General features: G+C 46.1%; 1 protein-coding gene across 1 annotated transcript; it reads left to right on the top strand.

The window, feature by feature from the left end:
* Nucleotides 1-15628: 15628 nt before the first annotated feature.
* Nucleotides 15629-67727, top strand: LOC142558352 (uncharacterized). The gene is made up of 4 exons (XM_075670497.1): nt 15629-15706; nt 26899-26994; nt 62611-62721; nt 67624-67727. Exons 1-4 carry the CDS (start codon nt 15673-15675, stop codon nt 67725-67727), a joined length of 345 nt encoding a protein of 114 aa, XP_075526612.1. The 5' UTR covers nt 15629-15672.
* The last annotated feature ends 4362 nt before the right edge of the window (nt 67728-72089 follow it).

The following is a 72089-nucleotide window of genomic DNA, read 5'->3' as shown; positions in this document are numbered from 1 at the left end:
ATCGAAGTGTATAGGCAATCAATCACAAGTATTACGTAGAGTCCAACCTAATGTAAGAAATTACGAAAACAGTGATAAACGGATGGGAGAAACCGCCTCCAGGCAATCTCGCTTGAGTCAGACATTTGCTCAAAAAAAAGTTAGAAGCAATATACGCCATTGCTATGTCTCTCGATGTTGGTAATAACGCTATATAGTATTGTCCATGCATAGAATTATTCCCTGACATTTTCGGTGCGCATGCTTATATCAATGGGTGATTTTTGTCGACCACAATAAATGTTTATGTTGCCACATCACAAGGCATCTGCGTCACATAGAAGAAAGGAAGCTTTGGTGGGTTTGGATGCGTGCGTGACTGACGTATGAGTCGATGTGTGGAGGACGACATACAGGAAGACCGGACGGGCACTGATTTGAAACGGACATTTATATCACAGCAATCACTATCTTACAGCCACCATTCGAGCAAAGAATGCAGAACTAGCCACAGCGCGTTTGCCCTCTAAGCATTGCGGGGCCAAACATCGCTGGAGCCAGCACGGAGCCAGTGGTTCTTTCTCGATCCTATTGAGAACACCCTTTAGACAAACAATTTAATTATGATTTTTATTTTAACGCGATAGCGTTAAGGAGCTCGTGTCGCAGAAAAGCCGGTGTCGTCGGCGTCGGTGTCGGCGTCGGCGTCCGCGGCGTTGGCCGTGAGCGATAAATCACGGCAGGCACTTCATAAATAAAAAGCAACTTCCAAGATGGGCTGGGTGGGAATCGAACCAGGGTCTCCGGAGTGTGAGACGGAGACGTTACCACTGAGCCACGAGTTCGATGCTTCAAAGCGGTACAAAAGCGCCTCTAGTGAACGCGGTGTTGCCTTAGAAACGAGCTGTTTCTAAGGCTCAGGCGTGCGTCGCTTGCTCAGGCGCACATTTCGTTGTCGTGCCGAACGGTGCGTTGCTCGACGCTCACCGCGTCCGATGCTGGGCGCGTAGTCGCTGCGCCGTAGCCCATTGTCTTACACCCCTTGGCGGGTCGACGGGAACGCTGTCGCGTTCCACTCTTGAAGGCGAAGCTTAAGCGTCCTCCAATTTTTAGTATGGCTAACATGGGTTGCACTAATCAGTATAGTCCTAAGTAACTGATTAGTGCGCACAGGCTGCCAATTCGTTTGTTTGCACCTTGCTGTGCTTTCACGTGAATGCGGATGCGAATAATTTTTGGACGAAATTCCTTTTTGGCTACTGAGACCCGAACACCCCGAGAAGTTGTTGAAAACTTGTATCCCTAAAAACTTTGCTAAATAGGAACCAGTTTCCTGAAGGCGTTTTCCACGTTGCTCTAATACTGTCCCTGATTTCGCGCGGCCGCACGTCATGCGGCTTGTTTTTCTCTTGATTTGTAATTCATGGGCGCTATAACGTAAAACTATTCCAAACTTTTCTGTTCCATTTCTGCAATCAGCCTTAAGCGATTGATAAAAAACTTTCTTGGACCACTCCCACTTCACCTGTCGGTCAGGCGACGTCACCAAAACCGCGATAGCTCCCCATCTGATATGATGTGTACACACTGATTATGTATGATTTGACCGAACAAAAGACAAATAGCTATTTCTGATTCGACGCCTATTCGCCATTAGCCCTCAGCTATTGGTCATTTGTTTCTGGGCCGAACCCACTTCACCTGCCTGTCACGCGACGTCACAAAACTGCAGAAACACACCGCGTCAAAGTGACGTGTACGCGTCCAATATGCAATAATATGCCGAACAAAACTGCATTTTCTTCTGAATAGCTGCAGGCTGCCCCGTTCCGAAAGGAATAAAAGATGGCTGCCGCCGATCGCTCAGGCACTGGCTACTCGCACCAGCCGGCAAGCATGGGTTTATTTGCGTATTACGAAACATTCTGCGTGGCAGTGTAATGGTTTCGAGCACGTTCGTCCCGTTTGCAACCTCGTTCTTCCAACTCTTCTTTACTGAGGATCCGTTTCACCATCATTCTTAAGCGTCCGTTGCATACCGCCGCGATGTTCGACCAGCCACCGCAAGCTAAGTCAAGGAAAGTGAACCAATCGCAGACGCCGGCACCACCCTCTTCATCCGTTTATCTATTTTCAGTGCACTGGCTCGGCCCCATCGAATCCCTTTCCTCTTGCGCGTGCTCCTCGCATATTTTCAGCGAATTAGATAAGACAAGCCACTCAGTGTAGGAAATCTTATTCGTTTCTGAAGCAATAAAATGTGACCTCCTATAAAAGAGGAGAGCGTTTGATTGGTCCGTTCAGACAACCCGGCGGGTCACCGCCAGATGCTTACGTTGCGGTTGCGCTAATTTGACGTCAGGAGATTGGAATAAAAGCATATTGCAATTGTTTTACGTTATAGCGCGCATGTCTGAGGGCGCAACGTTGCCTTGCTGTGCTCGATTGTTTTGGTTAATATAGGGCGTGCGCAATACAGCTTGTTTTGCATTTCGTTCAGTTACGGCTTTCTCATTTATTGTTAGTCGGTGCCTTTCCGGCACCATCTCTCCCATTTGTGTCTCCTTTGAGCCGTTGCGACCACCATGCTGCTCAAGCTGTAGCAATCTTCCTGCTGGCATTATCCCAAACAGAATATGTCACCTTATAGGCATAGCTCAATTTCCATCTTCTTCGAATAGACGATAAGCTATAGGGAGACTGTGTACCGGTTTGGAAAATTGCACCGCGCTACGGAATCTCGGCTACATAAAAAAAATGATTCATTCGTTGACCATAACACAAACTACACATAACAACCAAGTATAAAAATTTTACTATACTATATATGGTATCGCATCATATAGTTATTGTATTTATAACTACGGCGCAAGCCAAAGCGTTGCAGGAATTCAGCTCCGACAAGAGAACAACTTGCCATGACGAGAACAGGGCCACTTGTCGGGATGTTGGTGCCAGTGACCTTTTTGCGACTTGTCGTGGTCAAATACACAAAGTAGCAGCTGACTAATAGAAGGTTTGGTTTACTCTTCTTCATATTTATGACATATAATGCAGCCTGCGGACACAGTTGCAAATAAAGAGAACGAGCTAGTTCATTGCCCAAAAGAATTACCATAAGTAATAATTTCAAAGGTACAACATTTAGCTTGAATATATACGGTATTGTTCATAAGCACGCGCTGTGAGAGACACCGCAATACATGGCTTGGACACAGTCTCAACCAGCCAGGATTCTTCACAAACCATGCATATATTGGAGTGGAAGAGTGTTTTTTTCATTCCACCCCATCGCAATGTGGCCGCAGGGGCAGATAATTGAATGCGCAACGTCGTTCTGAGCAGCGGAACCATACCAGGTGTTTTTTAAAAGATACTTAATTTTTAAATTCACTGTCATAAATAGTTAAATTCTACAATTGTAGCTGGATGACTGAGAGGTGATGACTTGCCCCCCAAGTAAAAATGCATACTGGAGTAATGAACGTAAATGCATTACTTTCTAATCAATTACCTTAATGCGCATTGCTGTGACGTTCAGCTGCTGAACAGGGAGTACCGGTTTGGTATACCCGGCCGTCGCACCCGTGTATTGGTGGTTGTCTCTAAAAGACTAGTTCACACAGGTTTTGGATGCTCCTACCGGCAGCATCAGTATCATAACCTGTATCAAGAAGATTAATTTCGCATTGGTTTTCCATAGCTTCAATATCTGGTGGTTTCTTATTGGCCTGTAGTGCGGCATACAACCAATTTCAGCACGCAACTATAGCCTACTTCATGCGCTGGCTGCACCAATAATTTAAAGGGACTGACAACTGGTCGGAATCTGTTAGACGTTGATGCAAATAAAATCACCATGATTTAAGTGAAAGCATCCAGCACGCTTTTCGCTATTTAAGGAGGAATTATGATTTTTAATTGGCAAGTAAAGTCTCAAAACACCGTCAGTGGCGAGACCTGGCGGTAAAATCTTCGTACTTCGGATGCATTCTATCAGATTATTATAGGTAAGTCGACTCTTATCAAGCGCAACATTTTTCTAGATTACATTTACAGCTGGTATATTATCGCAAGCTCGCGCATTAATCTATGCATCGGAAATCAAAAACGCACGCGTGGCTACGGCAGCACGCTGAACTCCGTGGGACGTGTACAGGTGCCGTTTCGCTTTCGATCCGATTGGTTTCGTTTTGACTGGTTAAATACCAAAGCAGCTGAAACAGAAACCAAGAAAACATGTAGGTATTCTCGCATAAATAATTTAACAATTCTGCAAACATAAATCACAGGAACATCGACTTGATAAACAAAATCATACTCTGTTACAGTACGGGCACACTTCTCGTCTGCTTCCCACTAATGCCAGTGTGTAATCACTACTGCGCTCACATATCACCGTTTGGAGCATGCTTCCAGTGAACGATTACATCCTCAGTGCACATCAAAAAATTCTGATAAAAAATGTTGCACTGCGTTTTGCGAGTTAGCACTTTATGATTGGACACACTGATCGGTAAGTTTTCCATTGTCCTAAAAGAATGGGTACCATTACATTTGGTTTTCAGTACCTTTAAAGCAGCTATCGCCGACAGAAAATGAACTGTGCCGAATTGTTTCACTTGTAGCTGGCAGCACACAGTGTGGTCTAGTAAAACCTACGCACTTGCTGTACCGGTAAGCTTATGCTTCGGGAGCAGGGTTTGCCGTACGACGAGAATATTACAGCCGGCGTCACCGAGTTCAGTACTTCTGTCGCTCAAGGAAATGTTGGGTAAAAGGCGCATCTGCTGCTTCCATTGTCCTTACAGCGGGAGCAGCACCCCAAGAGATGACGCGCAATTCACTTGGCTTTTGCGAAATCATTTAGCCGAGCATGTATTGCTGCCAGAGGACCCTGGTATTCCGCGCTGTCCATGTTTTCTAGACAGTCAATCTGGCTGAAGTGGGCTCATTATACATGGAAGATCTTGACAAATTCAAGAAAGGATAATTGTGGTTTGATTACTCCTTAAATGACGAAAATCTGTGTAATAAATATGCGAACGTCCACAGGTCTATGGGAGTAGGAAATATCTCGAAATAGCTCAACGCAACATTGAAAATTAAACGTTGAGACTAACAAATGCATTGTGTTCACGTTGCAGGCGCGCCGGCTCCCGAGAGGGGTTAGTAATCGAATGTATTACGCCTTTTATTATTTGTCTTGCGAAAGTTTGTGTTGTACTGCGATGCACGTGTTGTACTGTGTTTGAAACATCTGTAAAAGTCGCGAAACCTTGTTTAGCGTCCTCGCAGGCAGCAGAGATTGCCAAAAAAAGTACAAAATGGAGCAGTGGTGTGTGTAGCAGTGTACAAAAAAGTCGCATAGAGAAACAGAATAGCTAACACACACCTTCGGCATATTGTTAGGTGAAAGGCATTGACCTTTTTTTTCAGGCTTTTATTTTATGTTACAATAACTGTTTAGGTGATGATTTGCAACAAATGATTGACGACATTAACCGATGAAATGGAAGGGTGGGATTGAAGACTGACGTGCAAAAGACAAATACAATGGGGCTGAAGACAAAGGTAATCTGTACTGCACGTGAAATCAACTTCTGCTTCAGTAGCCTGGCAAGGAAACAAGAATTCGCGATAATCTGTGAGCCTGTACGACTGTACAAGTGTACGGTTATCCAGGCCATTTACCCGCAGATGACCCTGACCATGCGAAGGAAGTTTTCAGAAGAATCAAAATGGGTAAACGTGCGTACGGCAGCCATTACCAAATCCTGACGAGGAGCTTAGCAGTGTCGTTGAAAAGAAAAGGATAGAAGCATTGTATTTCACCTGTCCCAACATATCGGACAGAAACTTGAGGATTAACAAGGAAGCTCGCGAATAAGTGAAAGAACGCGTGAAATGCAATGGAACCAACATTGTTAGGCGTAACCTTAAGAAACAGTACGAGAGCAGTGCCGATTACAGAGCAAGCCGGTATAGCCAATATTCTAGCTGACATTACGCGAAAAAAATGGAGCTTGGCGGGTAATGTGTAAGTCACACGTTAGATAACCGGTCGACCATTAGAGTTAAGAATAGGTGCCAAGGAAAGGGATGCGAGGACGGCAGAAAATTAGGGGAGCTGTTGAAATTAGAAAACTTGCAGGTGCATGCTTGAATCGGCTAGCGCAAGACAGGGGTAATTGGAGATGGCTGGGAGAAGCCTTCATCCTGCAGTGGTCATAAAATATAGGCTGATGATGATTATGAAGTGTTTGATGAATGGAAATTCTGTGTTTTTCTTTCTTTCTCTAGGTTCTGCTTGTTTTTCTTTTGTTCGACCAGCTTGCGTATACTATTGTCGTCAACAGTATGTGAATAGAGTGTCAACATTCTCGCTTGCCCATTATCCCCGTGTTCTCTGCCTTGCGTCCTACACCTCTTAACTCTTTTTGACTGCCGCCATTGCCACTCAGTAAACCTGCATTTCGCAATTTAGGCAGGCAGTGTCAAGCAGCGGCAAGCGCGACAAGGGACACAGAAAAATAAGGACAAGCACTTATTGCCAGCTGAAATGTTGTCTCCTACGACGTGTTAAACAGAAAAAACAAGCAAAAAGAAACCTTACAAACGAAGATTCCATCAACGTTCACCGGTCGCACTGGCAGTGTGAAAATGCGAACTCCTTCTGTGGCGAGGCCAGGGAAGGCATAGTTATGCATTTGCGTCCTCCACGTGCCTGCTAACAGATTCCACAACGATGCGCATGTGATCGTCCATGTGCGTAAAGATGATTTGTTTTCTCGAAAAAGGGGGTACATCGTGCGCATCGTTATTGGTATGAATAATGCAGTCAATAAATGAGTATTTTGGTTTACAATTTCCAATTGATGATGCCGAATCATTGGTGATGACTAATTATACGTTATTTGATGAGCTCGTACTTTGAAAAGCATAGCATCACAGTTATCAAACGAAAAGTCACAGAAGCAGGCATTGAAGGATACGAAGTAGGTGACATGAACTAGGGATCACTAATACCTATGTTTAGTATGGCAGTAGCAGTCTTCATTTTATTGTTATTACTTCTATGAAAGAGTGTCATTACATAGTTCTTTATCCTGAATATACAGGAGACAGGGTGGAAATACCAGTAATTATTTTCTCATTATCACTTCTATGAAAGTGTCATTACATAGTTCTGGCTATACAGGAGACAGGGTGAAAATACCAGTAATACTTGTGACGGTGATAATATCAAATCTGAACATTATGGACACCAAGTGAGAGGTTTCTTAAAGGGGAATTCAATTATGATAACTAGGAACTGAAAATTTTCATTCTTAAACTGATCTTATGATTCAATAGTTATAAATATCGTTAAATGCTCTGTTATAAAGATGAGAAACGAAGTGTTATGATAAATCAGTTCCATTAATTGATTGATTGATTGACATAATCATAAATTTTGAATGCAATCACAAAAATGCAGCAGTAGAACTGAACGGGCAGCATTTTAAGAAGGATATTTCAACAGCTTTTTAAGAACGCCGAGAGGTTATGCCATTCTATTACCATATGTGCGTATGGCACTCATTAGTAACTTTTCTGTCGCTTAAGAGAAGTGCTTTCATTCTGACTACAATACTTATATAAAGCAGCAAAGACTGCAAAAGACCCAATACGACAAGCAAAACACCCTTTGGCAACTTCAACAGTCACCATGGCAACTTTCCGTTCTTTGCTCGAAGTCTCTTCTATGCTCTCCAAATCACCACGTTGACCGGTGAGAGAAACTGTTTTCAAGCTACTACCTCCTGTAGGGCCTTTATGTCAATTATGAAATGACTCCGTCGATGCTATCGCCTCGCCTTCGAATTAAGCTACAACTGATGCCGTCCTTATCTACTTCTTTATCTACTTCATCGATATCTACTTATCCACTCGGGGCAGTCGTGCAGCTTGTTGCGTCTGCTTGGTTCTCGCACCGCTTAATTTTATATGAAATAATATGAAATGAATGTCTGTAGACTATGCTTCGTAAGAATGCAATAATATTCAAGTCCTCAAAATGATTATTCATTACCAGCTGCTCGGCGTTATTCGCAATATTTCCAGCTACTCGTTCATTTATTGTTCCTTCGATTGTTTCCGCTGGGGATGAGGACGAACGACGGCTATAGCTGGCAAAGTAGAATAATTTTTCCTGTCAAGAACTCTTCACTTGATTCCCTTTAAGTTATCGGGTGCGAATACCGGACAACATCAAACTTGCAAAATCACCGTCACAAGTATTTGTCATATTCTTCACCTAACTGCTTGTTTCTTGACATTTTGATCCTAACCAAAAACGACACGGAAGATAAGGGCAATCATATTAAGAAGCCATTAGTAACCAGTGGTGACGCACACTTCTCTGTTGCGAATGATCTCAGTTAAACCACACTTTATATTACCTTGCGCTATAAAGTTTGTAAACAGGGATAAGGTGCATCAGAAAGGCTGGCCAACGTTTCGATAGGATGACCTATCTTCGTCCAAGGCGGCCTCGTCATCCTCGTCATGTTAGTTTTAAAGGGTAAGTGCAGTGACGTCACGTGTGTTTGTCGTCGGTGGCGGTTGGTTATAAAGGGAGAGACTTCAGAGGTAATAAGTCGCCTGACGTCTGAGCTTCGTTCCCAAGACGAGGGGACAAGAGCGGGAGAGTGGGATGCGGGGAGAAAAGAAAGAAAAGAAAAAAACGGGCGACACCAAGACGAAAAAGAAATACAAAGAAGGAAGGGGGCATGGAAGGGCGTTGGGGAAGCTAGAGGTTAGGGAGCATTCATGGGTGTCGTTGGCGGTATGTTTTTATGGCTTTAGAAGAGCCGCTGGGGCGGTCAGTGTGCGAGTAACACAAAACCCACACAAAAAAAACATGAGTTGAAACAGTGACTTATGTAGAATAGCAGCAATACGTCGAGTATTTTGAAGTAGTTAAGATGGCGACAAGGAGTCTTTGGTGCAATGTATGGGGTGACAGATACGGCAGCGGCATGGTCTTTCAAGGGACATTAGCCCCAGTCGCTCAACGTAGGTGCCGTTACGGCGGCATCCAGAAATGACGATACCCTGGGTTGAGGCGCCGAAAAAGGCACATTGACGTATGGGGCTTCGGAATGTGTTGGAGCGGTTGTTTCAAAAAATGTTTCAAAAGGACAACATAGGGGAAATTACTTGTGCTTATTAAATGAAATAAAGAAACAATAAATTATTGCAAATGAAAGTGGATGAACAAACTTGCCGAGGGTGGGGAACGATCCCACAAATTTCGCATTTCTCGTGGGATGCTCTACCGATTGAGGTACAGCGGCGCCGTTTCCCCATCCACTTTCTTGGGTATTTGTTCCCTAGAAGAACCCTGGGAGTGTTAGCCAGCGCCACCACTCACAGACCTTGGCGGCGGATGCTACCTGAAGGCATTAATCTTGCCGGATTCGAGACCCTCGTTATGTAATAAACGACAAGGGGGTTAAACGAGGGGCCCGATTTTTAGTAATCATATAACAAGCCAACAAGCACTGACACCAAGGACAACATAGGGAAAATTACTTGTGATTAATAAATAAAATAACGAAACGAGAAAATGGAAATAAAACCGGATGAACAAACAAGTTGCCGCAGGTGGGGAACCATCCCACAACCTTCGCGTTTCGCGTGCGATGCTCTGCCATATTTAATTTTTTCATTTTTCATATTTCGTTTAATAAGCACAAGTAATTTCCCCTGTGTTGTCCTTGGTGTCAGTGCTTGTTGGCTTGTTATATGATTACTAAAAATCGGGCCCCTCGTTTAACCCCCTTGTCGTTTATTACATAACGAGGGTCTCGAATCCGGCAAGATTAATGCCTTCAGGTAGCATGCGTGGGTGTAGTGACCAAGTTACCTTCTCCCAAAAGGATCACGTTCTCGTGACGCCTGCGGCAGAAAGGCCGTTCCACGTCCGCCGCCAGTGTCTGAGTGGTGGCGCTGGCTAACACTCCCAGGGTTCTGATAGGAAACACAAATACCCAATGAAAGTGGACGGGGAAGCGGCGCCGCGGTAGCGCAATTGGTAGAGCTTCGCACGCGAAATGCGAAGGTTTTGGGATCGTTCCCCACCTGCGGCAAGTTGTTTGTTCATGCACTTTCATTTCCATTATCTATCGTATTTTTTATTTCATTTATTAAGCACAAGTAAATTCCCCTATGTTGTCGTTGGCGTCAGTGTTTGTTGGCTTGCGAGAATGTCAGTAACTAATGATGACTAGGGACTATAGTCCCATCAATTAGCTGTATTATGTAACTACCTAGGCGATTTCTCAAAAAATGGGCGTATTACTGATTTATTGTAATAAATTCAGCGAGCACGTAGTGTTTACTATCGAAATACCAAATAAAACATATTACCATGCACCGACATTTGAGTAAAATAGCGCCCATGGACTGGCCTAATGCCCGCATGTCATTCCACACAGCCATTCCATCCGCGGCTTGCTGCAAAATCTGGTAGAGCAAAATTTACTTATACATAAAGGTCCGAATGTGAACCATAGCTGCACAATAATGTCCATGAGTTTTAACATGATCGACTTAACGCTTTGCCGTCAATACAACGACCGACGGGCGAATCTTTTGACCCTGCAGTGTTGCTTCACCACATAATGCCTAAACAAAAGCGCCGCAGGAATAAAATTCAGCAAGCGGAATAAAATGTAACTGGTCCTACATATAGATAGAGACCTAGACTATATGCCACAGCATTTAAAGAATCGCCCCACATATTATAAACGGGTTTACAATAGTGTCCCAAGAAAGAAATCCAGGCGGTGAAATTACATAGCATGCAAATTACATATAGCATGCGATCGTAGTCGGAATTAAGGGCCTAAACTGCAATTAGTGAAAAAATAGACACTCCACCGCAATCAATTTAAAGATAAAATTCTTCCCATAGAGTTACGCCGACATCATAGACTCAGGGACGGCTTTGCCGCAGTAGTCGATGTGCCGGGTTGCTGGACTTGCTTGTCCTCGTTTTTCTGTGTCCCTTTTGCCGCTTCGCGCTCCACCACACAGCCACATAGAAAACCAATAAACCGAAACACTTTTAGGCAATGCAAACTCACTATTCCAATTAGCATCGTTTCTTCATCAGGAATGTCGCGTTTTTTGGTACTACGAACGTTTATTAAGTGGTGAATATTTGCGGTTGCACCCGTCTCGTCATCACCAGGGGCAGAAGCGTCATTGCCACCCATGCGGTCTCTAATTCAATGCTGGTGTCCATCTTAGGACAATACATTTGACTATCAGCAGTCATAACTTTTACATGTGTTGATCTTTGTAGTTAGAATTATCTTTCATTTGTTACCTTATTATTATTTAGTAGCTTTCTTCCCAATCCATTCTTGGGCCCTGGACCTGCTTTCGTAAGATGCAAGTCCTAATATGACACTATTTTAACCAAATTACCAATACTGGTTTACTTCGGGGGCTATCTGCCATGGCTAGCAAGGTGTCCAGCAAGACAAGCACGTTTAATGAGCACTGCTGTCTGTAAATATTCGAAAGCCTAGTAATGGCGACATAATTCTTGCTTTTTTTCCGAATTACAGAGTGGATCTACCCATATCAATAATTGGAGAGCTTGAGCCTGTGTTCGAAATAAGCAATGTGGGTACACTTGTTGCAAGCCTGTGTTGTTGCTAGACTCTCTTACTTCTTGCCGGGACTTGTAGTTGGGGTAACTGAAAGAGCTTTGTCCACCACGGCTGTAGCTCCGTGAGTTTCCGCTCAGGATGCAATGCATTTAGCTACGTGAGTGCTGTCATTCCAGCCGCCCGTCACATCTCGGGAAGTTATTAGCCTTATTTTTCTGCTTCTGTATATATGTGGCACCTAGCCACCTGTGCTTCTGCGATCAGTGCAATCCTGATATATCCTAAAGCGCATATTATGTTTGCAGCAGCCGATTCCAAACCATCAAAGTATGAGACAACGCGGTACGTGCCTTTTTATTTTTTTTGACTATTTAACACGCGCTCAGAAATCAAATTCAAGCTGTTGTAGAACTGCACGCTGTACATTGCCCTCGGTGGACCATTCGCACCTCGGTTGTCCGTTTTTTCGATGCACGCACGTGGGACGTTCGGCGGGTGCAGCCCGCTACACGTGCCGGTGCTGCACGCTTATCGTCTCACTCAGAGAGGAGCACACGCGGTGTGGAGCTTTCGATAACGTCGGCGAACGGCGATTACACAGGTGCCTGCCAGCTACCGGAATGCAGAGGTGCTAGGTGTGAAGTCGGTAATCAATGGTACTCTACAACGGCCACGATTCGTACTTTGATGAGACTTCGTTTAAGCAACAACAAAACCAATGCCGCCGCTGCTATTAGCCCACTAAAGCAGTCAAACCTCTAGTCGGCGTCGATCAGCAGCAATGTTTTCCCGAGGAGGTTGGGAGTGAAGAATGGAAAAAAACGCTGCGCACGGCACCCTACCCTAGCACTACTCGCTATTAGCCCACTAAAGCAGTCAAACCTCTAGTCGGCGTCGATCAACAGCAATGTTTTCCCGAGCAGTTTGGGAGTTAAGAATAAAAAAAAAACTCGCTGCGCACGGCGCCCTACCCTGGCACTACACGCGTGAGGGGAGTGGGAGAAGCGTCAGAGTGCTTGAATTTCTTTACTGCACATATAAGTGGGAAAGAGACGCATTTCTAAACTGTACTACGCTCGGTTCTGACCCACATTTTTGGACATAACGTACCCACCAGAACGGGACAGATTTATAGACCGCACTATCTTGAGAATTAGCACTATCGCCGGCATCAGCCCATGAAATAAACTGGAAACACAATATAGGATAGAAGAACGATAGGGACGAAGAGGCTTAACTTGCTAAAAAGTACATTCTCCTAAAAATAAACGTGGTCGAGTGAGCGCTTAGCTGCGCAAGTTTTGGCCGACAAACATCGACAGAGAGGTTAGTAGGTTATTGCACTGAAACCGAGATCTTGTACCACCTTTCATATATAGTGCCTGAGGGGAGCACGTGGAGGGAGAGAGAAACAAGAAACTATACCAGGGGAGCAATGAACACAAAAGTGCAAGGTTCAGACAAGAAAGGAATTTGGAGAGGTAAAGTGACCAAATGGATGTCGTAGACAGTTGCCGAAGCTTCGACGCAAGCAACATCCCTTAGTGACCCCCTGTTAATCGCTGCAATATTTCACGCAAAGCTACAGAAGTGTGCATCATGCAGTCATAAGCTTTTGTGTATACCGTGTCATTATGGAGGAGCAGCGTTTAACCAACGACAGACAGATAGAGATTGTGCGTTTTTGGTTGTCCGACATAACTTAAGCCAAGGCGTTAAAAATATTTTACAATATGCAGCTATCGGACTTGTTTGATCGTCAGTGCTCTTCCGCTGTAAAGATAGTTTTTGTGTACAAATACATAAGGCAAATAAAATATCCTAGATACTTCCTTTTTGTAAAAACACGGCTTCCAATGTCAAAGCTATTAATCCTCGTAAATTATCATGCGCAATTGTTTTCACTGCGCAATTTCATGAGTAATTACTTCTGTGCGCACGAAATGTCAAGTTACACCTGAGTAAGCAACTGTGCATGGCATCATCGTGAAAGTTATTTAGAGCGACCAACCGCGCTGATTGCACGACACGGTAACCATCCGACCTTCGCGTACTATGCATCACCACGCGAACAACGCAGCTCGAGATATACAGGAACAAATGTGCCACTCGCACCAGCAACCGACATAGGTTCACGAGCAATTGTGACCCCGGCGAACAAGGAACTGCTCATCGCCGTAGTGAAATACCAGGATGTGGCGATTGGTGCCGGTCCCGTCTGTTCGCGCAGCCAATGAGATGCAAAGTGGGCGTCAGCCGGGCTTCTCGGCTCCTACAATGCGGATTAGTTGAGCACATTTGCTACTCCAGTAGCTTGAATCACGAATCGATCAAATTGGTCAGCTTGTGGCTAATAAATTCGGTTAGTTTTACACTAAACCAATCCATTGACACTCCCGTAACCACCGGTGTTGAATGTCACCTAACACGAACCATTTTCCACATCTAGGTTCCATAGCTCAAGTACTATGTGAACTTCTTTGCTGAGAATTACTGAGTAATTCTCAGAAGTGTGCATCATGCTGTCATAAGCTTTTGTGTATACCGTGTCATTATGTCATTGCAATTGCAATGTTTCACCTGTGATTACGTAAGTCAATTGTTACTCGACAGTTGCATCATCTACAAGTTATTACCCTGACCCGTTCTTCTAAGCCAGTGTAACCACTTTCAGCTGCCCACAATTTCTCCTAATTGTTGCATATCATCATAGCTGTAGCCTTGCCTCGGGTATTTGAGGGAGCATCGAACAGCAGCAACACTTCTTGGGCACGTTGGTCGCTGCACATTGAGGCGATTGAAACGCAAAGGGCACAAAGACGAGGAACGTTGAAGAACAGCCTTGCCTGCACAAACCGTGGTTTGCGTACGGTCTACATGCGTGGCTAGAATGCAGTCAAAGTTCCTTCCTTCCTTAGGACCAAGTGTACGAGTTATTTGCATTACTTGTATTGAAAAGAGTTGGTAGCTCTCATTGCTTCCATCTGGATTTTGGCGAACTGGGCAACATCTGCCACAACATATTCCGGTCTGTTACCTTTGTTGTAGTAGAAATGAGAATTTATTGGACAGGTAACACCGTTCTATTTCTTAAATTGGATTACACAAAGAGGAGGTCATTACGTGCACGAGGAATGAAAATGCGTAAAGGAATAAATGACAAAACTGCACTAGTTAAGTTGTAAAAGTTTGGTTTATAACTGAAATATTGCAATTTAAGAGGTTTAGCCCATGAGTTTGCAAGGCGCTCGCACTTTAAAGTTTATAGTGGATCAGACGGTGCGCGAGTTCTTGAAGCAACAAATGAATTGTGCGTCAGTGCACGAAACAGCCCTTTTGCAAAAAAAAAAAAATGTAAGTGGGGTAATAGTGCATTTCGACCCCATCCAAATTTTACGGCGCGCGTTTCTAAACCGGTATCATACAAAATTGATTTTTAATCAGCATGCATAGGGGTCTCACCGGCAATAATGTTTGCAGTACGTACCGTCCAATAATTGGCAAAAAAATCTTGGTTACAAAATTCCGGTAACAAGTAGAATACGCAGTTTAATTTCTTGCGGATGTAATGTTCACATGTTTGGTCCGGTTCCTGGTATAAATATCTGCCGCAGGCAATTTTCATATCTTCAGCATAGAGAAAAAAAAAAACGCTCTATATTGTCGAGCCCTTGCCATACCACAGGTAGCGTGGTGTGTGTACAATGTAGATCAGGAAGCTCTTGCGAATTCACTTGAATAACACAATTTTCTTTAAACGATACATTTTTTCTATAAATTTACTGTCGAAAGAAAAATGCCACCACGTTCCAAAAGATACGCTACGCTCCACATTCGAAAAGTATCTGACCTTATGATTATGCAGTACGCTCAGGATGATAGTGACTGATAACAGCCTTTGCTATGTGTCGGCCGACGAATCCTTAATAATGGCAGCAAGTTATAGAACATTAATTCTCCGTCTTTATTTGCAAGCATCCTTCAAGTCGCCGCCTATACCGCCGCGTCAGCGGTGGTTGCCATTATGCTTCTTGTTGCGCTGCTGACACCACGATCAGGTAAGTACACACAATTAGCAACATCTAAATTGCATGAGGGGCCTTCCAATCTTAAGCACCGTATACATAGGGCTTGCAGCGAACGTTTCTTCTTCTTTCTTTTTTTTTGGGGGGGGGGAGGCAGGATCAGAAAGCACGTAGACAACTAACATCTCAGATAGCAGCAACAAACTAATAATAATGACAACGGTGTTAGCAATGATGCGAACACTTCCCGGCGCTTTTTGAATGTTGATGATTTTTATCAATGCGGGCTTCCTGATTGTTTTTTATCTGCGTTTTCTCAAAAACCTGCCATTACGATCACTTATCAGCTGTCCGTTTTCGTAGCTTTCATCTGCCTTCAGCAAGATAATTCAAGTGAGAACTGTCGCGATAATGTTTTAGACTTGTGCCTGTCAAATGAACAGAATGTAGCAGTGTCACACTGACATTTACCTTATTTGTCTCTAGTGTTTTCATGCCCTGCTTAGGATACCAGCGTCATTGCCGGCCATACGTTATAACGGCTCAAATGGGTTAGGAAACTTCCCCGCTACACTCTGAAAGCTGATCCCTAAGCTAAACTATTACGAGTTATTTTTTCAATGTCGTTGATTGGGGGGGGGGGGGCAATCTTGACTGATATGTGCGAGCTCAGCAAACAGATTAATTCGCTGAGGTTGTCCTCAATGGCATGCATGACTAATCTCTCAGTACAATTCCAACCAATGAAAATTTCGGTATTGGTTTTCTGTTGAACATACAACTGTTCTACAGCGTAAACAGCGTGCCCACAGATAAACTAGAAGTCCTGAGCCCAACAAGTGGCTATATAATTTCCGTCGCTTACGGTGAATGGGTAATCCACTGTATAAGCAAGATCACTCATGCTGCGTATATACCTCGGTGGCGAACTTTCCAATACGCGAGCGTTACTTTGCATATAGTTCGACCGCGCCATCCCGAGAAAACCGCGGCAGAAAAACGGCGCACAAATTACGTCATCCTCATCTAAATTGAAAACAGTCACACAGAAACTCCTCTGAGAGTTGCCTAACTACGCATAAGCACTGTGCCACTTACTCATCTACACGAACCGTGGTGTTATTATGAGTGTTATGACTTGATCCCACCAGTATAAACGACAAAGCTACGGCTACACTAATTGCTGAGGACGGTGATTCCAGGTGGATCGATGAAGCAGCAAACCACTGGAAGTGGCACCGCCAAGTGCGCTGATGACGTTCCGATGATTATACGCCGTTATCGCGCTTTCGCGCCTTATCTGTCCGCGTCAATCCGTTATGAACCGTAATCAAGTGTACACCGGCTGCGGTGCCTTGAAATCGGGCTGTGGTGGAGAGTCTTGCGTTGAAGCAAGCCACGCTGACTCCAATATTGAACGCCAATTGCGATAACGGAAGAGAGTGTGTCTAGTAATCTTCGTTAGCATTGTGTTCTCGCTTATTCGTTGGCGCCGAAGCGACAGGCAGCACGCAGCTAAAGTCACTCGCTGCTTCAGGCTTCAGCAAAGTGATGCTCACGCATTTAAAAACCGTCTGTCCGTCCAGTAAGACCAACTCTTTCAAGATAGGGCGCGCAGCCGCGAGCTACTTTACCTTCGTGCTGCCTAGAGAACGATAACGGTTCAGAATTATCGGAACGTCATCAGCGTACCTGGCGCCGCCACCAGTAGTACTTGGCTTGTGTAATCAATGCACCTTGCGCCATCGTCCGAACCAGTTCGGGTCGCCGCAACGCTGTAGTTTGTACACTCTTCAGCAAAACTACGCCATTTTGCCACACTGCAATAATGTCTCTCCGCATTTCCTTCCTTAAGGGGGCAATCCCTGTACTTAAGTCACGAACGGCATGCCCGTTATCAGCATGACAGCATTCTCGACAGGCAAGTAGCGAGTGCATCGTTTTCAAGGAAGCAAACGTAAGCAAGACAGATGACGATTATTGTTGTATGGAAAATATACAGCCCAAAAGGTGTACATTTGTTGAAGAACGTACTGGCCGGATGAAGTTTCATAACATCAATAATGACACCGGACTGCGTGGGGATAAGTGGCGCATTGCTTAGTCATACTTAGACATATCCCACAGGTATTTCTGCATGAATTTTTTCATCTTTGGGTAAGCATGGAAACGCTTACGCATTTCGAAAAAATGGGCACGGTGAGGATTTTATCCTCTGTCCCACGGCCACGTCTACCAGTGCGTAGCCAAGCGCGCTAACCACTAAGCCACTGTTTCATTGCGCCACCACAGAAACAGGCAGCAGTCATAAATATTTTTCAGGCTGTGCACGTGGTTGGGCTCCACCTGCTGGTTGACTCACTAGATGGCGCACCATTTACAAGTACCTGCCGATGGCATTGTGTTGCTAGCTAACAAGCAAAGTGATTTGCAACGTCTGGCTAATATCTATGGACAGGAAGGCAAGAATTTAGGTTGTACATTTAGTGTCAGAAAATCAGGTGTTTTGGTATTCAATGAAAACAGTGAACAAACAGTGGAGATACAGGGCCAGGAAATACCTCGGGTAACAGAATATAAATACCTTGGTAGATGGATAGATATATGGAAACACAGGAAAAACAATAACAGTGAAGGGGAAGAGAAGTGCAGTCATAATGGAAGCACAGAGTGCAATGGGGATACGAGGTCCTCCGAGGTATGTCGAAAGGTGTAATAGTTCCAGAACTTACATTTGGAAATGCGGTTGCTTGCTTTAAATCAGGGGTACAGTCAGGACTCCATGGGAACCAAAGGTCAGTGGGTCGCCTCGCATTGGGCGCTAACGGGAAGACTACAAATGAAGCTGTGCAGGGCGACATGGGCTGGTCTAGTTTTGAATTGAGGGAAGCTCGCAGTACAATTTAGTATGAAGAACGCCTGAGGAATACGGAAGCAAGTAAATGGGCTGGGAGAGTGTTCAGGTATCTGTACAGGAAAAACATTGATCCACATTGGAGGAAAAGAACTAGGAAGCTTACCAGCAAGTATGCGGCCTGTAGGGTGGGCAACACAGCAACAAAGACAATCAAGCGGAAAGTCAGAGAGGCTGAAATAATCTCATGGGTGGCGGCAATGGAAAGGAAACCTGCCATGAGTAACTACTTAAGAGGAAGAAAACAAAATCAGAACACAAACAATTTATGATAACTCAAAGGGGAGCTCATTACTTTTCGAAGCGAGATCGGGATGCCTTAGAACACGCACCTATAAAGCGAGATATAAGAAGGAACTCAAAGCATGTGCTTGCTGCGGTAAAGCTAGGGAAACTATGGACCACGTTTTCTTAGAATGTGAATATACCTGCCCAGCGGTCGATTTAGGCACCACTGGCCTCCTTGAAGACCTTGGGTTCAGTGAGAGCAGTGGAAAAGTAAACATGTCCGCAATAGGCATTAGTAAGAGGCGATAGGAGGATTGGTGGACGACAAGTAGGGAAACGACATAAAACGGAGACGTACAAAAGCACAGTTAGCAATAGGGGATCAGGAAATTTGGGTGTGGGAGTTCATAGTGCTTATTTTTATTTTTTATTGTTTAACTTAAGTAGGACATTAGGTAGCAAGAGGTTGGTGGCGCAACCCACCGCCTCGTTCCAAAGGGGACGCTCATAACATCCATCCATCCATCCATCTGCAGGAACCTGAATGTACAGTTATTCAAAGAATTTCCGACAATTACGATATTCTATAATGTGAAATTTGAGCGCCGCTGTATGTGGATTTAGTGACATGAGGTGAATAACTCACCGATATCACCGCACCCTACCGTTTGGCAGTGGGCAAGTGCGGTCGGCACGTTCCCAGAACGAGGGGCAGTGTGGGAACGCTGGCATAACGAGCAGCATCGGAGCCAGCTGCGGAAGATGATGACGACGAACACGCGAGCAGTGGCACAAGCGCGTTCGCGGGGTTGCGCCGAAGGGCAGCGACGCTTAACCAAGGAACGCGGGAATAAAGCTGGAACCGCATGGCGCGTTCTTCGCTCGCCAAAAGCGGACGCGCGTTGAACGCCCGCGCCACCGCTGACTCGTCAGCACCCGCGTGAACGCCACGGGTCCGAACCTGCCGCGCCGTGTTTGCCGGTTTTGGCAGACAAGAGAAATCCCCAGAACAGGGAATTTGTGTTTTTTCCGAAGTAATGCACGCCTAAAATTAAGAAACACTTTTAATAGTCACCTCGTGGGTCATTAGAGAGCTACGTATCTCTCCCAAGTATAGTTATCGTGATTTATTTGAAATGTGCACATTATTTAGGACATTGTTGCCAAGCATTGAGTGCGGCCTGCGAAGGCGACTTTTCGCGTGCGGAAATCCCACAGAACGCGACGCTGCTCTACTTAGTCGATGAGGGCCTCATTGAAGGTGCCTTTGTCCATGATAACTACGGGAGCATGACAGGAGAAAAAAACGGCGATTTTGTAAGATTACCAAGCGCGCATTACCCATACTAGAACAAGTGGTTTTGAAAAGCGCGCGCTCAATCTCCGGGTGGTCCGTCGAGATGCTCCGCCAAGGCTGGATCGATGGATGGACGGATGGATGGATGCATGGATGGATGGATGTTATGAGCCTCCCCTTTGGAACGCGGTGGTGGGTTGCAACACCGAGCTCATGCTATTATACCGCCTATTATACTACCTAGGTTCAAAACTAAAAAATAAACGGCGAAAAAGAAAACAACGATGAATTCCTATAACCGAATTCTGGCACCCTATTGTGAACTTTGTTTTTGTATGTTTCGGTTGTTCATTTCCCTATTTTTCTTCGACCAATCTTCCAATCGCCTCTTACTAATCTCAACCCAAGGGCTTCGGCGAGGCCAGTGGTGCCTAAATCGACCGCTGGGCAGGTATATTCACATTCTAATAACACATGCTCCATCCTTTCCCTAGCTTTACCGCAGCAAGCACAAGCTTCTTCTTCTTTCTTGCATCTCGCTTTATACGTGCGTGTTCTAAGGCATCCTGATCTTGCCGCGGAAAGTAATGAGCTTCTTTCTGACATATCATAAATTGTTCCTTTCCTGACTGCCTTTTTTCCTGTTAAGTAGTTACTTATGGCAGGTTTCTTTTGCATTGCTGGCACCCATGAGATGATTTCAGCCTCTTTGACTTTTCACTTGACGTTCTTTGTTGCTGTGTTGCTCACCCAACCGGCGGCATATTTGCTGGTAAGCTTTCAAGTTCTTTTCCTCCTTTGCGAATCTGTTTTTCCTGTACAAATACCTCAACGCTCTCCCAGCCCATTTACTTTTTTCAACATTCCTCAGTCGTTCTTCATAATCAATTTGACTGTGAGCTTTCCTCACTTCAAAACTTGTCCAGCCCATATCACCCTGCAGAGCTTGTTTTGTAGTCTTGCCTTGAGCGCCTTATGCGAGGCGCCCCACTGAGCTTTGGTTGCCTTCGAGTCCTGATTGTACCCCTGATTTAAAGCAAGCAACCGCATTTCCAAAAGCGAGTCCTGTCACTATTACACCTTTCCACATACCCCGAATGCGCGGAGGGCAACACCATCTGGTGTTGTTCGGGTAAGTAATGCGGGACGTTGGCGTGAGGTGCCACTCGCGCTGCGCTGTCATTGGTGGCCGCGGGCGCGCCAGCGCGTTGTTTTCTGCTCACAACAGCACGGCACGGCCACGCGATTTTCGTGGACGTGTTTGTCGAAACGACGCCATTGTTTCTCTACTGCGCTCCAGTCTTGCCAAAAATGGCGTCCCCATGCAGTTCCAGCATATGAGCTGCGCTCTAAAGCTATAGCGCCATCTCGTAGTCTCGTGGAACACTGTGCTTTTCTCTTACCCTTTCGCCATACTTTCCTCCTCCCTTTTCGGCCTCATGCTTTCACTGTAGCCTTCTCATCTGCTTTCTTCCTTGTGTTCTCGTTGCTATCGCCGCCTTATATTTCCCGCTGCTCTCCGTTTTCGGTCTTTCATCGTTCGCTGTGCTCGTTCGCTCGGTGACCAATGATGCAGAGACATGCCAACGCTCAACGCAGGAACGGGCACCTAAGACCTGCGCTCTAAAAGGCAGTTGCTGTTGGATCACATAGACAGAAAATGAGAAATATACCGGGAAAAAAAGGGTCTGTGGTTCAAAGACGAGTTCATGCAAAGTTCAAAGGTGAAAGAGAACGTTGGTTGTCGAAAATACTGCAGAAAATGAAGGCCGCACCTAGAATACTTTGGAACCGCCTAAATTGATTAGGCTGGAAGTCTGGAACTATACAACAACCTATCCTACACGAATATAAAAACAAACTAGAGGGGCACGCGGCAATTACACCCGAAAAATAACAGCCGAATCATTCCAATGCAATGACGAGGTAGCATATCAGAAAAAAAAAATTACCGTGAAAGAGAACCAGATGGGGCTGAAAAGATTCAACTGGAGCCCTATAACGTAAAACTATTCCAATATGTTTATTCCGATCTCCTGACGTCAAATTTGCGTAACCACCGACGCAAGCACCGGGCAGTCACCCGCAGGGTTGTCTGAACAGACCAATCAAACGCTCTCCTCGCTCATAGATGGTCACTTTTGTTTGCTGGAAAAACGAATAACGTTGCCTAAACTGAGCTGCTTGTCGTATCTAATTGGCTGACAAGAGGCGAGGAGAACGCTCAAGTGGAGAGGGATTCACTGGGGTAGAGCCAGTGCACTGAAAATCGATAACCGGATGAAGAGGGTGGCGCCGGCGTATGCGATTGGTCGGCTTTCCCTTACTTAGCTTGTGGTGGCTGGTCAAAAATCACGGCGGAATGCAACGGAATCTTAAGAATGACGCTAAAACTGACCCTCAGCAAAGAAGAGTTGGCAGAATGAGGTGGTAAACGTGCCGAAAGTGCACGAAAACGTTACACGACCACGCAAGAAGTTTTATTATACGCAAATACACCCATGCTCTTCGGCAGGTGCGAGTAGCCAGTGTCTCAGCGATCGGCGGCAGCCATCTTTTATTCCTTTCGGAACGGGGCAGCCTGCAGCTATTCCGAAGAAAGTTCAGTTTTGTTCGGCATATTAATGCATCTTTATCGCGTACACGTCACTTTGACGCGGTGAGTTTGTGCGGTTTTGTGACGTCGCGTGACAAGCAGGTGAAGTGGGTGCAGCCGGAAAACTTTTTCCCAATAGCCCAGGGCTAATGGCGAAAAGGGGTCGAACCAGAAATAACTGTTTTTCTTTTTTCTGTCAAATCATGCATAATCAGTGTGTACACATCATATCAGATGGGGAGGTATCGCGGTTTTCGTGATGTCGCGTGACAGACAGGTGAAGTCGGCGTGGTCGAAAAATTGACCAATAGTGGAGGGCTGATAGCAGAATTGGAATAGGAAAGTTTGGAATAGTTTTACGTTATAGCGCCCCTGGAAACAAATCCTAAGCGAAAATTTCTAAGCGCACAGCCGCAGCGTTAGGCGAAGTTTCCGTTAAACTGATTAATGAAACACGATCAGAAAGTCGGGAAAAGAATAAATGTAGTTTATAAAGGCAAGGGGAAAAAAAGAAAAGTTATTCATGTAAACCGTTGACCATTACATCGCTAATATAGATGTTAGCAATGCAGGTTATAATAAAACCCAAAACATGGGAAGAGGTAATGGCATGTTGGGAGAACTTCAGGATGGCTCCAAAATAGGTAGGCGTCTCGATAATAAATTTGCGCTCTCTAAGTGTATTGAAATATTCAGATAAGAAACAAGACCGCTATATGCGGCTTTTTTTGTCATTGCCGGAACGTAGCAGAAACGTAGGCCGTAACATATTGTGGGGTATTCTGGAGGGAGAAGTCTTATGCAACAGCGGTATACAGCTTCTGAGGGTTATTTCCCTAGTAAATAGTTTTCGTAATAAAGCCTTTTGTAATCTGATTGTATCTACGACGCGAATTGTGTAGCACTTTTGGGAAGCCACGCGGGCGCCAGCGATTACACTGGAACGTTGGTCGAGTCAAGTATACAAGCCGACGAATTTGACCCACAGATCAGATTTTCGACGATCGCCGGCTCTCTTGAATTCTTTGCCTCAGTATATCGCGAAATGAAGACACGCATAGAGCCGCGTTAAGAATTATCGTAATCGTCGGTAAATTTTTTGTACCTGGCCTGACATCGATGTTCAATGACTGTCCTTTAAATGCACTTTGCCGTTTGCTTTGAAAACCGCTCACGCTTTTCCAGTCCACCATCGAAGTGGATGTTGCAATCTATCGGCCGATTTTTGTGCTCACTGCAATTTTCAAGCTATTCCAATTAGCTATTGACAGAGTATACGCGTGAGTAAAGAAATATTGTAGTTCCAAATCGGGACGAATTTTTCCCCGTCGCTCCAAGACTACCAACCTTGTAAGCTTTATGACGCATATTTCGACGTCCATCACCCAAAGTGGCAAGTTGACATTGTGTACTGCAAGCACAGCAAAGTTTTCTACGTAGTCCGCCATCTTCTAGGGCTCGTGAAGCTTGAACAGAATGACCATAGCAGTTGTAGCTCTGCTACGTAGCTATCTTCTCGAGATAACCTGCTTCATGAGCGTCAACGTCCTATCTTCTATTGTCGACATGCCATCTTGTGGTGTGCCCCCTCATTCCGTTCTAGGTTCAGTTGTCATCTTAATTAGGCATGTTTTTCCAGGAATTACGTCTTTTTTTTACGCTGACATGTAAATAGTAGAGGAGATGGATAGTACTGCCGGGATCTGCAGTCCGGCTTGTCCTAGTTCTTCAGATGGTGCTAATTAAAAAAAAAGAACGTCTGATTCGTCAAAAGCTCATAGTATCGTGTTCTCTTATTCTATTGATGAAGTAGTGTTGACAATGATTTTGACGCGAAAGCATCAAAAGGCCGATTGAGCAAGAAAGGCGGTGTTTTTCGCAGCGATCCGGCACCCAAATTCTGTTTTGGCGGTGACGCCATATCACGTGTGCGCCTAGACTGAGCTTAGCGGGCAAGAAAGGATACAGCTGCTGCACCTCAGGTGCTGCGCGAGAGAAGAGGGCATCGCCGCGACGCCACATCAACATCGCTCTAGGAAGCCTTCGTTACCCGCGTGTTCCTATTCGCGCGTACTTTCGGCTGCGCTTCAACTTCGCTTTGGCAGTCGCTATACATAAATTAATGCATAAAACACAATAACTTCGAAAGGAAAAAACGTTGGAAATAGCGAGTTTCGAAACTACAACCCCCGCTCAGAAGTATAGGAGTGTCACCCACTGCGCTAAATCTATATAGCAGGTATGGGCAGTCTGCTTTACGGCATCATGATACTTAAACCGAAATTTCCATTGCCAATGATGAAAGCGGTGACGTAAACAATCGCCGCGGCTCACCCTGGAGCGTACGCATTCGATTCTATGGCAGTCAGACATGGTAGCATGACGTCACGCATCGAGGTGCCTCTGTTTTTGCTCTCTACGACGAGTTCATCAAGCGTCTCAACGCGCTCGCTCGCCCGCGAGGAGTTCACAACTCTGAGGGCTGCTCAGCGGCGTTGAACTGGGCAAAAATGCTTTCGCATGCACAACTAATAAGCGCTTAGGTAGCTCATATATTTTTATATAAGCGTCGTCGGTGAGCTTCTTTTTAGTAAGAATCCAAGCCCACTCAAGGCGCTTAGCATCGCAAGGCCTGCACGTGCTTGGTTCAGTCAGCAGATTTACAACAAAATTCCGTGCCTCACTTGTTTTCGTCGAAATGTTCTGGGTAATTTGACTCGCAGTACGTGAATATGTATCAGTGGCGTGTAATGGCACAAGCTACTCAACTAGCATAATTGATTGTGTGGAGAAAACGCTTATAATCATTCATAATCATGGTTTTCTGACTTCATGCCCCCCCCCGCCCCCCCCCAACCTGACCAATCAACACACACTTCCGTCACATAGCTGCAGACGTACTCAAACTGATATCCTCTATTTCTACGAAATCATTATTCGAATTTACACATTTTCGGATCTGCTAGCGTCTGATCCACAGCAGGTTCCGCAGTGGAGTACCAGGAAGTACTTCGACTTTGCAGCCTCTCCATGTTGATATCGTTCAAAGCGTGCTCACTTCTTTGTTCCTAGCTTCGCACTTTCTCTTAAGCCTTCTTTCTGGCTGCACTCATCTCTTGTCTTATAGTTTGTGTGTCCTTGCGCACATGCTTTCCATGTTTTAAAAGTGTAGTATCCCTGTATTGTTACTGATTTTGAAGCTTGTAGTGTAGTTTTTCATAATAAGTTATTGATTCCACGCAGTTTGCCGCGCGTTAATTGAGTCGGCGCATCATCCAGTTTCCCTCTACGCGCAGCCCAATTCCCGATAGCGGGTACTCAAGACAGGCGCGTCACATGAGTCATTTCCAGCACGCACTTAACTCCATTCCCATCCAGGCTGGTTCGAGAATCGTTGCCCCCTCTAAACATTCAAGGTTTTAGGATTTCTTCGAGCCCTCCCATGGAATATATTGACTGAAGTGCCGGCGCACAAGACGAGAGCCTAGGTAACCACCGCCGCGTCTCTTAATAGGCGTGAACCTGCTTGAATATGAACGCAGGAAGAGGAAAATTCGCTAGATATCCGAAATACGGTTTTTTTAAAGAATCACGTGAAGCGCTCTTGGAAGTGCCAAAGATCACTAAAATGTTTAAAAGAATATTTCATGAAATTCTCCACAGCATACCAACGGTGAACTTCTTTTGAGCTCGAAAGAAGTTCACCGTATCTAGAATAAAAGTATCTAGAGATACTTTATTTTCCAAGAACGTTTATAGCTGGAATGGAGCCAATACTAAATTTCCGATAAAGGATTCACAGCACCTTCAAATGTAGCTTTGCTTTTTTATACATTTTAAATACCGTTTTTGCGCCTAATTTTCTAGTACTGGACAAGAACAAGAAAAATGTACGGACTTAACAAGGCATAGAACGCCGTGCATAGCAGATAGTGTTCATGTGTCAACGCAGCGCTCATGAACGGCAACGAAAGGAGGCGCTCGTGCGGAGCCATCGCCAGCTAGACATCTTGCAAAACTAGATCCGGCTGCAGCCTACATCCAAACTTAATCATCATCATGACAATTTTAATGCCTGTAGCGCCGTGTCGACTTTCAGCGATAACATCGGTATTGTTAATAGCAAGTTGTTAGACCTGTAGAGTATGACGAAGAGTGCGCACTAAAATTCAATGCACACTGCTTTCCAGTCGCGGAGACGACCACCAGCGAGGCCTTTACCACCACCCAGGTATTGATTGCAGACTCGACAATGACAGAAGCCACCACCGTGAAGCCCGGACCACGTAAGAGCTAGAAATCTTACCATAAGTTTACACCTCCGTCACAAACTGAAATGATGGGGTTCGCATAGAAAAGGCGTACGCGTAGGTTCGGAAAAGTAGACAAATCGCAGAGCCCAATGGAAAGCGTCTCGTGTGAGTGCCTCAGTGGGGCACTGTGGGAATGAACCCTTCAGTGATAGCTGTCGTGAAGATATAACAAGAAATTGTCTTTCCTTTCGCGAATCTTGAACCAAGCCATAGAGAATGAATGCTTGATGTTTAATGGTGCGAGGGCCAGGTATGACCAAAGAGCGCCATAAGCCATAGAGAGACTTGGTGCGCAGACGTGGGCGGAAATTAATAACAGATGGCTAAATACACTACAAAAGATATAGCGTGACTAAGGTGAGCCGCAATCACCTCCTTCATGTCAGCCATACATATAAATTGACCAGCTTGACGCCATGATTACTCTCAATGTTTTCCGTACGACCTAGGGGCTTATACGAAACATGTTCCTGTCTGCCGTTGTATTTCCCAGATATAACAACTCTAAAAGAACCTGCCAAGATATGCTGTTCGGAATACTACTAGTTAGTTTCACTGCTCGATGCTACGATTTCAGGTCGCACCATCGTAGCTGGTGTGTTATGAGACGGGTTGTTTCGAAACGTGTGTATCCAACGTGTACCACGAAGTATAATGGCGCTTGCTCTTAGTTATTTCTTCATCGCTGGGCAAGGGATGCAAACAGGCATATCACGCGATTTTATTTTTTCATGCCTTCCAGGCTTTCGAAAGGATCCAGAAAATAGCACTTAACTACTGGAAATACTAAAGAAGATAGATCAAATGTCTCCTAAAATACATTTCTCATTGAAAGCCCCACCTTGAGTTTCATACTTGGAAGGCACGTATTCCTTCTTGATCAAGACAGAAACAGAAACAGCGTGACATAGGACGAGCGAGTAAATAGCACAGGAGAGAGAGCTGTGATGCCCTATTTGTATTATTCCAATGATGAACCAACCAGCCCCCTTAAACGCAATACAATTAGGCTTGGGCGCGCCCCAGTAGCCCCGTGGCTACCATCTTGCGCTGAGTGCGAGGACCCGCGCTCTATTCAGGACACGCCAACAACATATTGAAGGTGTGGTATGATGAACTTTAATAATATTCTGAAGGGCAACCCTTAGGTTGACGATGCGGCTCCCACGTCGGGACAGTAAGGTTTAACCTGACCGCCGTATCGTGGGCCTTCTGGACGGCCTGTACTTGATCGAAAAGAACTCCACTGCGTAGGACTCGCCGCCACCAGTCTCCCTCCTTAGAGCAGACTTGCAACACCTCATTTGGAGCTGTGTAGCTTTTTCACAAGGGAGATCCAACATTCAACATTTACTACACGGATACATTAGAACACTAGGAATTGGAATACAAACTAACTCTGAAACACAGAAAGCCATTGCGACATATGGCAGACAAATTGGCCTGTTTCGAGTAGTGTAGAAGGGGTCGATCAGCCCATGTGAAAGCGCCGGAACTGAACACGCACCTGAGCCTGCATAAAGCGAAAGATCCAAGACTCAGACGAAGATGTGCTTCAGCCAACAGTCCGGGAACCCACATTCCTTCCCCTCCTAATCCCCAACAGTGGCCTAGAGCCGCCCCCTTCCCTAAAATAAAGGCTTTATTCATTCATTCATTCTCTCCTTGTCACAGTCTGTGAAAGACACAGGACACTGTCAAAGCATGTGATCTAGAGTAATGACGCCACAACACTTCTTGCAATCGATTGGTACTTCTATTTCTGGATATAGCTTGTTAATAAAGTTTGGACTTGGATAAGTTCTTGTCTGCAACAATCTCAGCTTCCGTTCTGTTCATGTATTAATACCTCGTGATTTCATTATATTGTTACGGAGGAAGCCGCAGACGAAAAGCTATGTACAAGTATATTTACAACAAAATATGCTGCGCTTGGCAAAGAGGCAACAGCCCGCGCTAGCTCCAAATCGTCGTCATCGTCTTCTTACTGCTCGGCTCTTCGTCATTGGAAATACTATCCCGTAGCACTACCCCCGGCGGCAAAAGCGCCGTCCCGGAGCGACTAAAGCCCGGAGCCTGAAGCAGTGTAGTAGGTCTTGAGCCTACTGACGTGCACGACATCAGTAGATGCCGGAGTAGATGACGATGTTGAGCTCACAGGAGCAATTTCGTAAGTCACAGGCGTCACCTGGCGCAGCACGCGGTAGGGCCCTGTGTATCGCGAAAGGAGCTTTTCAGAAAGTCCGACGTGACGAGAGGGCGACCACAGGAGCATGAGCGCACCAGGCGAAAACTGTACGTCAGGGTTGTACGTTGTACTGACGCGGCTGCGTGATTTGCGACTCCGTCAGTCGAGCGCGGGCAAGCTGGCGTGCATGGTCGGCGAGGGCGATGGCGTCGCGCGCATACTCGGTTGTTGAGATCGCAGCAGGAGGAAGTACCGTGTCAAGGGGAAAGGTTGGTTCGCGACCGTAGAGTACATAAAATGGAGAAAATCCGGCGGTGTCATGCCGGGAAGAATTATAAGCAAATGTGACGTAAGGAAGGGCAACGTCCCAGTCGTGGCGGTCCTTCGAAACGTACTTGGACAACATGTCGGTAAGAGTACGGTTTAACCGCTCTGTCAGGCCATTGGTTTGAGGATGGTATGAGGTAGTCACCTTGTGGTGAATAGAGCAGGAACGCAGAATGTCGGCGATAACTTTCGAGAGGAAGTTACGACCCCGGTCAGTAAGCAGCTGTCGCGGGGCGCCATGCACTAAGATAATGTCCCGCAAGAGTAAGTCCGCAACGTCAGTGGCGCAACTGGTAGGGAGAGCTCGCGTGATTGCGTATCGGGTGGTGTAATCAGTTGCGACGGCTACCCATTTGTTCCGAGAGGATGACGTGGGAAAGGCACCGAGGAGGTCTAATCCAACACGAGAAAATGGTTCCACAGGGACGGTGATCGGCTGTAAATAACCGGAAGGTAGCACCTGAGGTGTTTTCCGACGCTGGCAGGGATCACAGGCAGCAACATAGCGTCGGACGGAGCGAGCCAGACCAGGCCAATAGAAGCGGCGGCGGACACGGTCATACGTGCGGGTTACCCCAAGATGTCCTGCAGTGGGTGCGTCATGCATCTCAAAGAGCACAGTCTGTCGTAGATGTTTTGGCACGACAAGAAGATCAGGGCCTTCAGGGAGGAAGTTCCTTCGGTACAGAATGCCGCCCTAGAGGATATATCGGCGAACGGATGCGTCGGTAGGTGTAGAGCGCAGATGGTCGATGAGTACTCGCAGCGATAGGTCTCGGTACTGCTCATCGGCGATGTTAGCGAAGGCAGACACAGAGAAAATGCCGGCGGCGGTACTACTGTCGGCGTCGTCAGGCTCGTCTACCGGGTAGCGAGACAGGCAGTCAGCGTTCTTGTGTAGTCGGCAAGATTTGTAGGTGACAGAGAACGAATATTCTTGGAAGCGTAAGGCCCCGCGACCAAGTCTTCCTGCAGGGTCTTTCAATGAGCATAACCAGCAAAGCGCGTGATGGCCTGTGACAACTGAAAAGGGTCGACCATATAAGTCTGGGCGGAACTTCGCAACCGCCCAAACTAGGGCCAGACACTCACGCTCAGCGACGGAATAGTTGCGCTCCCCGGGCGAGAGGAGCCTGCTGGCGTAAGCGATAACACGGTCGTGGCCACGCTGTCGTTGTGCCAGTACTGCAGCCAATTCCGTGACCGCTGGCATCAGTACGGACTTCGGTAGGCGCAGAAGGATCGAAATGGGCCAGAACGGGAGGCGTTGTGAGAAGGTCGATTAGAAGCGTGAATGCAGAGGCCTCGTTATTGCCCCACTGGAAAGGGGCGTCTTTTTTCAAAAGCTCGGTTAGTGGTCGTGCTATGGCCGCGAAATTTTTCACGAAACGGCGGAAGTACGAGCAAAGGCCGATGAAGCTGCGCACATCCTTGACACACTTTGGAACACGGAAGTGCGTAACAGCATGTATCTTGCCTGGGTCCGGTTGCACTCCGTTCGCGTCAACGAGATGTCCAAGGACGGTTATCTGGCGACGGCCGAATTGGCACTTGGACGCGTTGAGTTACAGACCGGCTCGCCGAAAAACGTCCAGGACTTCTGAGAGGCGCTCGAGGTGCGTAGCGAATGTTGGGGAGAATACTATAACGTCGTCCAAGTAGCACAGGCGCGTGGACCACCTGAAACCGTGAAGGGAGTCCATCCTGCGTTCAAAAGTGGCAGAAGCGTTACATAGACCGAACGGCATCACTTTGAATTGATAAACACCGCCGGGTGTTACAAAGGCAGTCTTCTCGCGGTCGAGATCGTCCACGGCAATCTGATAATAGCCGGAGCGAAGGTCAATAGAGGAGAAATAGCGAGCACCGTGGAGGCAGTCAAGGGCGTCATCAATCCGAGGTAGGGGATAGACGTCCTTTTTGGTAACCTTGTTAAGGTGCCGATAATCCACGCAAAAGCGCCATGAGCCATCCTTCTTATTTACTAGCACAACAGGTGACGCCCATGGACTACATGACGATTCAATAATGTTCTTGGCAAGCATTTTGCGAACTTCGGTGTGAATAACTTGACGCTCAGCTGGTGATACTCGATACGGGCGGCGATGAATAGGAGGGGCATCGCCGGTATTAATGCGATGTTTGACAGCTGTTGTTTGGGCCGAAGGACGATCGTTCAAGTCAAAAATATCTTGGGAGCACTTGTGTCGTCAAGCCAAAATTGACCACTGGCAGGCAGACGCAATTCGCCGCAATAGATAAAACTGTATGAGGTACTGTGATCCCGTGTGTTAGGAGGACGTCTTGCATAGGAGCCGCGATGTAGTGACCGCCGGGGACCGGTGGGGATGACACGAAGTCGACGTAAGTCAGTGCCGAAGGTGGCAAGCGAATGAAGTCGACGGAACTGAGGCGAGTAGGGTGTTGTTCAGCGGGATCCAGAACAGGCAGGTCGAGGCGGAGAGTACTGGCGGAGCAATCGATGAGAGCAGAATGTTCGGAGAGGAAGCCTTAGCCGAGGCTGATGTCGTGGGGACAGTGAGCGATGACTGAATAGCACGATTGTTGAGCGATCGGCGAAGGAGACGCGGGCGCTACACTTACCAATTACGGGGGCTGTTCCGCCATCGGCGACACGGACAACAGGCGTAGTGGCGGGCGTGATAATTTTCTTGAGCCGGTTACGAAGGTCAGCGCTCATTACGGACAAACGCGCCCCAGTTTCTATGAGTGCAGACACAAACACCGTCGACTTGCACGTCAAGACGGTTCAGATGAGTGGGCAACGTCAGGAGAGGATTTGGCGGCGTAGGGAGCAGTGCAGCGTCACCTTGAGGCGCTGCATCCTCTAGTTTTCCGGCTGCGAGCGGCGTCCGAAGGGAGTCAGCGAATAGGAGCGATGGGGCTGGGGAGAGCGAGATTGTCGTCGTTGGGGCGAAGGCGAACGAGAATAGGAGCGGGTCGCTGCAGGAGAATCAGCGGCGGCGTTATCGGAGCGTGTGGCATAGGGACGAGAAGGGCCACCTGGGGGACGAGAGTAGGCAGTATAAGTAGGCCGAGTCGGGGAACTCCAGTGACTGCGACAGTGCTGAGAAATGTGCCCTATTCGATGGCCGTGGAAACAAATGGGCTTGTCGTCAGCAGTGCGCCATTCAGATGGGTTGCGGAAACGTGGTGGGTAAGAAGATGCGGGACGGGGCGGAATCGAAGAAGCCGGGCGGGTATAAGGACGATGGGCCGAGCAGATGGTGTGAAGACCCATGTTTTCGAACTCTTGGCGGACAACTAACTGGATCAGTGAGGCCGTAACTGCAGATGTGTTGGTGGGACTGGGGTCGAAGGCAGCCGGTTAGGCGGCCTCGATCTCACGCCGGACGATCGTGGTAACATCGGCAGTGTTGTTGGGATGAGGAGTGTCGGCACAGGAAGATGTCGCTGGGGTGTTGGGCAGACGGGCAAACTGCTGGTCAATACGTCGGCTTTTAGCGAGTTCCAGGTGGCGGCACTCTTTTATAACAGCATCAACCGTCGCTACGCTGTTGCAAACGAGGAAGTTGAAGGAGTCATCGACAATGCCTTTGAGTATGTGGGCAACCTTGTCGGACTCAGTCATGTGGGTGTCAACACTGCGGCACAGAGCCAAGACGTCCTGAATGTACCTGACATCGAGCTCTGTTGACGTCTGCACACGGCCGGAAAGCGCCTTCTGCGCGGCAAGTTGGTGACCGTAGGGGTTGCCGAACAAGTCTTGAAGCTGTGTCTTAAGTGAATCCCAACTGGTGAGCTCATCTTTGTGCGTGCGGTACCAAACTCTAGGCGGGCCACCGAGGTAAAAGACTACGTTGGCGAGCATAATAGTAGGGTCCCACTGGTTATTGCGGCTGACGTGCTCATACAGGCTGATCCAGTCATCGACGTCTTCCCCATCTTTGCCCGAAAATACACCAGGATCATGGGGAGCAGGGAGAGTGATGTAGGTCGTCGAGGTAGCAGCAGGTGTCGGAGCCGGCGGAGTCGGGTTGTCGTCGCCGGGAGCCATGAAGGAGGGCTCTACGTACCGTCCACTGGGAACCTCCGTGACGAGATACAGGGAACGTCCACCTCCACCAGATATGTTACGGAGGAAAACGCAGATGAAAAGCTATGTACAAGTATATTTACAACAAAATACGCTGCGCTTGGCCAAGAGGCAGCAGCCCGCGCTAGCTTCAAATCGTCGTCGTCGTCTTCTTACTGCTCGGCTGTTCGTCATTGGAAATACTATCCCGTAGCAATATGTAAGTAATTGGTCCCTGTTCTCCTCCTGTATATTAAGGTCCTGGTCGCGTAATGCACGGATAGTAAGTCCTCGTGCAGCTGCGTTAGCCATCTCATGGATCAATCCGAGATTGATCGACAGACCCCATGTGCGCAGGAAACCAGCGGATTTCGATCCCTTGGCTGTCCAACTCACCGATCAGCTGGGCAGCCCTTTTGGTGACAAAGCCATTCGTAAAGTGTCTAATAGCCATCTTAGAGTCACTGTAAATCCTCGTCCACTTATTATTCCTTAAAGCCAATGCTATCGCTACTTGATGACATAATGCAAAAAGGACTTACAATAGCCAACAATGGTCACTTCGCCTTAGAAGAGTGGAATGCTGTCGCGTTCCACTCTTGAAGGCGAAGCTTAAGCGTCCTCCATTTTTTTTTCTTCTGGTGCCCAGTCGCGCGCGGTTTCGTTTATTAAAATGGTTGCGAACGATCTTTAGAGGCCTCCATGGAATCTGTGCCGCGTGCTATTTCATAAAGTAGACGCAAAACGCCTTGTAAATGAGGAAATCTTTATTTGTCTCAGTATAAATGCCCATTCCGGAATTTTAGTGCGTTCATCCAACTTTGTGGCAGCACGTAAGGAGCTGTAGTGCCCTTACAAAGCTCCACCGGACAGCATCGGCTGAAAAAAATAAATTACAAGCTTGTGTCGTTCTCGTATTTAGCCCATTTAGGAATTCTGCGTGCCGAGGGGAAATCTGCGAAATTCGTGAATGAGCGACAATACAAACAAAACCAATTCGCTTTTACATACATGGCGTCGAAAATACCCGACTCTTTCCAAGCCGTACTACAAATTATGAAGAAAGCATCTGACTTAGGAGCATTCCCCCATTCCTGGGCCTTATTTCCTGCACATTCAGAGTATTATCCTGCACTCCTTTGCATTATCTTTTGCGTGTTCTTCCGGCGCAAGCAACACACTCCAGTGTTATCACTCTTGGCAATCGCTTGTCGCGTCTTCGGCAAGCATTAGTATCGAAAGATGGCATATGTTGCGGGGCCATAGAAAGCGTTATAACCTTGTCTCACTATGATTTAGTATACGCCAAACTGTCACCACGGGCGGCTTGGTTTTTTTGATAACTGCTTCACAACCTAAGGTGCGGCGAGCGTGCCTCAAGAGTATGCCAAAATGTTACGAGATTAATTAAAATAATTTTCTGGGTTGGCGAATGTGTCACGAACTTGTCCCAGTAAGATTCAGTACAGGCGAAACTAAGGCACACAGCCGAGCTGCTTTTCCCTAACTGCGTCACAACGCCGGGCGCAGCGAGCGTGCCTAAAAGCTACCAAAATAAGTTATAATAATGCTGGGACTCATAGAAACATCTCCCAGTACGAGTCATTAACTCAGATTAACTACACCAGGATGGCCGAGCTCTTCTTGCTAACTGCGTCACGAGTCTGTTTCTTGCTGTAAAAGCCAAAACTGCTTGAAATGCGTCGCAGACTGCCAAACGAAATTTCTCACCTTGCCGTAGTCCAACAGTGCAGTGCTGTCATGTCGAACTGCAGAAGAAACGCAAGAATACGCCGGGAGTCCAACAAACACCCTACAGCCAAAAGAAACGGGTCGTCGAACAGGCGAGCTTCACATGTGCAAGCTACCTCGCTCGCTTCGGTGGCATGTCTGGCGAATGACGCATGCTTATGGTGGGTCTGGCGTACCGCTAGCTGGTTGCTAGGTAACGCAAGAAAAATAAGTCGCAAAGTTTAAGTTCATTTATACGCGAAACTTTTTAGTTTTAGCGGGAAATAATAAAAAGAACGTTGTCTATAAGTTCATTCCAGATTGTTCTTTTTTTACGATGTTCGCGTCAACTAACGCATAGGGTTGATAGTAGGCGTGACGTGTTTCCCGTTGTCAGTTTTCGCAGAGTCTCCCCTATTGAATTGCTTTCTCAATGCGGCGGGCGCGAGGCGAGTGAATTCGCGATCACACCCTTTCCCTCCTCCGGAACGCCTGTGACTAGCTCGTGCCATGCGCTGCGTCCCCCTACTTCTTGCTTATAAGATCCCGCTCTAAAGGGTACGTATGAGTGGGCGTTGGTATCATACACCAACAGTGACTCATCAATTGGTTGAGTGGTGGGCTCACAGCCCGACAACAAATTTTTATGTTCGCACGGCTTGAGTTTTTTCGTGCGGCAACACCGGCGCCGACCCGAGTGAGTCAATTCGAACTTCACTTGAAAACAGTACTTCAGCGGGATAGTGCCCCCGCCGTTGCCGCTACCAGATGGAAGCCTTGGGTGCTTGTGTAAGCCTTATCTCCGATCTCCTTGCGGAAGTTACTGAAGAGCATTTGACGTAGCCGGTGGTGGTCAACTTGGGCTGAGTGCGTCTCTGATTTGGCGGCAGTGACGAGATAAACAACTCGTAAATAGAGGCTGCGATACATATAAAAAAATGCTTCATCAGGATAGTTCGCTCGCCGTTGCCGCTGCCAGACGGAAGACTTGCGTGCTTGCGTTGGGCCTTATACGCGGTTTCTTTGAGGATGTTGCTGAACAAGTAACATAGCCGGTGACGGTCAACATGGGGTCACTGCGTCCATTATTTGGTGTCAGTGACCAGGTAAACAGCTGTTAAGTAGATACTGCGATGCGCAGAAAAACAGTGCCTCTGCATGAACTATGCCGCTGCCACTGTATAGTTCTGGAAAATGTGATAACGCGTCGGGCTGTCCTAGTGGCTTTGCAGTTGCAGTGGTATCCCAAGGGCGCGTGATCAAGGCTGGCCGTGGCCGCCGCATATTGATTGGCGCGAAATGAAAAAAAAAACACCCGTACAGCGTGAATTAGGGGTACGTTAGAGTCCCAGGTGCTGAAAGTATAATCAGGACTAAGGACTAAACAGAATTAAGATTTTGTCTGTCATAAAAATGTGGCCCGAACCTTAAGACACTGTTTTAGATTGGAGGCTATCAAAGAAAAGTGGGCCGACGCTAGAGACTGTCATATAAGTGTGCGCCGACCCCGGAGGTATTTGGGGGCAGCTAGGTCAAGCGGTAGTTTCTCTGCATCCTGCCCTACAGGCGTACGATCGCTATTCTGGAAAGGGCTTTGTAGGAACCCACCAGTTCTATATAATTTATGAACCCGCCCTCATGAATACTTCGCTTCACGTAGTTTCCAATATGTGTGTTAGATCTGCAAAAATAGTTTGCATTGTTTCTATAATTTTAAACGAAAGAAACACAGCTGTCTATTTTCTAATTGAAGAAGTAGTACCGTACAAAATGTATTTGGTATACTGAAGCAATTGCATGCGATCGTGAATTATGAGCTTGCAAGGTCGTGGGTGAATTTCGTTCAGTAATAAAACAGAACCTTTCAACTACCCAAGGGTGTCCGTACTGGCATATACAGCCTTAGCGTTTTATTGTGTGAATTTTAAATGTTCGCATCCACACACATCTGCGAATTTTGCAAAGCAAGTTTTCTTGTGTGGCTCTTTCGTACATTTCTGTAGTCGGTGGTTGCTTGTTGGAGTATATAAATGTGCCGTTACCACGTGGAAGTAGCTAATGTTTCCATAGGCAACAAGGACGACCATGCACTGGCATATGTCTCCCCAGCTACGGAAGTTTATTCGAAAGTAAGGTTTATTCGTGTCAGCGAATAACCGAGCCTACCGCCAAGTGCTGTCATGCGAGACTTTTGGAGCGTCCAGAGTTTGAGATGTTCTTGTGAAGAGCTTGGGGATCACATCGTTCCACTTGTCCGGCCGTACTCTCCTGCTCTGGTAGGTGTATCAGAGGGTATTCACGGGGTTGCCTGCATAACCACGTGGTGAATCAAGCACTATCCGAACGTGCGTGGTGAAAAAATTACACGCCTTCAGGTGCACCATTCCTTTAATAAAGCACTGACTTTCTAGAAGCCCTTCGTCATATTCTTACACTGAAAATCATCTGGTAGGGTTCCTGGACTATTTCAGATCTGCTATATTTCTTTGCTGTGCGAGCATTTGCGGTGGAAAAAGAAACGCTGCAATCTGTAGACCGAAACGGCGAGGATTCCCCCAATACGTTCTCCTAATGCTCCTAGTTTGCATGCTCTTGCCGGAATAGCCATAATTTCTCCTCCGCACAATTCGTCACTATGGATTTGAATGCACTTGGCATAATTACTCGGACATAGCCCGAAGATGCATGCAAGTAGACCCCCATATATTGAACTCGCCAAGAAATAAAGAAATAAATTATTATATACTAGGCACTTTTTTCAAGAACAAACGGAAAGCTTTGAGCATGACACAGCTACACACGAAAAGCTGAGCAACTAAATTTCTACAGTCGATACCAAATGTTGCATCTTTGTCAAAACTGCCAGAGAATCCGTCCTTGTCGAATGCTTCACAGGTGCTCCCGGCACACCAACAGCATGGTCCTCGGTGATGTCGAGTGCGTCCTATAGGCAGCATTGCTTGTAGCAAGCGTTAGTGATCTCTAGACTGGCTTTGCGGTGAGAGTGACGGTGCAACTACGTTTGTTTGGTACATTCGATAGCTTTGTTCATAGCTACAGGTCGCCATTCCTTGAAGATGATTGGTCGACATCTTATCGCTGAAAAATGTTTAAATTAGCATTTCCAAAGAGTAAGAGAAATTGGCGTCCACTCGAATAAACAGGTAGCAAACAATTTTTCTCCCAAAGGAATTTAGGAACTAAAAAAGAACATAGTGTGCAATACATGCTATGAAGATGGTTGGACAGCGAAGCAGTAAACGACTACAACAACTATCCTTTGCGACGTAGGTGGAAATTATTCACGTGGCTACATTCACAAGTGTTTCACTTACCTAATTGTTAGCTTAGGACGTTTAGACAACCTGCGATGTGGCTTGCGCCACTTTTCGTGCACCTACAAGGAGTAGTTTGCCGCGCCTCGTATGCACGCTGGTCTTCAGGAGTCATTATACGTGGCCTTCCCATAGCCTGACACAGCACAAATCATTTGCTAGGGCGGCGCTTCTTTAACGTACGATAGTGTAGATAAGCCACTCCTCACTACATATGCTACAGTCAAGCTGGCGTCGCCGCGGTAGCTTGCGAAATAGTAATCTTTACCGTGAAACGTATTCCGGGAGCGCTAGGTGCTTCTCATTGCACGTAAGTGCAGGAGCACCTTATCATCAATTATAAGGTTCGGATGCTTGATTGAGCTTGTTCTTTATTGAAAAGTATGCTTTGGCATGCTGCACGAACGCGGGCTTTCTGGTCGAAACGCCGTCTCTTGCGTGGGCCGCGATGGGACGGAGGCGAGCGCCAGCTGGAGGTATTGCAAGGAACCGGTCGTGCTGCTCTGTGGCCCCCGAGATATCCGTGTGCCGGCGGACGCCGCGGCTGGTTTGTGAATGGTAGAAACGCTTGAAAAGAGATTTCTTTGAGTTTTCGCGTAACACAACTATGTTTTCTCCTATAGTCAAGTTACAGTCCGAGAGCTATCATGCCTGTAGGTTGTGCGTACACTGTAAAATATTTGCGTAATTCTACGGTCAAACCTGCCGTAAAAATTACGCGGACCGTTCAGTTCATGAAAAATGGCGGAATTCTACGTAATAAAGCGGATGTCAGCTCTCTTTTTGTAATGCGGAGAGCCGTCCGCAATTTCATGTGGAGGGCAACTGAGCATGTTAAGAGTGAAAAATCAACACGCAAAGAATATAAAGAAAAGACACAGCCCCTGCTCACCAGAAGTTACATAACTCACCATAGGTAACGCCACTTGAACATGATTCATAGGCGAATTGTAAATATACACACACAAACGGAAGAGGTTTCAGCGGTGGCGTTGCTTACCACCCTTCATCGCTTCTACACGATGGGTTGCATTTCTCCGGCTCAACAGTACAGAGTGGACAGCGACTGGAAATGGCAGTGTGCTGAGATGGTATACCTGTTGCATTTGGGATTTCACTCTGAGAATAAGAAGGAATCGACGATGGACTGCTACTCAAGTAAGTGATTTAAGTGTCCTTTTTCGCTGTCAGTGCACATCGCACGTGCGAAATGCACCGCGATGGCCGGTGACGGGCTCAACTGTGTTGTGTGAGCATGCCCTGTAACAACATTCCCGCTTGACCATGAGGATTGATAAAGCCGCGGTATTGCGAGTCTGTGACAAAGGGTGTAGCGTTTGTTGTGCTGATTTCATATAGAGTATATTGAGACGCGTAGGCAACATCAGTGTTGATGACGTCTGTAGCAGTTCGTTGTCGGCTCTATGTGGCAGCTGGTATACTGACGTTGGCATTCCAGTTTTCACTGTTGTTGCTGTGTTCTTGGCATTCCAAAATAAAGTTAAGTTACTGTTCCCCTTAGCAATCTCTCACGACGTGGTGCAACACTATGTAAGCCATGTTCAGCGACGCATTGCATCACAGTGAAATTCTATTTTTCCTTAAGCTTAGGGCGCAGTGTCCTGCCTTGGCGTGCTTAATTGCTGTGTTCACACAGGTAATTGAAAGGTTGCTTCTGGAATTGAAAGTTTGCTTGTGTATGAAGACCTCATAGAGCATGTTAGATGCGGTGCCCCTGCATCACAATGAATGGACGGTGTAGCGTGCTTGCTGCCGTAACCTCGTGCGACCTGCAGCGTTAGGTAACACTATTGTAACACGGTGCCTTGGAACACTTTGGGATCGAGCCCGAGCAATCGTGCATGATCGCAATTGAAAGTGTCCGCGTGATACCTATTAAGGGTCGCTGCAGAAAAAACGGATTATTTTGCTAGCTTGTAATCAGCATCAGATGAATCTCGAATTTTTTTCTTTTTACTTCAGACAGCTACGAGGCTGACGATCAATATTCTGACGCAATACGTCAGTATTTAACGCAATGTGGTTGTGGATTGCCATGTATATTTTGCCCATCGGCGGCCGTAATTGTAAAGCAAGTGCATGTGATAAGTAATTTTTAACGTAACCTTGACACAGAATAGCGGTGGCCAAATGTGGGTAATGTACATCCAAAGTTACAAATGTTCCAAACTGGTATAAAAATCTAAAGATGTGTCAGCACTGATGGTAAAGGCTGGTTCTAATACTGTCTGTCTCTGGTTGCGTAGACTATTTTTCTGCATATAGGCATCACTACAATAATTATTCTATAATGCATGTTGTGAGTTATGTAGAGCAAAATGTTTGCTCTTTTGCCGAATAGAAGGTGCTTCATGATGTCTATTTGTAAATGAGTTGAACGATAAATTGAAGACACCAAACGATATCACAGCAATCGGTAATTCGGTGACAGGCTTATGTGGAAGATTAATTGTATATGAAAATGTTTTTGCTTTACTGTGGACGACCGGTCTGAAAATACCTGATATTAGTATTTTAATCGCAGCTATTGCACCAGTGAAGGATGTCTGTGTGCCGGTTTGCGCTCAGTTTCCCAGCCAGCGGGCCTGCTTGCAATGCCAATGTGCTACAGCAGTCTGTCGTGTGGTGCTCTTTGTTCTGGTAAGCTGTGCCATTCTATTGTATATATGTCTTGCATATGCAGTCTTAATGGACAGTGACTGCAAATGTTGGGGGAATGACGAGGCCTATGCAAGTAGAGCATTTTTTGCAGATCCATTCAAAGGATAATTGATTTGTTTTCCTGTGGCAACAAATTGTTTCAGCATGAGTATGTCGACATGAAAGGGATATTGTTTCATACCTGACTTTGGTACACATATGAGTGGTGATTAAAAACCACTTATAGTGCCAGAGTTCAAGATCTGAGGCAATAGATAAAACATGCACCAATAAAATAACTGTTTTAGTGGTGGCTTAATGAGCATGCAAAAACACTGCACACTGATCACTAGCACTGTCATGCATGGGCTCCATGGTAACCAAGTTTAGCCACTAATAAGCTCAATGTGAGCTAGTGTTGAGCTAACTGTAATAGGTGAATATGCGATGATATAATTAAGTGCAACATTGCAAGGCAACGTAACAATGTAAAATTATAGCCTGAGCTCGCAGCTGCGTTGCGTGGTCAGGCGACCAAAAGATATGAATATTTAAAAGGGAACGAACAGTGCTACTGCCAGTACGAAGTGACGGCGTCGGACACAGCGACATATTCCCTTTGTCCTGACTGAAGCCCTGGTCGGTTGCCTTCTAAACATGCACCAAGCAGCCCAATTCAGAACGCTCCTGCAGTTTGATCTGAATACTTCAATTTGCCAAGCAGATTAAGGGATAACATGCTTGCATATTGGGAGCTATTTTGCAAGTTGTGTAGGCCTTGAAAATGTGTCATGAAGTTACTTCACTGCTAAAAAATTGGTATACAACTGCACAAAGCAGCATCAATAGCTACGTTGCTCCCTCATGTTGTGTCAAGGATCTGTGCATATTTTGTACAATAATACTTGAGTCGTCGGCCAGTTTGTCCTTCAAAATTGCTGCTGGACAGTGAGATGTTGTTAAACAGCCCCAACCTTAGTACCTATGAACCGCAGCACATACATTGTGATGTAAACTTGCCGTGTTGCCCTGGTCTGGTTTACATTTTGTACGTGCCAAGGTTGCTTGCCGCTGAAAATAAAAAGGTAGTTTCAACTCCGATCAATTTGCTTGAATGGACGGTTGCCTTTGTGTACAGATTGCATAACAGTCGTAGGCTTTGGCTTCTCGAAGTTGTCTGACCTGAGACGTCAGCGACGTTCAACTCCATTAAATGCTTCTTGGCGATGCATGCTAAAAGACAGTGCAGACGCACTGTTAAGAGGAAGCTTTAGCTCAGGCCCAACTCCGACGCGGCCTATTCAAATACATGTAAAACGCAAAAACGTTTTTATGCGATAACCCCTGGACCGATTTTGATGAAATTTGTCGCATTTCAAAGAGAAAGTTAAATTCTAGTGACTGTTGGAAGCGGAATTTCGATTTAGGGCTTGAATTTTCTTAAAACGATTTTCAGATATTTGACCGTTTGAAAAAAATAGAAGCACGAAGTTTATAAATTCATAGCTCTGCATCAAGAACCGATATCGCGGTTCTGTAAACGGCATCCATTAGATCATTCAAAGCGGACAAATTCAATATGTCATTTTACATCTTACGTGAATTCGTTACGTTGGTTACAACGGTTTTGCAAAAGTTGTATTTCTCTATGATTAAATTTTTTTATATTCATGTGTAACATATCAATTTTGTCCGCTTTAGATGTACTATTAGATGCAATTCACAGAATTGTATTATCATTTTTAGTGGTTAAGTTACAGAGTTGTAAACTTGATAGTTTCGTGTTTTGAAAATTTTCGATTTTTGCCAATTTTTTATAAAACATTGACGATCTAACTCAAAAATGCGAAACCAACAGTCACTAGATTTTAAGTTTGTCTTTTAAATGCAACAAACCTCGTCAAATTTGGTGCAGTGGTTGCCGAGAAAAACGAATTCTCCTTTTACATGTATTCAGATAGGAACACTTGAGCTAAAGCTTCCTCTTAAAAGCAAACATTGTACTTGGTTATGGAAGCTCCCCTTCACCTCTGGGTGATACCAATTGTTAAACGTGCTCTCCGGTGTTCCTGTAGCAACAACATGCTTCAGTGTTCAAGTGCACCAATAGAAAAGGTAACACACCTTTGAGTGCAGGGAATAGCTCCAGCTCGATGCTCACCACAGAAAATCTTCAGCCTCAGAGTGTTCCTAGTAGCAACAACATGCTTCAAGGTTCAAGTGAACCAACACAACAGGTAAAAACTCCTTTGAGTGCAGGGAATAGCTCCAGATCGATGCTCACCACAGAAAATCTTCAGGCCCAGATAGTGGAGCTTGCCTTTCAGTAGTAGTTTTGCTTACCTGAACATGCGTGGCACTTTGTAGGAGACGTTAAAAAGTTGCACAACCGCTTCATTTGCGACTTTTCACTGCCGAGAACACTATCAGCTAGTCGTAAAACACTAGCTGCTGTGAGAATCAGCGTAGTAAAGGTATTCTGCTTCATTGGAAACTTTCTACCCTATATGACGTGAAGTAAGGCTACTAAATGGGTAGAGTGATTTGTTTTCTGTCTTCTCTGCAGTGCTAGATGAGATCATGGAAAGGGGAAAAATACATTTCAAAAGATGAAGTGCCAACAGAAATAGCACACTCAGAAAGAACAAAAACATGAGAAGGCGCTACTTGCAACTGTTTGTTGAGGTCAATAGCGCTGAATATATAGCAATGGAGAGATGGGGAAGAAAAAAAAAGCACTGATTATGTGAATGCGCATGCGTGAAAATACGGAAGATTTATATGAAAGGAATCATGAGATTAAACAAAATCTAAAACTTATCTGGAAACATGCATTCATTTCTGTAAATAGTCACAGACCGGGTGTCGACACAGGCGTCCCCTCTTTTGTTAGTCTGGCTGGCCTCCAACAGTTCACGCACCACAGTTTTTTTTTTTGCTTTTAAACATGATTGTTGTATCATGAAACCTTGCTTCACATGCTTATTTTCATTCCCACATGCCTTGCAATGAAGCAGCAAGTTTGAGCCATAACTAATTTTGAGCGAAAGGTTGTGCTCCTGCAGGCGTTCATTAATGCATCAACCAGTGTCCGGTTTACTCCTTCCCACACTTCAGCGGTATGCAGTGTACGACCCCTTCTCCATACCTTACAAAACGGTTTGTGCGTTTAATAGAACACTGTGCTTTCTTAGTCATCAGATCCAATCAGGCGGCACAAAGTAGCATGTTTCCTGGCAATGGCGACATGCTTAAGATTATGCGCCACTTTGTGAGAATACGGTATCACCACTGGTTTAGCTTTCTTTTCCAGCGTTTTTGCTTCTTCACTGCTTCGTTTTCTTTCTTTTTGCACTTTTTTCAACAACGCCTCCGAAACTGCGCTCAAAACCAAACAAGCAAAACCAGCCTACTTCAACTTCGAAATCTGTTCGTCAAAGCTTTTCTGTGCCTTATGACAACACAATTTTACAAGGGTGAATTCAAGGCACATAGTGGCAATCGCACGTTTAACAGTCTTGGAGTGCATAGACTCATACGGCAACAATTCATTGCGGGGTCGGTATACCGACCTCATGCCCGCAAGGAATTTCTGCCGTATCCTGTGGCAATTCCGTATTCTCACGAAGGGGCGCATAATATTAAACACGTCGCCGCAAAATACGAAACTCCTGTGGTTTTTCCGTGCCCCGGAAACTTGCTACTTTTTACCGCCTGATTGGATTTCATGACTCTAGAAAAGTAGTATTCTATTAAACATACAAATCCTTTTGTGAAGTGGGAAGAAGCGGTCGTATACCATATATCGCGGAAGTGTGGGAAAGAGTATACCGGACAAACTGGCAGAACACCTGTGAGAGCACAAGCTTACGATGAAAAATAGTTATAGCTCAAACGTGCCACTTCATTGCAAGGCCGGCGGGAATCAGAATAAGGAAGTATGTGAAGCAAGGCTTCGTGATGCAACAATCGTGTTTAAAAGCAAATACACTGTGGCACTTAAACTGTTGGAGGCCAACCGGAATAAGAATAGAGATGCCTGTGTCAGCATGCCTGTGTCTAATTAATATTTACACAAATGAATGCATATTTTCAGATAAGTTTTAGATTTTGGCTGATCTTATCATTCCCTTCTTCTTTATCTTCTGTGTTCTCGCGCGTGCGCTTTCACACCATCAGTGCTTCTGTTTTTTCTTCCTCTTCTCCCCATGGGTGTATATTCAGGCGCTTTTGACCTCAATAAACAGTTGTAAGTAGCGCCTTGTGGCGCTTCATCTTCTGAAAGCCCTGAACCAAGTAGCCCCACAACGTGTTCTACTGGAAAACTACCACTAGACAGTGATCTTCCGTTTCTTGACCTGATTGTTTTCTTTGGTGAGTGTAATGGGCACTGCATCTATTCTACGTCTTTTAAGGAGGGAATTCTGCCTTTCGCATCAGCGCACTGTTTGGCTGTGAAGCTCTGTCACAGAAGCATGAAATAGCGTCCTCAACAAGTCGAGGAGAACTTCTAGACCCAGGTCTAACATCGGCCTACAATGGGGTGACCACTGTTAGATCACATTCACAAGGTCAGCCATAGTCACAAAAAGACCGTTGGGAGAGCCAGAACTTTTGTTTGTCCCGTCAAGCAATCTGGGTTCTAAAAGTTGAATCAGACAGGCCTTGATGCGAAGTGTAGCAAGAGGCACACATAGCAGTTCAACTGTGTGGTTCTTTACAACATCCCGCTGTCCTGCAGCTGCAACTAGGCAGGACAAATAGGCCTAGTGTTTATTTGTGTGTGTGTGTGTGTGCGTGCGTGTGTGTGTGTGCATTTAAACAAAAGTATTAACCTGCGCTCGTGTTGCTTAGCCTTCTGCTGTCTTTTCGTGCTGTCCCCAAGTAATTGGTAGGTGTCACATTCTTATAGAATTTGGAGTGGGGAGATTCATGCTTTGGAACATGATCAGAAGCTGGCAAACGGATGACGTAATCCATCTACATGTGTTGCTGTAGATAAGTCTGTGCTGTAGGGGTAGGACATCATATGTGCTAGTTTAGCACTTATGCACTTTTGTTTCGATAGCTTGTGACACATTAATTCAAGCTATGTTTCTGAAAACAGCGCTGCACGTTGCAAGGAAATGTTACAACACTTGTAGGCGAAGCTCGGGGTTGTGAGAGGTTATAGGAACTTGCTTTCAATTTGCTTTCTGCAAGCTTCTAGAGCATTTTCAAAGATGCTTCTTTAACTCCCGCATGCATCGTGTTCATGACTCACTATGAAACTGTCAACAAGTATATCCTCTATGCCATCCGTTTCTAAAGATTACATGAATATAATTAAGGAGATATGCTCCTTGAAACAATTTCTCCAAACAACATTGTAAAATACCCCCTGAGGGTCTCCATCTCTTACATCTGCTGCTTTGCACATCACAATTGTAATAAAACTGCATTCAGTAGCTGCACAGTACAGGCCCCATTTTGTTTTGTCACCCTTCCTTGTCTTTTCTCCACCTGCCCCATGTCTTATTTCAACGACTTCTATCTGGAGGGCGTCATAAAATTCCTTCATCATTGTTGACTGATTCCAATATTTTTTTCTAACTATTCTCTCATGTGATCTAAAGAAAATTAACTTCATTAGCCTGACATGAAAGTGAATTCGAAATAATTTGTTTATTGTACTTGCTTGGTAGCACTAAACTGTTTCTTTAATCAATATAATACTTGCAATTCACATTTGCATAGACAGTGCTCCCTCTATCCCGCTTTCTTCTTTCTGTGCCCCCTTTCTCTTCACCCAGTGTAGGGTAGCAAACCGGACGCTATTGTTGTTGACCTCCCTGCCTTTCCTCTCTTCGCTATCTCTCCCTCACCTTTGTATTGCTGTGTACCGGTAGAGATACGGTTAGTTATTTACCAGAAAGAACCCCGAATTTTCCACCTTATGAGTGTATGATAGACAGTCACTGTTGCCCTTCACAAAGAGTCACTTGTGGTTGCTAGGAAATAGTTTTACTGAGGATTTTCATACATGCAATTCGATTCTGTGTACTAGCATGTTTGTATTAGCGTGCATTTGATAGAGTTGAGGCTCCATGAAAGCACATTCTGTCATTGAATGTCTGTGACATGGTTAAGCAGGTTGACCATATTTAAATAGAACATTCTATGTTCTGGGGTGCTTGTTTGCAACTTAAGCTTGTATGATTTGGTGCTGTCAGTGTAAGCCTAATGTCTTTTTTTGTTTTCACAGGAAGGACACAAGCATTGCTGAGGAGCCATTTGACCTGCCGCCATACTAATATTGTATTTGGTAAGTTCTATTACAGGTTTTATTTCATGTAGTACGTGCTATAATTGTGTACAATGTGTTCAAAACTTCAGTGAGTAGGCAGTTCGACAACAGGTGTTTACAACGTAATAATTATAAAGACGTTCAAGATGATTAGTGATACAATTGCTGCTCACTGGTATATTTTTTTCCAAATTAAATGGTGAGCCATCCAGCAAGTGCGGCTCTCCAGCCTAATTATACAAACGTTCAAATACGGTTAATTTTTTATCACAAGTGTACAGCAGTCGGGGACAACTGTTCACAGCAACAATTTCATAATATTTACTTACATGCAAATGCGAGTCAAAGGCCAGGTATACTCATGAAGTTTTAATAAACAAGTTCATCATCATATTGCATACTTTATTGAAAATTTTGTCGTGCAATTCTCACTTCTATGGACAGATCAACAGTTGTCGAACGATCGTCGTCTCTAGAGCCAATGTTTGGGCAAGAGGCTTGTCTTCAGAGCGCTAACAAGAGACTTCTTGGCCGTGCAGTTTGAGCTGATCAGTAGGAAGATCATGGTTATATTGCGCTTAGTTTTACAGTGTCAATTTTAAATGAAGCACACGACGTGGACGTACGTAGCGCAAGTACGTCCATGTCCTGTCCTTCACTTAGAATCGTCAGTGTAAAACTAAGCGCAATATAATCATGAACGTTCACCAACTATCCCCCTTCATTGCTTTACTAAACAGTATGGAGACATTACATAGGATAGGAGCACGAAACATTAATGGGCCTCTTCGATTATCAGTCCTTGACAGTCCCGGACTGCTTAGCACTGCTGTCCCGCATTCGGTTTTCTCAATCAGCTTCGGAAGCCCCACCCACCAGTCCAAGAGCAGCCAGCATCGCATCCGTTTTACGAGAAGTCGCAGACTGTCTGCGGACTCTTAGAGCTGTCAGCAGGTATTTGTTCGGACATATGCAAGTAGCTAGCAGACGACGGCTGTCTTAAAAAGATGGACGCGAGCATGACGCCATGCTTTAAAAGAGGCTGTGTGTTTACGTGCACTTTGTGCGTTCGAGGCGGCAAATGTCGTGCACTCAGCTATCGCTTCCGTTAAATCGGTGCTTCGTGTGCCATAATGCGATGCTTTCACGAGTGGTCTAGTTGCTGCAACCTTAGTCCTTCTGTTTTTTAAGAGCAAAGCACAGTGATGAGGCGCAAATGCTTGCTTTTCTTGATGTGTTTCGTCAAATCTGTCATGCCCATTGCTATATGCATAGTAAAGAAGTAGATTTCTCTTTTCAGCTGACTTAAACTGGTTTGCGAGGAAACATATCAAATTGCATCTAGATATTTAATGCTGGTCGCTGGCGTGGCATACAGGGTGTCTCACGTAAGATGAGCCAAACATTGAAAATATGCAGATGCAACGTAGCTGGACAATACCAAGGCAATTTTGTTTGCTCTCGCTTGGAGATACTCATATTTTCTTTTTCATTTCGCCAGATTAAATAATTAGTCTTCAGTAATTGATCAACATCTGAAATATTACAATACGTGCTACATAAAAGTGTTTTTCCAAGTGTGAAAGAAGCCTCGAAATACACACAAAATTGTTGCGTGAAAGTCCATTCGCAGCACTTTGCGTGTATTTGCGAGCTTCTTTCTGGCTCGTAAAACACTTTACGCAGCATGTCTGAAACAACAGAAAGCTGTATGGGGAGCTTTTCATGTTGCTCTGCAATTTTCTCATAGACATTTCTAATCTAATAATATTTGAAACGAAGATGAAATGTTTATTTTGGCAGAATGAAAAAATCTGAGTATCTCCAAGCGATGGCAAACAACATTACCTCGGTTCTGTCGAGCTACGTCACATTCGCATAGTTTTAATGTTTGGCTCAAGTTACGTCGGACAACCTGTATAATCAGAGCTTCGCCGATTGCTCTTGACATGTGTGCTGATCCATTCTGTTACCCAAATTCGAGATTTTGCTTTTGGATGTGCAGGATTAGTAGACAGTGTAGACGCGCTCTGTCCTAGACACACGACAGGCCTATAGTACAGTTTCACGAGCTTTGAAGCTATCGGCCTGTGCTTTGTGGGTGAACAGTGATGTGGCGCGACCGTGTTGCTTATTTTCGTGTGGCAATGACGCTTAAATTTTGCAGGAAATGGATGAGCTGTCTTAAATACAGCAGTTGAGGGGCACGAAGAGCGAAAGCACGAAGTAAACTTAGCTTCTGGAACATGTTCAATGTGCTCAGGCTGTGATTCCATTATGCAAGCTTTATGGTTGTGTCGGCGACATGACCTCTGAGACTGCACCATTTTGGAGGCCACGCTACAAAATTTGCTGGGTAGGGCACTATCTACAAGTAGCTAAGAGCACGAGGTTGCGGGATTGATGCCCAGCCACTGCGGCCGCATTCGGTGGGGCAAAATGCGAAAACACCCATGTACTTAGATCTAGGTGCACGTTAAAGAACTCCAGGTGGTCGAAATTTCCGGAGTGCACTACTGCTTGCTTCATAATCAGAAAGTGTATTTGGCACGTAAAACTCTATAATTTCAAAAGCTATGAGCAAGCAACAGCCAGGAAGGCGATTTACAATCAAGGCGTTTTCAAACAAAAGCTCGGACAGTCCCAGACAGCTGGATCACATGACTGTGGTGCGCCCTTCTGTCAGAGCTATCCAGACCTTGCTGCTCACTGCTGAATTTTTTCCCAAAATAAATGATGAGCCATCGAGCAAGTGCGGCTATCCTGCCTAATTATACAAACCTTCAAATACGGTTAATGTTTTATCACAAGTGTACAGTAGTCGGGTAAAACTGTTCACAGCGACAATTTCATAATATTTACTTACATGCAAATGTGAGTCAAAGGCCAGGTATACTTATGAAGTTTTAATAAACAAGTTAATCATCATATTGCATACCTTATTGAAAATTTTGTCGCGGAATTCTACTGATCCCACAGGCAATTTGCGCACAGTCTGGGACTGCATAACCGAAGAGGCGCAGTGCTCTCACATACATCATGTCCACTGCGGGCGAAGGCGGGAACTGACTCCATCCTATGCTTTCATATTTACAAATTTTGTTATGGTGCCTAGTTACAAAATGAAAACAGCGCCTTTGTTATTTATCATGCACATCAGCTTTTGCCGTTCCGTTGCTTGTTGAGCAAGATTGATTCTCAAGCTTCATTTTTATGATGCGAGGTCTAAGTCTCTTGGGTTAGTTTTAGCACAATGCAATGATGGTACTTTTAAGACTAATGGTAAGCTATAGATGGTGACTCAGTAATTTGTGACATAAGTCTTGCAAGCAATTTCTAGTTTTTAGATTTTCTTCTGCTGATCCAGGACTCCTGGGACTAATTGCCTTAAGTAACATATTTCATTGCCTTCTTGCCTTAGAAAATATAACTGGTGCCTTCTTGCAGGCCTTTAAAGTGTCAACATGTGAACTGCAGACAGTAGGGCATGTTCAGATAAATTCAACTGGACATGCCTGGCGATCACTTTTAATTTTGATTAAAAAATTTTGTTTGCTGCCTGAGCCTGGCGACAATGAAATCAACCTTAGCTTCCCGAGAAAAAAAAAGGTGTCTCAGCAAAAAACGGTATAGAATGACCTGTTTAGTTAGAAGCATGTTCAGTGGATTTTACCGAGTCTGTATTTTGGATAGATCCCAAAGAAATAGTGTTTTCGCTGAGGCTTTAAAAATATTTTGTACCAGATTGCAGGCCAATAGCATTATTTCCAACTAAAAACCACAGAGTATCCCCACTACGGTATAAAGAAGAAACACTTTGGAACGCAACACAGTGGTCAAAGTCTTTTTTCTTTGCATTTATTCACAGCACGGAATTTTGCCATCCTGTTGCCATGAGTCGTAGAAATTTGAACAAATAGGTCTGTCCTCATCGTTTCTCAAAATCTAGGGGATTTTGTTTGGCATTTGTTTGTCATATTTAGGCATGTTAATGAATTACTCTACTTTAAAAGTTTTGAGGTGAGGCTTGATTAATTTCTGAAATTTCCAGAATTAAGAGCATTCACATGAAGCAACCCAATCTGGGAAAACATATTGCATTATTTGTTTGGTTGTGGGATTGCAAGTCAAGAAACGGACAGAATAAAGAGTACTGCCTGCCGGATCCATGTATGGGGTCCAGGCATAGTTCCAGGCTTCTTTACGTCACGAAAACGCTACCGGTTGTTTCGAAAAGCCCGCACTAACAAAATGGCAAATTTTTCGGTGAACACTGTGCAATATTGTCACGTGGTAGTGAGGGTGAAGAAAGCAGCAATACGGTGGAATACAAAACTAGTTTTTATTGGGCGAGCCTGTGCCCAGAACAACAGGCGACACTTATAGCAGAACGATAGCGGCGAACACGGTCGGCGAGATTGTCGAAAATGATCAGCGGGTCAAGCGCGTCGGCTTTTATACAGCAGTCGTCGAATGTTCCAGACTAATCGTTCGGACCCGCGTGCCTTCCACAATTCGCGTCACCATTCGCGTCACGCGATGAAATCAGATAACACAAAGTTCGGCGACAACAGACAGCCGGGTAGAAGCATCGATAACTTTCCAGAAACTTCGGATACATGCAGGCGCGTCCCGCGCTGTGCGATTACATTTGTTAGGCGGCGAAGCGTGGTCGCCCGATAAAGATAAGTATACACGTGTCAATACCCCCCTCTTAAAAAGCATCGACCCGATGCTGTATACAAACGAAAGTAATAAAGAAAAACAGCCGTAGCAAAGAAAGCAACAAAATAAGGAAGTTCGTCAGCGTCCGTAAAAGGGTTTAAGACGCACCACGTGGACCACTTCAGATCGTGCGCGGCGCCGCTGTGAATGCGAAATTCCGTCTGGCACGACTTCATAGTCCAGTGCGCCAATACGTCGAATGACCTTGTAGGGTCCAAAATAGCGATGCAATAGTTTCTCACTCAGTACTCGTCGGCGTATCGGTGTCCAAACCCAAACACGGTCACCGGGCTGGTACTCGACTCGACGAAGCGTCGTCGGAGGTTGTAGTGTCGGCTGTCGGTCCTCTGTTGGTTCTTGATCCGTAGGCGGGCGAGCTGTCTGGCTTCTTCGGCGCGCTGGAGATAGCTAGCGACATCAACATTCTCTTCGTCAGTGACGTGGGGAAGCATGGCGTCGAACGCCGTCGTCGGGTTCCTGCCGTAAACCAGCTTAAACGGCGTGATCTGTGTTGTTTCTTGCACCGCCGTGTTGTAAGCGAAGGTTACATACGGCAGGACCGCGTCCCACGTCTTGTGCTCGACGTCGACGTACATTGCTAGCATGTCGGCGAGGGTCTTGTTCAGGCGCTCCGTGAGACCATTCGTCTGCGGATAGTAGGCAGTTGTCCTCCTGTGGCTTGTCTGGCTGTACTGCAGAATGGCCTGGGTGAGCTCTGCTGTAAAAGCCGTTCCTCTGTCGGTGATGAGGACTTCTGGAGCACCATGTCGCGGCAGAATGTTCTCGACGAAAAATTTCGCCACTTCGGCTGCACTGCCTTTTGGTAGAGCTTTAGTTTCAGCAAAGCGGGTGAGATAGTCCGTCGCCACGACGATCCACTTATTCCCGGATGTTGACATCGGAACCGGCCCCCAACAAATCCATCCCAATCTGCTGGAATGGTTGGCGAGGAGGTTCGATCGGCTGTAGTAATCCTGCTGGCCTTGTCGGTGGTGTCTTGCGTCGTTGACAGTCTCGGCATGTCTTGACGTAACGGGCGACGTCGGCGGTCAGACGCGGCCAGTAATACCTTTCCTGTATTCTCGACAGCGTCCGGGAGAACCCGAGGTGCCCAGCGGTTGGATCGTCGTGTAGGGCGTGCAGTATTTCTGGACGCAGCGGTGACGGTACAACAAGAAGGTAGCTGGCGCGGACTGGTGAGAAGTTCTTCTTCACAAGCAGCTTGTTTTGTAGCGTGAACACAACCCGCGCTTAAATGCCCTAGGGACAACGTCGGTGTTCCCTTCCAAATACTCGACGAGGCCTTTTAGCTCCGGGTCTGCTCGTTGCTGTTTAGTGAAGTCTTCCGCGCTTATTATCCCAAGGAAGGCGTCGCTGTCCTCGTCGTCTTGCGGCGGGGGATCGATGGGGGCGCGTGATAAGCAGTCGGCGTCGGAGTGTTTTCTTCCGGACTCGTATATTACCGTGACGTCATATTCTTGTAGTCTGAGGCTCCACCGCGCCAGCCGTCCTGAAGGGTCCTTTAAGTTAGCTAGCCAACACAACGCGTGGTGGTCGCTGACGACTTTGAATTGCCTGCCATAGAGGTGAGGGCGGAATTTAGCTGTAGCCCAAATGATGGCGAGGCATTCCTTTTCAGTCGTAGAATAATTGCTTTCCGCTTTTGACAGCGACCGGCTAGCATACGATATCACCCGTTCAAGTCCTTCTTTCCTCTGGACTAGGACGGGACCGAGGCCTACGCTACTGGCGTCAGTGTGGATTTCGGTATCGGCGTCCTCGTCGAAGTGTGCAAGTACCGGCGGCGACTGCATGCGTCGTTTGAGTTCTTGAAATGCCTTGGCCTGCGGCGTTTCCCACTTGAACTCGACATCACATTTGGTTAGATGTGTTAGTGGCTCCGCGATGCGTGAAAAGTCCTTGACAAAGCGCCTATAGTAGGCACACATGCCAAGGAATCTGCGCACCGCCTTCTTGTCGGTTGGCTGCGGGAACTTTGCGATGGCAGCTGTCTTCTGTGGGTCGGGGCGTACTCCTGATTTGCTGACGACGTGTCCTAGGAACAAAAGCTCATCGTAAGCGAAGCGGCACTTTTCCGGCTTCAGAGTGAGCCCTGATGACTTGATGGCATCTAGTACTTTCGCAAGCCGCCTCAGGTGATCCTCGAAATTTCCGGCGAAAAGGACGACGTCATCCCAGTAAACGAGACAGGTCTGCCACTTCAATCCTGCTAAAACCGTGTCCATCACGCGCTGGAACGTTGCAGGCGCCGAGCACAGTCCAAATGGCATAACCTTGAACTCGTAGAGACCGTCTGGGGTGATGAAGGCCGTCTTTTCGCGATCTCTTTCGTCGACTTCTATTTGCCAATAGCCAGACTTTAGGTCCATTGACGAGAAGTATTTAGCGTTGCAGAGCCGATCCAGTGCGTCGTCTATCCGTGGGAGGAGGTATACGTCCTTCTTCGTGATCTTGTTCAGACGAAGATAATCGACGCAGAAACGCAGGGTTCCGTCCTTTTTTTTAACCAAGACTATAGGAGAGGCCCACGGGCTTTTCGACGGCTGGATGGTGTCGTCGCGCAGCATTTCGTCGAATTGTTGCCTAATAGCTTCACGTTCTCGTGTTAAAACTCGGTAAGGGCTCTGGCGGAGTGGTCGAGCGCTCTCTTCGGTTATTATGCGATGCTTTGCAACTGGTGTTTGTCGAATGCTCGATGACGTCGAAAAGCAGTCTTTGTATCGTCGGAGAAGATTTCTGATCTGTTGCTGCTTACTCATAGGAAGACTTGGATTCACGTCGAAGTCTGTGGAAACCAGCAATGCCTTTGTCCTCTCGGATTCAGCCGCATCTACCCCGATGAGCATTATCCCCGAACCAATTTCCTCGATGTATGCGATTGTCGTGCCCTTGTTGATGTGCTTGAACTCTTGGCTGAAGTTGGTTAGCATAACTTCTACTTGCCCTCCGTGGAGTCGAGCGATCCCTCTTGCGATGCAAATTTCACGGTCGAGCAGTAGATGTTGGTCGCCCTCGATGACGCCTTCTACGTCAGCGGGTGTTTCAGTGCCGACGGAAATAATAATGCTGGAACGCGGCGGGATGCTCACTTGATGTTCGAGCACACTCAAGGCGTGGTGACTACGGGGGCTCTCCGGCGGTATCGCATGATCTTCCGACAGCGTTATTGACTTCGACTTCAGGTCGATGACTGCGCCGTGTTGGTTGAGGAAGTTCATGCCGAGAATGACGTCTCGTGAACACTGTTGGAGGATAACGATGGTGACAGGGTAAGTCCGGTCGTGAATGGTAATTCTTGCGGTGCACATTCCTGTCGGCGTAATCAGGTGTCCTCCAGCGGTCCGAATTTGAGGGCCTTCCCATGCAGTCTTAACCTTCTTCATCTGGACGGCGATGTGTTCACTCATGACTGAGTAATCGGCGCCTGTGTCGACTAAGGCGGTGACTGCGTGGCCGTCTAGAAGCACGTCGAGGTCGGTGGTTCTTTGTCTTGCGTTGCAGTTGGGTCTTGGCGTCGGATCACGACTGCGTCGTGTTGAATTGAAGCTGGTGCGTCGCGTCGTCGCGTCGTCTTTCGTCGGTGTAGTCTTGGCTTCCTGACTTCCTCAGCACGGCGGCGTGTCGTTATTATGTCGTCGAGATGGTTTCTTCGGCGCTTTCGTCGGCGGCGGAGGATCTTCGTCAGTTCGACGAACAGCAACCGCACCTCCATCGGTTGCTGCTTTTAGTTTTCCGGATATGGGCTCGCTGACCGGCCCCGGGCTGGGCCAGTGTACGGTCGGCGCTGAGGCGACAGGTAGCGGCCTGGTGATGGCGAACGCGACGGTCGTCGAGAGCTCCATTGAGTAGCGGCGAGGTAGTCGGCGATGTCACGTGGGCGCTCTCCAAGCTGTGGACGCGGCGCGTTGACGGCGAAACCTCGCAGTCCCATCTCTCGGTATGGGCATCGTCAGTAGACGTGACCTGCTTCTCCGCAGTGGTAGCAGAGCGGGCGGTGGTCAGGAGCGCGCCAAACGTCTGTCTTCCTCGGGTAGCTGCACTGGGCGACGGGTGTGCGTGCTGGCGGCGGTGGTGGTGGTCGACGGAATTGCGGCGTTACGGGGCCCTGGCGCGGTCGTGGAAGGGGACCTTGACGGCGGGCGACGGCAGCGTAGCTCATCGCTTGCGGCTGAGGCTGCGGCGGTTCTGGTTGCACCTCAGGAACTCCAAGCGATCGGTGCACCTCTTCTTTTACGATGTCGGCGATGGAGGCCACTTGAGACTGCGACGAAGGCAAGACCATGCGCAGTTCTTCGCGCAGAATGGCCCTGATAGTCTCGCGCAGATCGTCCGTGGCCAATGATTGAATTCCTGCGTTGTGGGTAGAGCTTGTACGGCGGTTGAATTGCCGGTTCTGCATTTCGAATGTCTTCTCGATGTTCGTCGCCTCACGAAGAAACTCTTCGACGGTCTTCGGTGGGCTTCTTACCATCCCGGCGAAAAGTTCCTCCTTTACACCACGCATGAGTAGGCGGACTTTCTTCTCCTCGGCCATATCCGGGTCGGCGTGGCGGAACAAACGGCTCATTTCTTCCGTAAAAATGGCAACGTTCCCGTTTGGTAGCTGCACTCGGGCGTCCAGCATAGCTTCAGCCCTTTCCTCGCGCACGACGCTTGTAAAGGTGCGTAGGAAGCCGCTACTGAACAGGTCCCACGTTGTCAAGGTCGATTCCCTGTTCTCAAACCAATTTCTGGCGGTGTCTTCTAAGGCGAAGTAGACATGCCGCAGCTTCTCGTCGGAGTCCCAGTTGTTGAATGTTGCGATTCGTTCGTAGGTCTCCAGCCATGATTCCGTGTCTTCAGTCGCTGCTCCATGGAAGGATGGTGGGTCCCGAGGTTGCTGTAGGATAACAGGGGACGCTGGGGCAGCCATTGGGGTTGTCTTGACCACGATCTTCTTTGTCGTCTCAGGTAGAAGTCCGTGCTCTGGGGGCAGTCCTTGCAGTCTGCGGCTAGCACGCTGGTCTTGGGCAACGTTGGTTCTGTCCTCGGGCTTCGGGCTTGGGTCGCGGCTTTGCGGGGGCGTTCGGTACATGAACGCACAAGCACCTCCACCAGATGTCACGTGGTAGTGACGGTGAAGAAAGCAGCAATACGGTGGAATACAAAACTAGTTTTTATTGGGCGAACCTGTGCCCACAACAACAGGCTACACTTATAGCAGAACGATAGCGGCGAACACGGTCGGCGATTGTCGAAAATCTGATCAGCGGGTCAAGCGCGTCGGCTTTTATACAGCAGTCGTCGAATGTTCCAGACTAATCGTTCGGACCCGCGTGCCTTCCACAATGTTCTACACCATTCGCGTCACGCGATGAAATCAGATAACACAACGTTCGGCGACAATAGACAGCCGGGTAGACGCATCGATAACTTTCCAGAAACTTCGGATACATGCGGGCGCGTCCCGCGCTGTGCGATTACATTTGTTAGGCGGCGAAGCGTGGTCGCCCGATAAAGATAAGTATACACGTGTCAATATTATAACTTCTTAAGAAGATCGGAAGGGTATGTTGATGCATTCACGACCGTAGCTTTAATTTCACTGCTTGAGTAAAAAGAATATTAAACATTGATACTTCTTCCTTGACACAACAAACCATAGCGGAGAGGGGCTGACAGCTGTTGTGACACAGTTGTGGTGCAAGCATGGTTTCTTTGTATTGTTGCTATTCGACCAGCCTGTCAGCTGGACAGTATCTTTGGCTTGCTTGTTCTGAGTGGGAAGTAAACAACATGCATGGGTTAAGCTTGTTTCAAGAGTGCTTCATCGTTCTAGGAAATATTAAAATCTTCAAGGTTGTTTATTGGAGCAGTGAAAGTTGAAAGCTATGGTCTGCAGTATATGGCCATGGCAGCTCTACCTAAATGTGGGAAATGTAATCTCCGAATGTCAAAATGTGCACGTGACACCTTTGCCTGATCCAACAAACTATCAATTGAGTTGGGTCCTTTTCATCTGAAGCTTTTTATGCTGTAATGCTACGAATGAATATATACCAACATGGCTGAGTCTGAACCATTTATTTTAAGAAGAGCACTTGTAGTGACAGTTGTGAATTAGAAATCAGTTATTGTTTATCTGAGTGACAATAGTGATGGTGGTAATAATTGAAAAGCCTTAATTGATTGGTGTTTCTTTCTTTTCAGGAAAAGCCAAACACATCTGCAAGGAGCCAGTCATTCCAATTTTCAACCAATCCTCAGCCAATTTCTATTGTCTATGCAGAAATGACTAGCGCAAGAGTGGACACGGGACACTAAAAAGGCGAGTAGGACAGATGCAGACTTCCAACTGGTGTCCATTACAAAAAGGTATGCATATGTACTCTTGTGCACTTGATGATAATCAGTTACAATCGTGCAAGTCAACATGGTCATCACAAATAAACAAGCGCACCAAGGCCTAAGGCAGCTTCCCGCCTACAGGTCCCAGATATGCAAATTCTTTAGCAGTCAATGCAATAGCGATAGCTTGCTAACGCAGTTGCATTCTGCAATAGCCGCTGCCTCAATGACGAGTCTAGTGTTTCCTTTCACGTTGCTTGCTATTATTTCTGTTTGTTTCAAACAGTCGATGACATTTGCATTGGGAGCAATGGATTCCAAGGAAACCCTCTCTCTCTTTCTGTACTTTCTGATTATGTTCCTGTAGTCTCAAGTTTAGGTAACTTCCCGTTTGTCCCACGTAACGCTGCCCGCAGGAAAGAGGTATGCTATACACTATTCCTCTTGAGCATTTGACGAAACCCTTTGTGTGCACAATGTTGCATGATTTTGATTGTCTGCAGACAGGGCTGGTTTTGGCGCATAACTTAAATAGCTTGCGAGGGTCGGAAAAGACGACCAAGACTCCAGTCCTTTGGCGTATTTTCTTTAGTTACACCTATGTGATACTATTCGCAGGAATCTAGCAGTCATCTCATACATTCACGCTATCTTGCATAAACTGAAGAAACGAAGCCATAGGGCGGGAGTTTCGGTAGTTTTTACCGCACCCCACAACTTATTTGTTATGCACCAAAGCCAGCCCTGTCAGCAGACAATCAATTTCATGTAACATTGCTCACAGAAAAAGTTTCGTCGAATCCTCAGGTGGAGTAGTGTCTAGCATACCTCTTTCCTGTGGGCAGCGTTACGTGGGAAAAACGGGAAGGTGCCTAAACATGAGACTACAGGAACATAATATGAAAGTGCAAAAAGGGAGAGAGGGTTTCCTTGGAATCCATTACTCCCAATGCAAATGTCTTCCACTCTGAAAAAACAAATAACAGCAAGCAACGCACAAGAAAGCACTAGGCCCGTCAATCAGGGGGCAGATATCGTAGAAGGCAACTGCGTTAGCAAACTATCCCTAGCATTGACGTTAAAAAATTTGCATACCTGGGGTCTGTGTATGGGAGACGGCCTTGGTGCGCTCTTGTAACTGATTATGCTCAAGTTCATAAGAGTATATATACATGCCTTTTCGTTATAAACACTAGTTGGAAGTGTGCACCTGTTCCAGTCACCTTTTTAGTGTCCTGAGTCCACTCTTGCACTAGTCACTTCAGCATGGAATAGCAACTAGCCCGGTCTCACACCCTGTTCTAGTGTCTAGTCGTGCAAGTTTTTTTTTCCAGTAAACGAGAATAAACACAGGTTTGTTCAGATTCAAGCGGCTTGTTGTTTCTCGAACAGAAATATGTATGTATGCTGCGTACATGTCACGTGTAGAACCCAAGTGCAACACAACACTGACACGAAGAATGAGCGGTGTAGAAAACAATGACACTAGGAGGAAACATGCAAACACAGCACGTTCTGTGAGGTGTATGTCTTGTGTGCTACGATTTCTGCCCCGTTTCAAGCTATATCTTCAATGTTGTCTCAAGTTATCCACGTTGTAATGCACGACTTGGGTGGTTAATTGCACAAAATAACTAATTCCATTTCACGAAACAATTTGGCTGGAGAACACGAGCATTACCACTTATAAAGTATAGAAATTTTGCAAGCCGCATTTGCACCTGTCAATACGAAGCAACATAAAGTTGGGCAAGTTGATATTGATTAGTGGTATGGCAATGCAAGCATGGAAAACATGGACACAAGAATAAAAAGAATTGATTCCATTTTTCTTTTCGTTATTTTTGTCTTATATTTCCATACCTTTCCTTACCATGGTTTGTTCACTTTTCAAGGCCCCGTTTCTTCATTACCAATGTACGGTCATGTACTGTAATCACAAGTACGGGGCTCAATTTGCAGCATTTGCCTTTTACAGAACTCACCGTTTTTTCTTATTTGCAAAATACGGTCAATTCTGTGATCACAACTGCAGAGTTCACCATTTTCCATATAGCGGAAATTTTTACGGCCTGTTCGTTCTACGGACACACCGTTTTTCATTTACGGAAAAGTGTCCGACAACGTTTTACCTGCAACTTTTACCGTAAAGTGAATTTTTTTACAGTGTAAGTCATTGTTTACGGTTTTTCCACGTAGTCTAGATTCTTAAATTCAATCAGTTCAGTATTTCCCTTGCGTCACAAGGAGTGCCAGGGTATGCATGGTTTGAAAAATCGAAACTACGTCAGTCACCGACACCGCATTTTCTGCGACACGAGCTGCTTAACGCAATCGCGTTAAAATGACGCAGAAAACATCGACGATGATTGTGAGTGCAAGCGATAAGCCAGAACGATTGGAAGATCAAACAAGCAGTGGGCGAAAGTGCCCATTCTCCCATTCAGGTCCCTTCTCTCCATTCTGTTTCCCCAGAGTACGTGCCTTTTAGCGGCCTTCCTGCGACCAACGAGCGAGCGCGCGAACGAACGCGTGAACGAACACGCGACATCCTCACCTCCCTCCGACCCCTCTCGGCAATTAGCTTCCCCGACCCTCCTTCCACTCGTCTCTTCTGTATACCTGGCGTGGCCCGAGACCACGCACCGTTTATGTCGTCTTCCGCGACGAGCGAGCTATAAGCGACATCGCCATCCCCCGTTCTGCCCGCGCCTCTTCGATCTCGCCAGTTCGTTGCGCAAGAGCTGATGTGTGATGCCTCTCACCTTATCGCCCAATTCCATCGTCTAATTCCAACCCTTTTCACAGCTCCATTGTCTGAAAGCACGCGCCTTTTCCCTCCGCTCATTTTCGACCCTTCGAACCCCTTCAGTAGCCCAAATCCCGTTAACGTCGTACCTAACAAGATACGGCCGAAAGAGCCAAAGAAAGATATTCGCTTCAACAATGATGACTAGCGCAGGCGTTCATGTGAAAAGTAGTTCTGGAGATCCTCTTTGCACAAGCACTTACATGCCAAGAAACAGCTTGTTCTAACGAAAAACTACCAGGACGCTGTATGCAGCACCCGATTTATTGTGTTTGAATTCTTCTTTATGAATATCGGCGCGCGCATGTCCTTGAAACACTACGGAAATGTTTAACAGAAAGCTGCCCTATAAGCTGTCGAAATTACCGAGGCTCCGTCAGCAGTCCATCAGAGTGCAGACTGGTCACATATCGGGTGCACTATGGAGCAATCGCGGCCGCCACTCCAGAAGTTGACGCCACGAACGAACAAAAAGGAAATCGCTACTGCTCCATCGCTACAACTGCGCCTGCGCAGTTGGTTGGTGAACACGAGCTGGCGTTTGCAGCTTTGACAACCTCTGCTTGGTGTGGACTACATCAAAACCAGCAAAAATACACAGCTCTTCCAACGTCCTGAGCTTACGCGCGTTAGAAAATAAACGAAATGTGCCGTGAGCCGTAATAGCAACATTTGTAGTGTAAGTATAAAAAAAGGTACCGCCCAGTGTTACGCTGCAATAGGGCAGCGTGACATCATTGGAAATGAAATATAACAAATATTAGTTAATAAAAGCTGACATTCTTGATGTTGACATCGTTTGGGATTATTGCAAGCAGGTAATTTAGAAAGGCCCCTGCATCTTTCAGTGGTACAGCTAGCTTGTGAACACTGGGCGCAATGAGATGGCCCTTTTTTACTGCATTTGCCCCTGACGGCGAATATATCTGAAACCACTAAGTAGACATCTGAACAATAAGATCACCCTAAACAACAGTGACTCCTGCCGCATGCCTTAGCAGAAAGCGCAGTCGATATAACTATTTAGTCCTGTGTACGTTTGTTGTAAGCGCACAAATGACATTGGTCCTTCTGTTCTGTCTTGAAATCGTAAAAAAGGACAGCTATCAATTGCATTCGCAGTGGAGGTGCTGTGCTTCATCATTGACGGCAGTGACCCCGTGGGAGACCTGGCGGATGGATTGTGCTCAAAAATGTTCCCAGTCGTTAGTGTAGCCTTCCAGAGAATTAGAGGTGAGAAACTATTCAGATATGTGGTCATCTCGGTGTACTGCTTTTTGTAAGTTGTGTTTTACTGTGATCGGGATTTTTGTAACTGGCGTACACAGCAGGTCTGTGTCAGTGAGTGAACGTCATAGAAGATGCGCGACTCCAAACGCTGCGATAACCTTCTGCAAATTCTTTGTCTGAACGGTCCTAGTGAAGGAGCCAGCGGCAGGTAAATATGGTGAAAAGATGTGGGCACAACCAAGAACTCTGATCAGCTCTGCCGCGTATCATGTATGGTGTCTAATATTTCTAGGTAATTTAGCATTATCCGTCGTGCGATGGAATTTCCGTTAGGACTGAAGAAATGCAGAAATGTAATACCAGCGCCGAAACACGTTGTGTATAAGCAGTACATGCAGCCGGGCTCTCATGCTTCTTACTAGATTCACTGGGGTGTCTAGCACATAAGCAGGCACACGTGAAAGTGTGAAATGTATTGTCGGAATATATGCAGTCAATACATCTTCAGTGAGCTAAATGTATTTAGAAAGATAGAATTGGGGAAACAGTGCTTTAAGACAACAATTTTACAGCAACGAGACATATTCTATACCATATTCATTCAATTCGGTGGTCATTAGGCTAAACTAGTGAGTAGCCGTCGCCGTGATTTTATTAAATAAAATTGAACTGGTGAGGGTGCTAAGAATCCCTGGCTCCGCACAGGCCGCCATTGGAATATCAACCTGGCAACGTTTAACGCTAGAACGTTATCTAGTGAGGCGAGTCTAGCAGTGCTACTGGAGGAATTAGAGGGCAGTAAATGGGATATAATTGGGCTCAGTGAAGTTAGGAGGGCAAAAGAAGCATATACAGTACTAAAAAGCGGGCACGTCCTGCGCTACCAGGGCTTACCGGAGAAACGAGAACTAGGTGTCGGATTCCTGAGTAATAAGAATATAGCTGGTAACATACAGGAATTCTATAGCATTAACGAGAGGGTGGCAGGTCTTGTTGTGAAACTTAAGAGGTACAAAATGAAGGACGTGCAGGTTTACGCCCCTACACCCAGTCATGATGACCAGGAAGTCGAAAGCTTCTATGAAGACGTGGAATCGGCGATGGGTAAACTCAAAACAAAATACACTATACTGATGGGCGACTTCAATGCGAAGGTAGGCAAAAAGTAGGCTGGAGACAAGGCAGTGGGGGAATATGGCATAGGCACTAGGAATAGCAGGGGAGAGCTATTAGTATAGTTTGCGGAACAGAATAATATGCGGATAATGAATACCTTCTTCCGCAAGCGGGATAGCCGAAAGTGGACGAGGAGGAGCCCGAACGGCGAGACTAGAAATGAAATAGACTTCATACTCTGCGCTAACCCTGGCATCATACGACATGTGGACGTGCTCAGCAAGGTGCACTGCAGTGACCATGCGATGGTAAGAACTCGAATTAGCCTAGACCTGAGGAGGGAACGGAAGAAACTTCTACATAAGAAGCCGATGAATGAGTTAGCGGTAAGAGGGAAAATAGAGGAATTCCAGATCAAGCTACAGAACAGGTATTCGGCTTTAACTCAGGAAGAGGAACATTGTGTTGAAGCAATGAACGACAATCTTGTGGGCATCTTTAGGGAGTGTGCAATAGAAGTCGGTGGTAACTCCGTTAGACAGGATAGCAGTAAGCTATCGCAGGACACGAAAGATCTGATCAAGAAACGCCAATCTATGAAAGCCTCTTACCCTACAGCTAGAATAGAACTGCCAGAACTTTCGAAGTTAATCAACAAGCGTAAGACAGCTGACTTAACAAAGTATAATATGGATAGAATTGAACATGCTCTCAGGAACGGAGGAAGCCTAAAAGCAATGTAGAAGAAACTAGGAATTGGCAAGAATCAGATGTATGCGTTAAGAGACAAAGTTGGGAATATCATTACTAATATGGATGAGGTAGTTCAAGTTGCTGAGGAGTTTATAGAGATTTATACAGTACCAGTGGCACCCACGAAGATAATGGAAGAGAGAATAGTTTAGAGGAATTCGAAATCCCACACGTAACACCGGAAGAAGAAAAGAAAACCTTGGGAGCTATGCAAAGGGGGAGGGCAGCTGGGGAGGATCAGGTAACAGCAGATTTGTTGAAGGATGGTGAGCAGATTGTTCGAGAGAAACTGGCCACCCTGTATACGCAATGCCTCATGACTTCGAGCGTACCGGAATCTTGGGAAAACACTAATATAATCCCAATCCGTAAGAAAGGGGACGCCAAAGATTTGAAAAATTATAGACCGATCAGCTTACTGTCCGTTGCCTACAAAGTATTTACTAAGGTAATTGCAAATAGAATCAGGAACACCTTAGACTTCTGTCAACCAAAGGACCAGGCAGGATTCCGTAAAGGCTACTCAACAATAGACCATATTCACATTATCAATCAGGTGATAGAAAAATAAGCGGAATATAACCAACCCTTATATATAGCTTTCATTGATTACGAGAAAGCTCTTGATTCAGTCGAAACCTCAGCAGTCATGGAGGCATTGCGGAATCAGGGTGTAGACGAGCCGTATGTAAAAATACTGAAAGATATCAATAGCGTCTCCACAGCCACCGTAGTCCTCCATAAGGAAAGCAACAAAATCACAATAAAGAAAGGCGTCAGACAGGGAGATAATATCTCTCCAATGCTATTCACAGCGTGTTTACAGGAGGCATTCAGAGACCTGGATTGGGAAGAATTGGGGATAAGAGTTAATGGAGAATACCTTAGTAACTTGGGATTCGCTGATGATATTGCCTTGCTTAGTAACTCAGTGGACAAACTGCAATGCATGCTCACCTACCTGGGGAGGCAAAGCCGAAGGGTGGGTCTAAAAATTAATCTGCAGAAAACTAAAGTAATGTTTAACAGTCTGGGAAGAGAACAGCAGTTTACGATAGGTAGTGAGGCACTGGAACTAGTAAGGGTATACATATACTTAGGACAGGTAGTGACTGCTGATCCGGATCATGAGACTGAAATAATCAGAAGGATAAGAATGGGCTGGGGTGCGTTTGGCAGGCATTCTCAGATCATGAACAGCAGGTTGCCATTATCACTCAAGAGTAAAATTGATAACAGCTGTGTCTTACCAGTTCTCACGTACGGGGCAGAAACCTGGAGGCTTACGAAAAGGGTTCTACTTAAATTGGGGACGACGGAACGAGCTATGGAAAGAAGAATGGTAGGTGTAACGTTAAGTGACAAGAAAAGAGCAGATTGGGTGAGAGAACAAACGGGAGTTAATGATATCTTAGTTGAAATCAAGAAAAAGAAATGGGCATGGGCAAGACACGTAATGAGGAGGGAAGATAACCGATGGTCATTAAGAGTTACGGACTGGATTCCAAGGGAAGGGAAGCGTAGCAGAGGGCGGCAGAAAGTTAGGTGGGCGGATGAGATTAAGAAGTTTTCAGGGACAACATGGCCACAATTAGCACATGACCGGGGTAGTTGGAGAAGTATGGGAGAGGCCTTTGCCCTGCAGTGGGCATAACCAGGCTGATGATGATGAACTGTCGTTTAAAATTGGGTCTGGGGATAGAAATGGTAGCGTGGCTGAGACATGCACGTATATTGTTTATGCAAGGCGAATGCTGAAGGCTCCAGCTGACACTAGAACATGGCGCCTGAAGCACCCCAGCAGCAACGCTTCTTCGTCATCGTATCTTGTGTGCACTTCCTGTTCTGGATTGCGACAATACGGCACCAGGGTTGGAAAGTCGACCCGACGCAAGGGATTATGGCTCGGCAAAGCCACACACGTAAGGCTTTAAACGGGATACATGAACAACATTGGCTCTTGGCTGTACGGATGACGGGCTTGCCTTTCCTGGAGCAATCGCGTACGTGACATTCAAAAGCTGTCGCAGGATTCGATAGGGACCTGAATATTGCCACAGTTTTTCCAATAAGCCTACAAGACGAGATGGTGTCCACAGAGGACGAGGTGAATACTGCACGTCCACATGGTGCGTATCGTAACGGGACTTCTCGACAGCCAGAGAATCAGTGAGGCGAGCGGGGGCCTGTGCTGCCATAGAAAGCGCATCGCGGGCATAGGCAGTGTGCGACTCTGTACCTTGTGGGAGTAAAGTGTCCAGGGGCAAAACGGGATCATAGCCAAACAGTAGATACAACGGCGAGTAAGCAGTAGTGTCATGGCGAGACGATTTTTACGCGAAGGTGACACATCGCGGAGTGACGTCCGAGCCCCGGTTGTCTGGAGAAACGTACATACCTAGCCTGTCGACAAGCGTTCTGTTCAGGTGCTTTGTGAGACCGTTCGTCTGTGGATTGTAGCCAGTGGCGTTTTGATGCTAAGTAAAGCATAGGCGGAAGATATCAGCAATGACCTTTGACAAGAAAAAACATTCGCAATCCGTGGTGAGCTGAGGTGGAGCACCGTAGTGCAGGATGACGTTGTGTTGGAGGAAATCCGTGACGTCACTGGCACAACTTGTTGGCAGAGCTCTCGTACTAACGAATCACGTGGCCTAATCCGGTGCAATCGCAACCCATTTGTTACCCTTAGTTGAGAAAAGGAAAGGGCTAAGTAGGTCGAGTCCCACGCAAAAGAATGGCTCAGTGGGGATATCGCTGGGTTGTAAACGCCCAGCTGGAGCCATCAGAGAGGGCTTCCGGCGTTTGCATATTTCGCAAGCAGTCACATACCGGCGCACAAAGCGGTAGAGGTCGGGCTTGAAGAAACAGCACCGGACTCGGTCAAAGATGTGGCTAACACCGAGATGCCCAGTGGTGGGTGCTTCGTGCAGTTGTCGAAGCACGGTGCGTTGAAGGTGCCCCGGTAGTGCCAGCAGTAGGTCAGCACCATCAGGGCGGAAGTTGCGTTTGTACAGGTCTCCGTCTGACGTGCAGAAGAGAAGCACGAAAGGATCAGGAGTTGGCAAGCTTACCTGATCTATGATGGCTCGCAGAAAAAGAGCATGGCGCTGTTCATTGCCAATGTTGAGGAAGCCTGAGATGGGCATAACGATGGTGTCGGATTCGAGGTCTGTGGCTTCCGGTGGGCAATGAGGTTGGTGGGACAAGCAATGAGCACCCTGATGCAAACGGGCGGGTTTGTACACTACAGGGAAAGTGTACTCTTGCAAGCGCAATGCCCAAAGTCCAAGACGCCCTGTAGGGTCCTTCAACGAGGAGAGCCAGCAGAGTATGCGGTGGTCGGTAATTGCGCGAAGATGGCGACCAGATAGGTATGGGCTAAACTTTGCTATCGCCCAAACCAGCGCTAGGCACTCTCGCTGCGTGAAAGAATAGTTGCGCTCGGCCGTGGACAGAAGACGGCTTGCGAAAGCGCACTCTTGACCACGTTGAACATGGGAAAGAACAGCTCCGATCCCGTGACCACTAGCATCTCTGCGGATTTCAGTAGGTGCTGGAGGGTCAAAATGGGCTAGATTGGGGCGCTCGTGAAGAGTCTGATAAGTGTTGTGAAGACTTCGGCTTGCCAGTATTTCCACGCGAAAGCAACGTCATACTTTAAAAGCTCGCTGAGGTGGCCCACAACTTAAGCAAAATTTTGAACAAAGTGACGAAAGTACCAGCATAAGCCTATGACGCTGCGAACGGACATAACTGAGCATGGCACAGGAGAGTCTTGCACGGCTCGAATTTTGGCTGGGTAAGGTGAAATTCCATTGTCGTTTACAAGGAGCGCGACAACCGTTATTTCCCGACGTAGTGACACTTCGACGAGTTGAGCTAAAGTTTCGCTGCGCGAAACACAGCACGAGCAGTCGCGAAACGCTCAATGTGGGTTTCAAAGTTTGGAACAAAAACGGTTACGCCGTCGAGATAACAGACAGATGGTCCACTTCTAGCCTTGGAGAAGTGTGTATATCATTCTTTCCAACGACACTGGGGCATTTCAAAGCCCGCAGGGCATGCCGGTGAATTAAGTCAGCGTAATAAAAGCTGCCATGTTATGATCAACATCTTAACGTTTTGCCCATGCAACAGTTGTTCTATCAAAAGTTGTCACTCATCACATTCCGTCTGTTTCAACGTGAAATATCATTAGAAAGCCTTCCTTTTGATAACCTCATGAAGAAAAATAATACCAGATTTTCATAAGCAATATTCTTCTCTTACCTAAGATCAAATCCAACTATGGAAAATTTACGCTTCGCTTCTATGGTATTTCACTTCGGAATCGCATACCTATAGATAAGTCATCTCTTTCATTGCAGCTTCTTAAACACATTATAAAACCATTTTTTCATTTGTGATATACAAATTATCATAATTATTAGATTTTCTTAGGTTACTTTTATTATTGTATCGGTAGGCTTCATATTTCTCTAAAACACTATATTTTTCTTTCTTAGTAATGTGTAGAAGAGCCAAATTTTTTCTGCATATTACTAGATATTGCTGCTTATGATTATTTACTGTTATGTTATTGCATAGCGCTGTTGTTAATACATACCTAATTCTTTTCTATTCATTAAGCTTCTTGCCTACGAATTGTATTTGTTGACGCGTTTTATTTTGTTCTGTTTGTTTGTTCGCCTTCTACTTGCTGCTCTAATTCTCTTATGTACTCACTAATGATAGGACGTCCCCCTGGCAGTTTCTCGCTCAGGCACCTCCTCATGCTGTATATATGTAAGCCAGCTTCTCGTACATGCAACAAACAATAAACTTGACTTGACTTCATACTTCTCAACAACGATCTGGCAGTAGACCTAGCGGGAGTTCAATTGATGAAAAATATTTCGCCCCATGTCAGTGAAGTGCATCATCAATACGACGCAATGGATTCACGTCCTTCCTGGTGATCTTGTTCAGGTGGCGAAAATCAAGGCAAAATCTCCACGTGTTGTCTTTTTTCTTGATCAGGACTACTGGTGAAACCCACGGGCAAGCGGAAGGCTCAATGATAATCTTCTTCAGCACCTTCGGGACTTGTCTGCGCTCTGCAGCAGACACGTGGTGGGAGCGGCGATGGACTAGACTTGCGTCGCCAGTGTGAATCCAATGAGTGACTGCTGCTCTCTGGCCGAGCGCGCGGTCATCAAAATCAAAAATATCGCGGTAACTGAATAGAATGCGCCTAACGTCTTTAGTTTGAGCTGGAGAGAGGCCTGTAGCGATCGTTTAGTGGACGTCGTGGTCAGGTGACGAAGTCGAACGGGAACACGTGACGATAGGGCTTCATCATCAGCCTGGTTACGCCCACTGCAGGGCAAAGGCCTCTCCCATACTTCTTCAACTACCCCGGCCATGTACTAATTGTTGCCATGTCGTCCCTGCAGACATCTTAATTCTCATCCGTCCACCTAACTTTCTGCCGCCCCCTGTTACGCTTCCTTTCCCTTGGAATCAATTCCGTAAACCCTTAATGACCATCGGTTACCTTCCCTCCTCATTGCATGTCCTGCCCATGTCCATTTCTTTTTCTTGATTTCAACTAAGATGCCATTAACTCGCGTTTCATCCCTAACTCAATCTGCTTATTTCTTATCCCTTAAGGTTACCCCATAATTCTTCTTTCCGTAGCTCGTTGCGTCGTCCTCGATTTAAGTAGAACCATTTTCGTAAGCCTCCAGGTTTCTGCTCCGTACGTGAGTACTGGTAAGACACAGCTGTTATAAACTTTTCTCTTGAGGAATAGTGGCAACCTGCTGTTGCTGTTCATGATCTGAGAATGCCTGCCAAACGCACCTCAGCCCATTCTTATTCTGCTGATTATTTTAGTCTCATGATCCGGATCTGCAGTCACTACCTGTCCTAAGCAAATGTATTCCATTACCACTTCCAGTGCCTCACTACCTATAGTAAACTGCTGTTCTCTTCCGAGACTGTTAAAGATTACTTTAGTTTCCTGCAGATAAATTTTAGACCCACCCTTCTGGTTTGCCTCTCCTGGTCAGTGAGCGTGCATTGGAATTGGTCCCCTGAGTTACTAAGCAAGGCAATATCAGCGAATCGCAAGTTACTAAGGTATTCTCCATTAACTCTTATCCCCAATTCTTCCCAATCCAGGTCTCTGAATACCTCCTGTAAACACGCTGTGAATAGCATTGGAGAGATTGTATCTCCTTGCGTGACGTCTTTCTTTAGTGGGATTTTGTTGCTTTCTTTATGAAGGACTACGGTGGCTGTGGAACCGCTATAGATATGTATCAGTATTTTTACATACGGCTTTTCTACACCCTGATTCCGTACTGCCTCCATGACTGCTGAGGTTTCGACTGAATCAAACGCTTTCTCGTAATCAATGAAAGCTAAATATACGGGTTGGTTATATTCCGCACATTTCTCTATCACCTGATTGATAGTGTGAATAGGGTTTATTGTTGAGTAGCCTTTACGGAATCCTGCCTGGTCCTTTGGTTGACGGAAGTTTACGGTGTTCCTGATTCTATTTGCAATTACCTTAGTAAATACTTTGTAGGCAATGGACAGTAAGCTGATCGATCTATAATTTTTCAAGTCTTTGGCGTACACTTATTTATGGATTGAGATTATTTGACCGTTCTTCCAAGATTCCGGTACGCTTGAAGTCATGAGGCATTGCGTATGCAGGGTGGCCGGTTTTTCTAGAACAATCTGCCCGCCGTCCTTCAACAAATCTGCTGTTACCTGATCCTCCGCAGCTGCCTTCCCCCTTTGCATAGCTCCCAAGGTTTTCTTTCCTTCTTCCGGCGTTACGTGTGGGATTTCGAATTCCTCTAAACTATTCTCTCTTCCATTATCTTCGTGGGTGCCACTGGTACTGTATAAATCTCTATAGAACTCCTCAGCCACTTGAACTACCTCATCCATATTAGTAATGATATTCCCGGCTTTGTCTCTTAACGCACACAACTGGTTCTTACCAATTCCTAGTTACTTCTTCACTGCTTTTAGGCTCACTCCTTTCCTGAGAATATGTTCAATTCTATCCATATTATACTTGATTATGTCAGCTGTCTTACGCTTGTTGATTAACTTGGAAAGTTTTGCCAGTTCTATTCTAGCTGTAGGGTTAGAGGCTTTCATACATTGGCGTTTCTTGATGACTTCTTTCGTCTCTTACTGTAGCTTACTGGCATCCTGTCTAACAGAGTTACCACCGACTTCCATTGCACATTCCTTAATGATGCCCATAACATTGTCGTTCATGTGTTCAACACTAACGTCCTCTTCCTGAGCTAAGCCCGAACACCTGTTCTGTAACTTGATCCGGAATTCCTCTATTTTCCCTTTTATCGCTAAACCCATTGATCGGCTTCTTATGTACCAGTTTCTTCCGTTCCCTCCTCAAGACTAGGCTAATTCGAGTTCTTACCATCCTATGGTCACTGCAGCGCACCTTGCCGATCACGTCCACATAT

Source organism: Dermacentor variabilis, chromosome 9 (genome assembly GCF_050947875.1).
Source record: "Dermacentor variabilis isolate Ectoservices chromosome 9, ASM5094787v1, whole genome shotgun sequence".
In the NCBI taxonomy this organism is placed as follows: Eukaryota; Metazoa; Arthropoda; class Arachnida; order Ixodida; family Ixodidae; genus Dermacentor; species Dermacentor variabilis.
This window is presented reverse-complemented; position numbering and strand designations above follow the sequence as displayed.

Bases quoted from the DNA above. Each gene is read 5' to 3' on its own strand.
- LOC142558352 (XM_075670497.1), top strand. From the start codon at position 15,673: ATGCTTCTTGTTGCGCTGCTGACACCACGATCAG. The intron at 26,995-62,610 runs GTAAGAGCTAGA...TTGCATTCGCAG, and splicing joins CACCGTGAAGCCCGGACCAC to TGGAGGTGCTGTGCTTCATC. The intron at 62,722-67,623 runs GTGAGAAACTAT...TCTGACGTGCAG, and splicing joins AGCCTTCCAGAGAATTAGAG to AAGAGAAGCACGAAAGGATC.